Source organism: Ochotona princeps, chromosome 7, assembly GCF_030435755.1.
Source record: "Ochotona princeps isolate mOchPri1 chromosome 7, mOchPri1.hap1, whole genome shotgun sequence".
In the NCBI taxonomy this organism is placed as follows: domain Eukaryota; kingdom Metazoa; phylum Chordata; class Mammalia; order Lagomorpha; family Ochotonidae; genus Ochotona; species Ochotona princeps.
In genome coordinates, this window is record NC_080838.1 from 72,570,803 (window position 1) to 72,642,891 (window position 72,089).

At 38.3% G+C, this 72,089-nt stretch overlaps 1 protein-coding gene across 1 annotated transcript; it reads left to right on the forward strand.

Moving 5' to 3' along the window:
• Positions 1 to 18,796: 18,796 nt before the first annotated feature.
• Positions 18,797 to 57,583, forward strand: TMPRSS11A (transmembrane serine protease 11A). The gene is made up of 9 exons (XM_004590894.2): positions 18,797 to 18,957; positions 21,386 to 21,504; positions 33,571 to 33,638; positions 35,508 to 35,668; positions 40,352 to 40,390; positions 42,254 to 42,425; positions 49,008 to 49,267; positions 51,990 to 52,132; positions 57,128 to 57,583. Exons 1-9 carry the CDS (start codon positions 18,816 to 18,818, stop codon positions 57,287 to 57,289), a joined length of 1,266 nt encoding a protein of 421 aa, XP_004590951.2. The 5' UTR covers positions 18,797 to 18,815; the 3' UTR covers positions 57,290 to 57,583.
• Positions 57,584 to 72,089: the final 14,506 nt, after the last annotated feature.

Sequence of the window (72,089 nt, forward strand, 5' to 3'; positions counted from 1 at the left end):
ACACAAAAGTGTACACAAAAGTAGATGTCAAAAACGTATTTCACACCTGTGTGAGAAAGGGAAGCTAACATTATCAATACCCAGAAAAAATAAGAATATCTTCATAATTTATGCTAGGATCAAACTGCTAAAGCAAAGCATAGAAAGGGGAGATGAATGCTGTAAACATGATCTTGGGAGGGTCTAGGCATTGTTGGCATACTGCGACTGAAATGCATGGAGAGGAATCAGAATAATCCCTAGTTTGCATGTCTTGAGGCTGAGATGTCAAAAGCAGATTCAGAAAGGATTCCAGGAGGTAGAAAAAATACAAAACTTGAATGCAAAAAAATTACAGCAAACTTGTATAGAAATTTGTGCATCAAATTGTTAAAGTCATCAGATAAGAAAAAAAGTTATTAATCAGCAAAATGGTGTTAGTGCCTATCTCCAAATAATTTTGAATGTATATAGATTAAACTCCATAGCTGAAAAATTACATGTAAGGGGAATATACATCAAAATTATAAAGGCTGTATGTGACAAACCAATAGCCATTATCAAACCAAACTTGGAAAATGTGAATCAATTTGCTCTCTAGAACAGCACAAGAATCTCCATTTTCACTTTAATCAATATAGTACTGGAAGCATTAGAAAAACCAGTAAGGAGAAAGAAATAAGGCGTTAAAATTGGAAAAGAGGAAGTCAAAATTCAATGTTTGCAAATATTATGATGTTGTACACAAAAAACTAAACATTTCACCAAAAAAACCCTCAGAACTGATAAGCCAGTAAAGTTGCCAATTACAAAATGAACATGCAAATACAAGTGGCATCCAGCTCACTGAGAGAAAATTCCAAGAAAAAAATTGCAATTCTCAGTAGCCACACACACAAAATCAAACGTTTAAGAATAAACTGAACCAATCATCAAAATCACACACAAAAACTTAAAAACAATGGAAAACATGAAAAAATATTCCTTGTTCATAAACTGAAAAAAATGTCACTAAAAAGTCTGTATTACCTAAAGCAGGCTACAGAGTAAATGCAATTTCCATCACAATACCAATGACATTCTTTACAGAACTGGCAAAAAAAAATCCTAAAGGCCATACAGAATCCTGGAAGACTTACGACAACCAAAGCTATTTTGAGAAAAAAAAAAAAAAGCTGGAGGCATTACAATACCTAACTTCAAAGCATACTACAAAGCTACTACAATTAAAAAGGCAACAGAACCATCATGTAGCCAAAATATGGAATCAAACAAGAGGTTCACCCTCACACAAATAGCAAAGAAAATGTGTACAGACTTATACACACGTGACAGAATGTTATTTTTTCTATTAAAAAAACATGAAATTCTACTACCTGCATAAAAATGAATGCAATTGGAATGCATAATGTTGAGTGAAATAAACTGAACACATGAAGACCAATGCACAAGTTCTTCCTTATATGTAGCGGCTAAAATTAAAAAAAGAAAAAACAAGAACAATAAATTCTTGTGTGGAGCAGGGGGCAGACTACACTAGGCCAGGTGGCACAATAAGACCGCAGAAGCTCAGGTGAGGCGTGTCATGCCAGCCTGGGCCAAGCGGGTGCCAGGTATGTGAATCCCATGGACAGGGGATCTGACAGGACTTGGATAAATTAGCTCAGGACATGGGGCCTCATGTGTGGTGGCGGATAGATTTTTATGCCCTGGGGGCAGGGGAACTGCTAGGATGTGGGTCACCTGGCCCCGATCCTGGGGCCAGCCTACTAGGTGGGAGTTGGTTTCTTGATCCCTGGGGTGGGCTTGGGTCTTAGGGTGCTAGGCAGCCCACTTTAGAATCATGGTCAGTAATTTAAAATTTTCTCAATTTGTGTATTACCCCTCACTCCCCCCACCCCCAGCACTGATTGTCTACTTGAAGGAACAGATCAAGAATTGCAGAAATTTGGATTTATCTAAAGTTGTCACTTCAGTAAGATAGTGTGAAATAATGTACATTTTCTGCAACTTTATGTAGACCCTTTTTTTTAATATGGCATGTGAATATGAGATAATTATAAAGTAATTACAGGACAATTTAAGTTAGATTGACAATTGACAAAATCTAAGACAAAATGATCAAGGATCTAAATATATGAACTGATTCCATCAAATTATAGTAGGATAATATATAAGGGGCCTTGTAAGATATGGGTGCATGCAAAGACTTCTCGGACAAAACTGTTAGAAGTTGAGTAAATAAAGATAAAATGTGAACAAATGAGGTTATATCAAATTAAGAAGCTTCTGTACTACAAAGGAAACACTCAAAGTAAAGAGGCAATCAATACAATGGGAGAAAATATTTGCAGATTACAGAACTGATAAAAGGATTAATATCCAGGATCTGTAAAGAAGTTAAGGAGCTCAACAATAAGAAAGCAAGCTCCTATGAAATTACAACACAATGTAATTAATGAAAGAATTTATTTAAAAAAAAAGAAAGCAAGCAATCCAGTTAGTAAGTTTGGAAAAGATATTAGCAGCCATTTTTTAAGTTTTATTCATTTTTATTGGAAATTCAGATATACAGATAGGATAGACCAAGAGGAAGATCTCCTGTTCAATGATTCAGCTCTCAAGTGGCCACAACAGCCAGAGCTGAGCCGATCTGAATCCAAGAGTCAGGAGCTTCTTCTGGGTCACCCTCGCAGGTACAGAATGCCACAGCTTTGGGCTGTCCTCAATTACTTTCCCAGGCCACAAGCAGGGAGCTGGACGGGAAGCAGGGTCACTGGGATTAGAACTGGCATCCATATGGGACCCAGGCATGTTCAAGGCAAGGACTTTAGCTGCTAGGCTACCATGCTAGGCCCTAGCAGCCATTTTTTAAAGGATGAAATACAAATGGCCAACAGATAATGAAAAAAGTTTGAGGCTCAACCCATCATAAAAATGCAAATACATACCAAATGGGGTTTCCCTTTATCGCAATAATAATAGCTATCATCCAAAAATGAAAGAGCAGTAAGTGTTGGTGAAAATGTGGAGAAAAAGGACACCTTAAACCACTGATGGTTATCACAATGTAATAGACAGCAAACACGTCATATTTTTACTCTCCATGTAGCTGTTTAAAAAGATCTCTGTCTTCCCAAATAAAAAGCTCTTCAAATTACACAATACTGTAAGCAAAACATTTTTCATAAGATGCATTTATGTTTCTCTACAGATATGCATAGGAGCTCTGTGTGTGTGTGTGTGTGTGTAGCTGTTTAGCATGTTCTATGGAAGAATGGACCCAATAAGCATAGATGTTTCTGAAAACAAACAGAACCTAACTTATGATTTGGTCAAACAAGGTTTTAGTCTCGTTTTTATGGCTCAACAAGTACAAAACCATAAACCGATAATATTGTCTGGTTAAAAACGTTTCCTTTCTACTCTTTTTGTATATTTATTCCATTAAGTCATTTTGGGGAAAATCTTGATTTGATATGCATTTATTTGTACTCTCAGATGAAGGTATTTTAAATGTGTATTAATATTCAATATTTCATCATGAGGCATGAAGATATCTGATGTTCAAAAAGTATTTAAGGAGTGATTCGTGAGTTACACATTTAAGAATATCTGATTGGTTTCACAGCAAGCCTTTTTGTGAAGGTTTCTTTAAGGTATTTGTGTACTTACCAACAATCGTATTTAAACTCTTAATCCTAGTGCATTCCTAAGGTATTACTCATTCAAATCAAATCCTTGCACTCCTTTAACAAAATTAGCCAATACAAAAAAAAAAAAAAAATGCGTTGCTGTTGGGACTATGTTGTCTGACTGTTTTCTTCAAGCAGTTCTATGGGTTGAGGCTTCTCTGTTGAAACTTGTTGAACTAGTTTCATTTCAACTACTTGTAATTTGTTTCCTTATTTCTTCTAGCTGTAGACATCCAATATATTTAGAGATGTCATTCACTTGAATAGAAAGTCGGGTTCAGTGAGTGCAGACCTCCAAGATCGTGTTCTTCCTCCTGTCCACGATGTATCGGTAAGTGCAATTTTGTGGCGGTAGGCACCTTGTTTGCCAGACTGTGTCCGTGGCGAAATTCCTGACGTGTCAGTGGAATTATTATAGCAGGTTGGATTCATTAATCTCAGTGTTTGAAGTAAAGGCTTTAATATAAAAAAGAAAAACTCATTGTGGACATAAGTTTACCAAGAAATAATTGAGCTTTAGAAAACTTATTTAGAAAAACACTACTGTGCTGTGTACAGACGGTTTCAACTACTTGGTGGTGGTGGGAAGTCAAGCTGTGTTCTTCTAAGAAAAACCTCTTCTCAGTAATTGACAAAAGTGACCTTCTCTGGCAGTTCCCCTTCAGCTGCGTTTCATTTTCCGTCATGGCTAGTCAGTCCTTTGGGATTAATGCACAGTGGCAACCAACAGTGGTACAGACCATGACATCTTGAGGGGAGAACGACACAGGCCAGTAAACCTGGGGAAAACATGTCTGCTCCCTAAAATTCTTCCCATAAAATTTGAAAGAAAAAGAAAACACAGTATTTGAAGCTACTGTTTTTAAAATAAAATTTGCTGTGCAGAAGAAGAAAAAATAAGATAGCTTGGCATGCAAATATATACAACTAAAATAATGATTTTAAACAGTTATGGTATAACAATAAAAATACTTCTCCACTGTTTAAATGTAGTCCGTTTTTAAAACATTATAAATTTGTTATTTCACTTAATGGCCAAGACAGCCTCGTGAGCCCAGCAGCACATTAGCTTCAATTTCAAAGTAAAGAATCAGAAAAGTGGAATTGTACATGTCTACAGAACTGTCAGATGCCAGTTGCAGAGATGTAACGCAGAATTCCCAGAGCTTACTTTTCCTTATTGTATGCTGCAATCTGTCTTCTGGCCAGGGTTATACCAAGAAAATTTTTGAGATGAGAATTTGGTGTTCAATTGAGTTCTAAATTCATGAACCTCTCCTGGTTTCTTCCTCACTGAAAAAATATATTTCACTAGTTCTTTGGCTGTCACATAGTTACTCTCAAAGGATCATTTCGGGATTTTTACTAAGAATCTAAAATGCTTCACACATATTCAGCACTCCATAAATATTTGATAAATAATTGAATGAGAACATAGGTTAGTATCTAGTGTCAATGTTTTACTTATTTATTAAAACCCATTAAGTTTAAAATATGTTTCCTACATTTATGGAAATTGTGATATTATAAAACAGGATATCACTCCTAATTTCACACTCACAATTATCAAATGTTATAGTTATAGACGGTAAAAGTACTGTTTCTAATGTACTTTAAGTCTTGGTAGGAGTATTTGCAGTTTATGGGAAATAGGATGACTGATATTGGTGATCACTGCTATAGTTTTGTACATCGGTAACATATTTATAAAGAAAGGTGATCATGGAAAACACCAAATGCTTACCTTTTTCAGGTCAAATTCATGGAATACTAATCCAGGAATTGGAGGATTTTCACAAGAAAATCACATGATCAGGCAAGCTTAGGAGGCACCGAGGGAAAAATGTTTGATAATAATTACGACAGCCTGTCCCTCACCTACATTCATTCTAGAACATGTGTCATAGTCACACTCACTATTCCCATTTCTCCATCAACTAGCAATACAGAGTGAAAGCTTTGCCAAAGTGTAATGGATTCATATTTTTACTGTTTCTGCTGTCTTTCTTAACTGTGGGTTTGTGACCTTCATGTTTTAACCGACTGGTGCAATTGCCCTCGCGTAGACCTCTGCCTTGAGGAATACCTGTACTCCATCCTTTCCTGTGCTCCTTGTTAACTGAGTGATTCACTTATTAAACATTAGTTATAATCTTTAAATAAGACAAAATGCCAGTTGAATTCCTCATCTGAGATTTGTAGTGTCGCCAAAAGCCTGACTGTCTAGCTTACTACTATTTTAGATAATGCATAAATGAAAAAATTAGATTCCCTTCTATCATCTTTAGATCTTTTAGGTAGTGCCTTCCAAGGCTTCTTTCAAGTGTCTCTAAGACTTTATATCTTACATTTTAATTTCATTCCCAATATCCATTCCAAAACCGTGCTAATTTGAGAAAACCATTCCCTAATATACTCTAACACATTTCTTTAGGGTTAATGTCAAAATGGCAAGTAAAATGTATACATTATTTATTGATTACTAAACCTCGTATGAATTACTGATTAAGCATGATTTTTCTGATGTTTTTCAGTAGACTCATAGTGCTTACTATAAGCCTTGAACACATCACAGTGTATTAACTCATTTTATCCCCATAGCAGTGCAGTCCGAAAACAGGTACAATTATTTTCTACATTTTAGAGATGAAGAAACAGAAAGCATTACAAGATAATTAGAAAAACTTGGATTTGAATCTGGGCTATAGAGTCAGGGTGCATTTTAACTAGTAGGAAATTTGATTTTTCTTCTTTTGATGATTTTCAAAAGAAAAAAAATTACTGCTTTTAATTTTAAAATTAAGACATTCAGTCATTCTGTAACTTTATATCTATAATCAGCATAATCAGTGAATTGAAATATTTGTTCATCTCACTGAGATCAGATGGCTGATTTAACATCTTTTTTTTCTTGGTTATACTTTCTCATCCAAATCTCTGGCATGTTGGGAATAACATTTTGCACATTAAAAGGGGGTACCACAGACACATCCAATTGTGAAGCGCTTAGAAGCCAAGATTTTAGAAATTTTTGATCAGATAAGTATATGATTTCATAATGGGTGGCGAATAATTTGTATTACAGTAACAACTACCATTTATGTTCTGTTTACTAAATATAAATCATTTGACACATGTTAGTTATTTGGTATAATTTTCATGAATGAAGCACTGATTATCCTGTGATTTTACAATGGAAAGAAAGCGGCTAAATTTTCAAGAAACTATTAATATGAAGAGAATATATCTTCGGTTTCATAGGCCCACATCTTATAATTGCCGACATAAATACCTTAGTGTCCTGGTTAATGAAATGTTAGGAATAGGCTTCAACTGTGGAAAAATTACTTGAGGTCATCTGTATGAAAACTCTTAGCCCAGGGTAGGATGTGATACATGTTTGAGTCCTTCATTTCCTTGCTTTGCATCTCCAGGCAGTATTCACGAGAGTCATTTGAGAGAGGTTTCCTAAACTTTGGAAAATAGATGTAAAGTTTGTCATTGCAAAAATTAAAAGAAAAATAAAAAGGAGGCAGGTGGGTAAGAGTAAGGATGGGAATATCACTATGCTCTTAAAGCCGTGCGTATAAAGCATGAAATTGTTCTCTTCATAGGAATACATTTTGGTTTTTCACAAGTAGGGACTGAAGTCAAAGCCTTCTGACAAAAACTGTAGCTCCTATGTGTGTCAGGATGCCATACGAGACTTCTCTGGGAAGAGAGGGGGACTTCTTAAGATCTTTAGCTTTCATTTTTGTTAGCCTAATAAATATCTGCTATTGGTGCTATTGAAAATATTTTTACAAATGATGTTTACAACACTTCATTATTTTCAATTTTATAGCACAGACTGAGTCATGATTTTTATGGTTGTATCATGAGTTGTATGAGGGTAGAAATTCTAATTCTTCTCCGCCATCCAAAATCGACATGATGCTCAATGTAAAATATGGATGGACGAGTAGATGGAAGTGTGGATGACTGAATGGATGGATAAATGGGAAAAGGAGGAATAATAAATAACACACTGGTTGGTAAGTTCCTCAAAGCAGATTGCTAGGATGTGTGTGTGTGTGTGTGTGTGTGTGTGTGTGTGTGTGTGTGTGTTTTACAAGGCTTTACCCAGGTATTTGAATGCAAACAGTTCATTTTACATACACATATATTGTTCCATCCTGGGCTTTAACTTGCAATCTGACACATACATTACAATCTTAGTGGATGGGACTGAAACTTGTGTCAAAAACATGTTAAAACTCAACTCACTCACGCAAGCGATACAACATTAGGTATTATCTGTCATTGTCAGCAAAGTAGGATATTCTGTAATGTGTTTTGTTTTGTGGCTGAACTCTTTTGCCTTTATTATTCCTATACTTAGTATATGACATGTACATGTTACCATATCACTTTTGGCCATTGTGGAACATACACGTTTTGATTAATGTTGCATTAAGAATATTCTGGAGACTTCATGAAACCCTACCCATCTGAATTCCTTTGTATGGGACTTCAAGGTAACTTTAAAATCCAAGCTTCAGTCTCCACTATGTTCATTTCTCAACATGGCTGATTGCTATCAATTTTAGAATGTGATATAATGAGTGACAACTGAATGATTTTATATAATATCCATTCTGTATAAGTTACTATATATGTGAACACATTTAATCTTCATAAGGTAATTATCAATTTAATCTGCATTCACAAACATAAGAACTAAGATTCAAAAAGGTCAAGTACCTTGTCTTACACTATGGAGTTAGCAAGTGATATGAGTGGGACTTTCCTTCAGTAGTCAGACTCCAAAGGTTTGGTACTTATTATTAGTGCTATATCACACATAATTAGAAGTCAGCAAATCATGGTGTATTAATTCAAACTAGCATTTGATTATGCTGTATCAGTAGTCCAACATCTAAGTACCACACTCTTTAAGAAAAGTTTTATAGCAAAATGCTAGAAGGGTAGATTTTCCTTATATCTCAAGGCAAAAGAAAATTAAGTGCCATTCGTATTTCAGAATACAACCAGAGAAGATCTTTTTCTTAAGCAAAGACAGGTAGAGCTAGAAGGACTGACAGGTGAAGCTAATATCACTAGTTAGGATTTAGCAGGTGCTAGAGGACATGCCAGAAGTTGGATAAACCCAGCCCAACAGGTCAGATGTGGAAAGCATCAAGTGGTGTGCCTGCCAGGAAGGCTCAGGGCACAGGAGGCTTGCTCTCTAGGGATGTGGTGAATCCACAGAGAATCTAGGAGAGATATACGCAGCTCTCAGCAGTTCAAATTCTGCTCTTCCAATCTCAAGCAGCTCAGTTATGCTTCTTTTTGCTGTTCTACCAGTTTGCCCATTTTGCCTGAGATGAGGGTAAATAGCTAAGTGAAAATGTAAAATGCTGTCTTTCTGAGTTCTGATTTTGCTACTCTGATTACCCTACTCTCTTCCTAGATTGAATGTCTTTATAATTCCTAACCAAAAAAAAGTGTGTGGTCTGGCCTAAAATAGTTTCCTCTATTTTGAATCTCCTTCTTTTCCCCGCTCTCACAGAAACAATAAGGTATTCCAGGGAGTGGCAGTCTGGTAACACTACAGTTGGAGTCACATTTTCAAAAACGTAAGACAAGGAAACCTGAAAAACATCAGCAGTGGTGACAGAAAGAGAATATTGTGAAAAATGTCATATCTACTCTATTGAACAGTTTTCATGTGACCAAGAATTAGCTGGTAGACATTTGAATTGTATCCATATCTATGATGTAAAAAAAAAAAAGGCAGAAAGGCTTCTCACCTTTGAAATTATTAAAGACTTTATCACTTTCAGAGGTGAAGATCTTATTTAACTTATTTGCAAACCTACTTTAATGTAGAAAACTTCCATTTTGTCCTACAACCTGGGACACTGTGTTCATAACGTTGCAATGCTGTGAGTTGCTTGTCTTCAAGGTTTTTCATACTTCAGGAGAAGATAATGTTTGCAAATAACATATCAAGAATAGAAACCTACAAAGAACGCTCCGAAACACAGAAAACAAGACTGTCATGTGTAATAAAGGCCTCCAAAGTTTGTTACAGACAACCCCATATGTCACTAATCTTCCCTATACATGTCTGTCTCATAGCCCTCCTTCCCTCCGCAATAACTTGGCCCACTAACATGGGAACTGCACTAAGGAGGGGAAGGAGGGGAATCCGAATTATTTGAAGGTACACGCAAACTTAAAGCTAACAGAAAATGATAAAACAGTAAAGTAAATCAGATTCAAGACAAACAAAAAAAGATTAGTGGAGCTTCCAGTTGGTAAAATCTCTGTCATAACTTCATAAGTCTTTTATCTCCCTCACATCTACTTGAAATTCTATAAATTATGCAGTTAATGGGAACCCAATATAGATATTAAAAATCACTGTCAAAAGATAGTTGGCTATCACAAAGAAAAATGACCTTTTGAGGCAGAGTAGCCAAAATAAGGTTGTAATTCTTCCTCCTAGCTGTGAACTCAGCAAAGTAATCTCTCAGAGGAAGTTACTCCAGTATAAAATGACCACACATAACTGATGATAAGGGTAGTTGAAAGGTCAAATGTGGCAATATATGAAGAAACTTCAAAAGGCTCATGGAAAAATAGATTTAACAGATAAAATTTTTAAGCTCCTTTAAGTTGAAGATACTTTTGGAAATGGCAATAACAGCCTTTTAATCTACCCCTAAATAACTGACAGACCTTGGAATTTAACCTTTTACTTCATTCTGCTTTATATTATTGACTGAATAAAAACAGGTGCCTTTTAAGTAGATAAATATTCATTCACTCATTCACCCATTCATTCATTCATTTATTGACAGTCCAAGAGACAGAAAAAGAGTTAGAGGCAGAAATGCCTACAACAGCCAGAGCTATATGATTTGTGAAACCAAGACCCAGGAACTCGATCCAAGTCTGTTGCATAAGTAGCAGGAACCTGGCCACTGAGCCATCATCTACTGCTTCCCAGGGTACACATTAGCAGGAAACTATCCCATGACTCTAACTGGGGCACCCTGAAACGGGATGCAGATGCTCCAATTGGAGGCTTAACTTTTGAGCCAAATACCTCCACTAATTTTTTTAAGACTATGAAACAGGAGCCAGTATAGTGGTGTAGCTTGTCAAGCCAACACTTGAAGCACTGGCATCTCCTTTGGTCATTGGTTCAAATCCTAGCTGCTCAGCTTCCAACTCAACTCCCTACTAATGCACCTGAGAAAGCAACAAAAGATGATGACCAAGTACTTGGACCCCTACTCCCATGTGGAAGACCTGGAAGAATCTTTTGGTTCCAGGATTTGGTCTGGCCCAGCACAGGTCAGTGGAGCAATTTGGAGAATTGAATCAGTAGATGGAAGACCCCTGTATACATGTTCCTTTCTCTCTGTAACTGATTTTCAAATAAAATAAATAAATCTTACTTAAAAAACGATTATGAAACAAAGTCACAAGGAGCCAAAGCAGGGCTAGAAGGACTAATTATTTCTTTTTGAAAATTCTCACAAAATTGCCCTTGTTTGATGAAAAGACAGATGAGACAGGTTATGGTAAAGGACTAGGGAGAGAATTTCAAGTATTTTTGTCTATGGCTTAAGCTAACATTCTCAAAACAGTTTCTTTATAAGCAGTGCCATTCTTTGGCCTTTCAGAAAGTCAAAAATCCTGTTGCCATGACTTTGCTCTTGATTGGTCTGCATTTTCAACCCCGAAAGACAGAGTGACAGGTAGACAGAAAGGGTTCCATATTGAGTATTCACTCTCCAAATGACTGCAAAGTTGAGAATTGAGATGATTCAGCCAAAGTTGAAATCAGAAACCTAACCCAGTTCTTCCTTGTAAGGTGGTAATAATCCAAGTAGTTAAGTCATCACCCACTGCCTCCAAAGGTCTGTATTGACAGAAACTTGCAATCAGAAGCAAGATCTAGAACTGCATCCAGAAACATGTTAACCAGTTTTAACCACTGCGTTAAACACACTCCAACCTATCTGCTTTCGCTTTGACAGGACCACTACCCTGTCTTAGTAGCCATTGCGTGGCTTGTGTTTTATCTTCAGAATCACACTGGTAAAACTATGATTCACCTCTTGTCACAGTTCTTCAAAAATATTTCAGGATCCCAATCACACTTATTTAAAATTTCCATTGAAATCTTTGCTGATTGAAATCTCAGTATACATGACCACAACAGTGTTGGCACTCATTGAGTCAAAAGCTTGCTCAACTTTGATTTTTTCCAGTCAGAATTACAGAAGTGGAATCATTTGAGATGCTTGTTGTATTGGGTACTGTGTCTCCTGTTGATTATGAATTTCTTCAGTAGGTCACCAGCAAGGTCAATTTTTTCTCTCACAAATTGATGCAGATTGTCTAAAACTAGAGGCACAATTTTCAATATTATCCCATCTCTTCTTAAAGTAAGTTACACCATGCTTCTATTGAAAGAAGCAAGACTGGATTTGAACTGTAATACTGCAATAAGGTGGAGCAATCCACCATGGGGGAAGGGCATGGGGAGAGGATGGGGGAACATCAGAGCCTATGAAACGCTGTTATAAAATGAAATGCAATAAAAAATATATGTAAATAAAAACAAAAAAATAAAATAAAATAAGTTATATTTTTGTAATGGATAATCACTGTGGAGCATTGCCTCTATAAAGTTTTCATAAAGCATCAATGAGCTCATTATTTTTCCATTCAAGTTACACCAAAGTTTTGATGTTTGTTCTTGCTTCAAGTTTAGCATGATTCATGTTGCCTTGATCAGGGCTCCTTTCAACTGTGCGTTGTGCTTCTTAGGGATTGTAACATGTCATAACAAGTTAGTATGACTTTTTTGTGAAAAGAATATAGGCATAATTTTTTCGTAATGGTTTGCCACTACTTCAAACATCTTTTATAAAGGATTTCAGGACACATACACAGTAAGCCCTTCATAAATAGCACCTCTTGTTCTTTTCAGTTTTGGTATTAAATGGTAATTTTCTAAGAGTAATTAGAGTTTATAAAACATCAAATGTCAGAGTGTATTAAATTATGGCAAAAGGTTGTGTTTCATATAGCAAATGATTAAGTTCAGCTGTTCAGTGAAAAGCATAATTTTCATTGATGGAAGAGGAGGTAGCATTTTGGTTCCTTTATTTTTAAAAAAATATTTGTGTATTTACTTACCTACTTACTTACTTGAAAGTCAGAGTTACAGAGAAAGAGGGAGAGAGAAAAGGAGGTCTTCCATCTGGCCACCTGGTGGTCCATCCTCTAAATAGCACACTGAGTAGGCCTGAGCCAAGCCAAAGTCAGGATCCAGGAGCTTCATCCCAGTCTCCAAAGGGGTGTTAGTAGCACAAGAAATTGAAACATCTTCCACTGATTTTCTAACAAGGAGTTGGACCAAAAGTGAAGCAGCTGGGGCCAAGCACAATGGCTTAGTGGATAAATCCTCCCCTTGCGTCTTCTGGGATTCCATATGGAATCCAAATCCCTGATTGTGGCTTGGGAAAGCAACATAGGATGGTCGAAATCCTAGGGCTCCTGTACCCGCATGGCAGACCCAGAAGAAGCTCCTGCCTTTGGATGGGCTGATCTCTGGCCTTCAATGCACTTAGGGGGTGAATCAGTGGATGGAAAATCTTTCTCCCTGTCTCTTCTTCTCTCTGTATATTTGTCTTTCCAATAAAGAAAACACAAAATGAACCTTTAAAGAAAAAAAAGTGGAGCAGCCTAGGCATAACGTAGTGGCTTTACCTGTAGCACAATAACCAAGCTCCCTCATTTTGATTCTTTAAGACTTTTCCTTTGAGGATGAATCCCAGCATCATTAAATGGATCTTTTGTTCAGTTACATTAGAAGTTGTGAAGACGTGGATTGACCTGGGAAGCTGAACAACAATTCTTGTACTTCAAAATGCTATCTTTGGGCCCGGCAGCGTGGTCTAGCGGCTAAAGTCCTCTCTTTGAAAGCCCCGGGAACCCGTATGAGTGCCGGTTCTAATCCCGGCAGCTCCACTTCCCATCCAGCTCCCTGCTTGTGGCGGGGGAAAACAGTCGAGGACGGCCCAAAGCTTTGGGACCCTGCACCTGCGTGGGAGACCTGGAAGCGGTTCCTGGTTCCTGGCTTCGGATCAGCACAGCACCGGCCATTGCGGCTCACTTGGGGAGTGAATCATCGGATGGAAGATCTTCCTCTCTGTCTCTCCTCCTCTGAGTATATCCGGCTTTCCAATAAAAATGAATAAATCTTTTTAAAAAATGCTATCTTTATGAAGTTTTGTAAGGACATAATCCATCTGTAAGTGGGCAATTGTACAAGCTTCAAATGTGTATATATTTTTACAGTGGTACCTCATACTATGTGAGATTATAGATACAGGAACAGACAAATAATCTTGAATGGAAAAGTTTGAAGTGTGCAGATAATATAATAAGGGAGTTATTGCTGGAAGCTGAAAAGCAAGAAAAGCTTTTCTAGCATTGGAAAGCCCCTGAGGAGTAGGGAGTTCAGAATGCCCTCTCCCTGATTCAAGTGATCTTTGGACCCAGGTATAAAAGTAGCTTAAAGATGAGACGCTGAAAAACTTCATGTTGTTGCTCTGTTTACTGAAAGTTTATACCACTCCATTTGTTCTTCAAGGTGCTTATCTTTCGATATTTAAGATCTCAGAAAACAAAGAGACAAATCAGTCAAAATATCATCATGTTTTCCTTAACCACAACTCTAGGAAAAAAGTGTATCAGGAATACATCCTTTTAAATACTGAATAACCACACATAATGAAGGTGTTATAGACAGGCTAAATTAGATTTCTTAGAGATTATAGGGTGAATTACTCAGAATATGATCATCCATACTTGCCCTTTCCTTAAAAGAGTGCAGAGTGCCAATTAGGTCACGACCAGAGATTACCTGGAGCTTTATTCCCATTTTAATTTCCAGGAGTTCACTTTCTTCTCCTGAACGTATCGTTTGAATAAAATGTTCCTTAATCTTGCAATTGTATGTATAGCATAGAATTGTCTTTTAATGGAATAGTTCGCTACAACCACTCCTTACAAAAATTAAAGATTTAAACCCCACATTCATTTTCTGAAGGCTATAGGTTTCTGCTGTCATGAAAGTCACATGTGATTGGCAGATGCCACAGAGCTCCCAAGGTTCCCACATTCTGGAATATCAATACATTCTCTAGCAGTTACACAAAATGTTAACCTGGATGTTGCCATGAGGGGATTTTTGAAGATGTAATTAGCATCCCAAGTCAGCTTGCTATTAAAATGGGGAGATCTTTGGTGAACCCAGTGTAATCCAGTGACATCTTAAAAGGGAATGGACTTGGGCCCGGCGGCGTGGCCTAGCGGCTGAAGTCCTTGCCTTGAAAGCCCCGGGATCCCATATGGGTGCCGGTTCTAATCCCAGCAGCTCCACTTCCCATCCAGCTCCCTGCTTGTGACCTGGGAAAGCAGTTGAGAACGGCCCAATGCATTGGGACCCTGCACCCGCATGGGAGACCTGGAAGAGGTTCCAGGTTCCTGGCTCCTGGTTGGCGCGCATCAGCCCGTTGCAGCTCACTTGGGGAGTGAATCATTGGACGAAAGATCTTCCTCTCTGTCTCTCCTCCTCTGTGTATATCTGGCTGTAATAAAAATGAATAAATCTTTAAAAAAAAAAGGGAATGGACTTTATTTAGAAAGGAAATATTCAGTTGGGGAGAGAAATTCAATGTGATGGTACTTTTCTTCATTGTAACGGTGGCGGGGATACCTCACACTGTATGGATGGCATCTAGAATTGAACAAGAGCTTCTTGACTAAAGGCAGCAAGAGAACAGGCCTAATTTAGCTCTGTTTCAAAAAGCTGGATTCTGCCTAAAACCTGAGTGAGCTTGGAGGAAGATGACTCAGATGAAAGTGTAGCTCCAACCAATACCTCCATTCTTGCCTCTGAAATCCTGAGCAGACAATCCAATCATGAGACACACAGTGCTATGTGCATAAACAGGCATTGCTTTAAGTGGCTGAATTTGTGCTGATTTATCATAGAGCAGTAGGAAATTAATACAACTCTATTTGTCGTACATACACAAATGAAGTAGGAAAAACATGCATAAGCAAGTAGTACCTATCTAAATAAGTTAGATTCCAATAGGCTTTATAAACAGCATTTCTTTTCCAATCTGAAGTAAAATGAAGCAAAGGGATATCAAATTCCCCAGAATGGGAAGGAGATGGCACGTTTATTTATATCTGTGAAAGTTGGCAGTAAGTTGAAAGTTTACCCATGTACAATTAAGTAGCTAAGACTTTTAGAGTACTTTTCAAATTTGGCCTGGGTACAAAATGTATTCTACAAAGGTTGTTTCAAAAGAGAAGAAAAAATTTGATACACAATTTATTTTCCTAGGCTGTCTGTCCACATTTTCTTCCAGTGGTCACAACTTGTTCTTTGGGGCTGGAGGTGCTGCTGCCATGCCCATGAGCAGGAAGTCAACCCCTGAAGAGTTGTTCTGCTGAGGCTCCTATATTTCAGGCCACAAACACCATGAGCCTTTGTTCTGGACAGTGAGAGCTGCTACAGCCTTTCCCCACTTGTACATCATGGTCAGCTGTGCCAAGATGAGGAATCTGATTTAAAAGTTTGTGAAAACCATCGAGTTCTAGCCTTTCTCTTTTGACCTTTTTTCATTTTCAAGTGACTTCCTATCTGGATTCTATAGGATGGAGAATCAAACCAATAGATAATGTAAGATTGAGTGAGTGGATAAGTGTATAACTGACAAGTGTCCTGAAGAATTCAAATAGCATTCATGGAAATAGAGAATGGGGACTGAAAATAAATTCATATGCTGTTAAGTTAAAGATCTGAATTTAACATGACTAATCTAGGTGTAGGACTAAATTCTTTTTTTAAAGATTTTTTATTTTTGCTGGAAAGGCAGATGAACAGAGAGGAGGAGAGACAGAAAGGAAGATCTTCTGTCTAATGATTCACTCCCCAAGTGGCCGCAATGGCCAGTGCTGTGCTGATCCGAAGCCAGGAGCCAGGAACTTCTTTCCAGGTCTCCCACGCAGGTGCAAGGTCCCAGTGCTCTGGGCCATCCTCTACTGCTTTCCCAGGCCACAAGCAGGGAGCTGGATGGGAAGTGGAGCTTCCGGAATTAAAACCTGCACCCATGTGGGATCCCGGCGCATTTAAGGCGAGGACCTTAACCATTACACTATTGTGCCAGGCCCTGGACTAAATTCTTGTGCACAGGAAATAGTTAGAAGAACATGTCAAGTAGCACAAGAAAGCACTCACTCATGTAAGTTCAAAAAGTATTCTAACTTTTTTATTTAACAAAATTTAAACATAAAAATATGCACGTATATTGAATACTATGTGTTTTGATACATGGCACACGTTGTGTTATTTCCAATCAGGAATCAGGATATCTATCCTCTCAAATAGCTAACATTATTTTATGGCAAAAATGCAAAATTCCTTCTTCTAATTTTTATTAACATATTAACATTACCTGTAATCCACATACTATTCAAAAGAACTCACTTCTTACTCCTATCTAGCTATAACTATGTACCTATTAATCAACTTTTCCCCAATTCTTCTCTCCCTACTTTAGTAGTAACCTTCATATTTTCAAATTCAATAAGATTATCTTTTTCTTTCAACTCCACGTGAGGGAGATCATGTGATACTTTCTATGCTTGGATTATGTCACTTAACATGTGGCAAATGTTAAAGTTTCATACTTTTCTATGGTTTCTCAATATACTATCATGTACAAGTACCACATTTTCTTTATTCACTCAATGTGGATGGACATTCACATGGCTTGCATTTTTAGTTATTGACCATGGTGCCATAATAAATATGGAAATTCAGGTGTCTCCTCAAGAGACTTCATTTCCTGTGACTACACAGCTAGTAGTGAGACTGATGAACCTTGCAGCTTTTCCATTTTTCCTTTTTTGAGAAAGCTTCATATTGTTTTCCATAATGGCTCTACTAATTGGCATTGCTAAAGACAGTGTAGAGAGACCCTTTTTATCCACATTCTTAACAACACTCATCTTTTGTTAAAATAGCCAATAGAACCAGAGTGAGGTGGTGTCTTATTGTACTCTTGAATTGTGATTTTCTTGTGACAAGTGATGTTGAACTTTTTTTTTCACTTACCTATTGACCATCTCTATATTTTCCCTTGCAAAATGTCTGTTTAGATCTATCACCCATTTTTTATCAAATGATTTGCAATTTGCCTTAGTGTTGTTTGAGTTCTTTGTATATTCTGGATATTAAGCTCTTGTCAGATGTAAACCTTGCAAATATTTTCCCAATTTTGAGTTTAGAATTGGGGTTGTTTCCTTTACTATGCAGAGGCTCCAAAAGATACTTAAAAGACAGTTAAACAAAGTATGCTACTTTGTTCATTGTTTGTGTCCCAATTTTAAAAACAATCTATAAATATAAAGGCAATACATGAAATTAGAAGGTAGATTATCAGGATATATTGTAGTAATGTTTTTAATTTTTAGGAATGCCAATCATGTGATTATGTTGAAAATATCCTAATTGGTTATAATTGTTTGATGAAGAAGTGTGAAGTCTTATTTCACATTGAAATACACATCAGAGTATCAGTAAAGCAATTTCCAAAAATTGCTAGGAATTGATAAAATGATGAATATGAGGTTCCAATTATACTCTCCTTATTTTTCATGTGCCTGAGCAATGTCTCAACAATTAAGGACGATAGAGGAAAAGTTAGTGAGAAATATATTTGAAATCGATTTCTAAATTCTGAAAGAATAGAAGAAAAAGTTAAGTGTTAAACAAAGGAACAATGGTCCTGTTTTCACACAAATGAACTGTACTGGACCACACCGCTAAGTCAAGTTAGGCAAGGTTACCAAATGCCTCTAGAAACAGAAACCAAGAACAATATACAGATTCCTCAATACTGATATTTCTAACAACGCCCATTAGGCCAAGATAACATGGACCAAACTTGGAACAAGTGTCTTCTTGATGGAAAGGGCAAGAGAAACTTGGACTTTTCAAAGAGAACAAGAAAGCCTGCAACCTTTATAACTACAGCGTGAAAGTAAATCATGGGCTTTCCTTTTTCCAGGGCAATAGGATTCGGCACCCCAAGAAGAAACCTGCAGCCATGGATGATTGGCCTTCTCGCTGTGTTGTCGTTGATATTGGTGGCAGTCATCATTGGTCTTCTAGTTCACTTCTTAGTCCCTGGTAGGCAAAATTAGGAATTTTATTCATTTTGATTTCATTTTTCTGCCAAGTGTCATTTATATATATATGTTAGTGAAGTTTATCTAAGTAATTGTACTTTTATCTGCAAATGTCTATGCTCAGAATATCTTTTAATTTATTCAGTCATTTCATGAATAAATAAATATTGAATGCCTATAACATGCAAAGAACATTCTGGGTGCTTAGGACATAGCATTCAAGTAAAACAGACAATTTTCTTACTTTCTTTGAGCTTGCAATTAAATGCTGAACTTCAAGTATCTACATTAAACACAAAAATTAAAAATTGTCTAAATTTTATAGTGGTCAGAATAAATGACTTCATCACTCATTATATATTTAAATGAAAAACTGTGACAAATTACCTAATGCAATTGGTTCTTTCATCTTTACAATTTTGTGTCCACCAAATTTCTAAAGAGGAAGCACGTATCAATGAAAGAATCAATTAAAACTGATAAATTAACTGAAGCATGATAAAATGTTGCCTTTCATTTTTAGAGAAAGAATTTTGCTGTTTCCCAAACAATTGCTAATGACTGTGTTTTTATTGTCTAACATGCTTGTAACCATGCAAACAAATCATTTCAGAACTTTTCATATTACATTTCTGTGAAGAGTAAAAAGCAGTTTTTTTTTGCACAAATTTCCACACTGTCACTCTCACATGGAGACATGTAGTAAAATGACTAGGCTTGCAAAATGAATGGTCTTATCAGTTGTTACCTTCCAATGATTTAGTCAGGGAGTGAAGAGTCCATTAGGCGCCCAAAGGGGCTTGGGACCATAGTGTCAGGGTCCATGTAACAACCACAGCCACACTTTACACCACTGGAAAAAGATTCTCATACCAACTAATTTTGTTTCACAGAGTAAGCTTTGATCATAGCATGGGTTAATGTCATATCATATCATATTATTATTACTAATTTTTTTACTGAGTCAAGGGAACCAAAGAACCATTTTGGGACTCAGTGAGGTACCAGTCAGAAGATTGGCTCTACTAGGATCCCTCTGTTTTTTCTAGATCCATGGCCAGGAAACCTATTGCCTTCCACCTGAGCCAGGCTCCAGGGGGATCAAGGTGGTTTTCTTGCCTGCTGCATGTCTACTGTTGACTCTGCCACTTTCTCGCATCCTTTTAGCCTTAAGACGACCAGATCCCAGGAGTCTCCACGGCTGTCTCTTCCCTTGCTTTCCTTGAGAGCCAGAGTTGTGGCCGACTCATCTGCATTAAACACTATTCTCACCTTTAACCTCCGACATTCTTTTCCCAGCTCTTTTTTTTTAAATCATATTTCTCTTAGTATTCCTGGCTTTTCATTACAAATTGAAATCAGCAAAGATGGGCATTTACCTCTGCTTTTAGCAAAGTACAGCCTTCCCTCTGTTCCTGTAGGTGATTGGTCCAAGAACCCCTGTGTATATCAAAATTGGTAGATGCTCTGGTCTCTTACACAAAATAAAACAGTGCTTTCATAGGATCTATATAAAATAAAACAGTGTTTTCATAGGATCTACATACAACATTCTGAATATTTTAAATCATCTCTGGATTCCTTTGAATGCTTAATTCAATGCAAAGGTTGTACAGGTAGATTTTACACTGTATTGTTCAGGAAATAATAAAACAGGTCTTAAAATATTCAATACAGATGCAATTTATTCATTTTTAATTGATACATTATTATTATGCATAATTATGGGTTCCAGTGTGACATTTCAATACATACATATATATATATGTAGAAAGAGAGGTTATATATACTGCATAATTGCCAATTTAGGATAAATAGAATATCCATCACCACAAAATTTATCGTTTAATTGTATTGGGAACAATCATACTGTAGCTATTTTAAAATGTATAATCAATTATTGCTAATTTTTATTAACAGTTCTCTAATTTTATCCCCATTAACTAACCTATCCGAATTTTCCCATTCCCTGGATACTTTCCATTCTCCAAATACCAGAGGCAATTTTTAAAAATATTACTCATGCACAGCTGGTAGAATCCATAAATATGAAAGGCTGACTATATTTGGTGGTAAACATTTCAATTCAGCAATGAGCAATACAGGGAAGAATGTTAAAGCTCTGACACAAAGTGTGTGCTTTTGACAGTGCAAGTTCCTTACAGATCCTGTGCCTTTTCTCATCTTTAAAATAATTGTGATGTTAGTCTTAAAAAGTTGAAATGTAAAATACTCAGAGCTATGCCAACCACATAGTAGACACTCAGTAAATACCAATATTGTCAATTAACTTAGGACATTGTTGTGCTTATTATTTTTATGAAATTCAGTTAGAAAGCAACTCAGAAAGACATTCAAGGCTTTATATTATCCCCGTTACAGTCAAGTCTTAGATCTTGATGTTTTTGTCCAAATCACTCTCATTGCAGGGCAAAAAATGGAGTACTACCATGGCACCTTTAAAATGGCACATCTACAAAACAGTAATAATTCTGGAATAAACAAAATGTATCAACTTAAAGATTTAAGGGAGATGAGCGAAAATATGGTAAGTTGGATAACATTCCTTTTAGCAGAAGGTGATGTAATTACAGCTACAAAATATTAGAAAAAATTGTGAATCATTTGCTTCATTTCTAAATGTGCATTTTTCAGACGATTCCCATCCAAATCATTTTGCAGATTCCTAACTGCTCCCTCCCCAGAGTCAGAGCTGCTAAGTCAGTGTCTGGTTGACGGGAAAGTAAGGAGTAGAGAAACGGAGAAGAGTACTGAATTCACCCATGTAACAGATGGGTAATACCATAAACTAATCCTTCTGACACAACCACTTTACTTACAAATAAGAATTCAGGTTAAGATATTTCAGCCTATTGCTCTCCCAATTGTACCACAATAATCCCCTAATAGAAACGCTAAACTGCTAGAATTGCTTTTGCTGTATGACCACCAACTTTTAAAATGAATAAGTACAATGAGCCTCTTAAGATTTTTTAGTATTTTTAAAACATATGAGAAGGACAATGACGATCAAAAATGTTCATTTCCTCTTGCTAATACATTAGAAAAGGATAACTCAGACCTATTGTGCAGCACAGGTTAAATTTGACCCGTTTTCTTAAAGCTAAAACACAGTCCTGATCCCAGAATTGAGTTGTGTCACAATTCTGCCAGGATGTCCATGAGCTTTCACTCATAAACAAAGAAGCACAGCAGTAAGATATTTTAAAATGGAAGAAATAACAGGTGTATTAGGTTGATTTGGATTAAAAAAAAAAACCTTAACATTTTTAGAAACCTTCCTTTTGTAAACCAACTGTCATGTCTTCATCTTACATCTCCTTGTACCTAACATACTCAGTTGCAATGTATTTCTAACCTGAATTCTAAATTAACGTTGTCATACAGTTTTTCTCTAGAAGTCTATACCCAAACCAATAATTAATATTTACATATTCACATGTGTACTTTCCACTGTTTCAAATTCAGAACATGTTAGAAAATAGCAAATGCTGTGGTTTTTTTTTCTTGAGGAATGTCGGAATTAACCTGAAGCCCCAAAATCTCCCCTGCTCCTCTTCCTAATCTTAAGTGATATAAAATCATCAATGTAGAAAGAAAAATAATCTAAACTCCCTTAGATTTAAATAAAATAGCAAATTCCATAATATGTTGGCAAAGTAGGAAATCTGTTTTCTGTTTCCTGTTTCATAGTCAACATCATTATTTTTAACTAAGAAACTGTCTAATGAAGCACATGGGCAGGAAGCAAGAGGTCTTCCATGAAGTAACAGAAACACAAACATGCATCTGTGACAGAAAACAGTTTTGAAAATGGACTTTTATGTTCATGTTAAGCTGGGTTTTCTAACTTAAGAAACCTGCTTCAGAAGCTGAGTTTAGTATTGACACATTTGGTTATCAGAGGAACTTGTAAGGTGCTTATCTGGCTTGTTTATTCTTATTATCAATCTTGTTTATTCTTATTATCCCCCTAACCTAATTCCCATCCCTTCACCCTGCAGGCCATTAGTCTCTGTTTCTTGTGTATTCCTTTACTTTTGTGTATTCTTGCAAAGCTGTATGTTGTTTTATGTACACTTTTTAACATTTTGTGTCATAAAAATTTCTAAAACATCACTTTGTTTCATCCTTTCTTTCCTCAGAACTACAGAGATCTATTCCTGCCATTAAAACTAGATTATTATGAATTGCTATATGATGAACCATGGCATATATTTATATACTATATTTTCCTGGATTTTTGCCTATTATCCTCTCCTCCCTGCCACCCCCCAAGAAAAACTACTGTACTAAGCCAGATTGCTATTGATATCTTTTGAACTCATGCAAGTAATTCTTGGAGAGCCATAATCAGGTCATTGAGCCTGCATATGCTTGATTTGAATAACTGGGGCAGGATTGTACTTCAGGATGACTGAAGGAGAGAGTGACCTCCAAACTGCAGTACATCAGGGTTCGTACGTCCACACTTTGGTATTCTAGCCCATTCAGTGTGCTGTAAAAAGCCAAACTCATACTTACCAATATAGCCTTGTGGATTATGTTTTCAAGTTTTTGTTAAAAAAAAAGATTATTTCTTATACTGACTTTATAGGTTTCCCTTTTATATTGGGTCTTTAATACATCTGAATCTTACAATAGGTGTGGGATCCAGGCTTTATACTGTATATGGTGAGTCAGTTTCAAATATAAACCAAACAATCTGTGCTTTCCTTAGTGTATGATGTGTTATTGGCACTTGGGTCCTGAAAGAGAAAGTCCCATCTGTCTCCTCAAATTTCTCCGAATCTCTTTTGTGTACTTAGCACAGTAAAACATCAAACAAATTAAAAATCAATGACGGTTTCCACAAACAGAAAAAAAAATGCAATATGTTACCCTGCTAAAAAGAATCAGGTGTTCTGACCCCAGCCCTCATGAAATGAGCTTTAGAAAAACTACATAGGAAGGGTTCTTGCTTCACCAGAGCCACTCCTATCTATTGTTGCTAAATCCCAGTGAATCAAAGCAGAGTCTTCTTTCTGTCCTAAATAGGCATTAATTACACATCCAAGAAAGACAGGCTATAGGTCCTGTTCTTCCAGATAACATGGGTTTTACTGATTTGAATACAAATGGAAATAGAAAAGTTAAATGACATTTTGCGCTCAGATTCTGCCAAAACCCATCCAAGTTTCTTTAGAAAATGAGACAGACACATATCATCTCTCATAATGTGCTTCAGAGAATACTATACTCACCAAAACACCAGAAAAATGCTCCTCAGCTTACAATGGGATTGACTCCTAACACTACATACGATAAATTTTAAGTTGGAAATACTCTAAGTAAAATTACCTTTAATATAATCAATCTATCCAATATAATAGACTAGTCTAGCATATCTTAAACACACTCAGAATACTTATATTAGCCTGTAGGTGAGAAATAATCTCATGAAAAGCCTATTTTATAACAAAGAGCTGAATGTCTTGTGCAATTTATTGAACACCTGTACCCAACAATGCTGACAACACAGAACAGAACTGAGTCTGTTATTTCTCCTCCTGATTGTTGGTTGACTGGAAACTCTGGCTCACTGTGGCTCTTCAGTATCATAGAAGGCTTGCTAACACATATCCCCAGCCTGGGACAGGATTAAAATTCAAAGTTCAAAGGAGGTTCTACTGAATGTGTGTCATTTTGACACCTGTGTAAAGTAAGTTGGGAGCTACCTATAATTCCTGATATTCCCAAATAGGTAAATGATCTTCATCATTGTTCAATGTTTACCTGTTAAAATAGATTTATTGAGTAACAGTGTTTCACTTGGCAAATATATTCAGAAATAGCAAAAATGTTTTAAACGGTACATTCATTATAGATGTGAAAGTTGTAAGCTGGATATACAATTAACAATACAACTAGCTAACATTTATTAAGTGCCAAATATCACTGTCAACACTTTATATGTATCTTTTTAGTTAATCCTCAGAAACAGCCCCATGAGGATAACTATCCCAATCTAACAGGTGACAAAAATAAGGGCAAAGAAAGATTGATTTATTGAAAATCATATATTTGGTAAATTATATAATTAACATCAAAGTCCCATGATGCTTGTCATACAAAAGAATCACCTGTGTGAGTTCACGCCCCATCTACCATCCTACAAAACATAATACAAGGGCTCAGCAGCGTGGCCTGGTGGCTAAGGTCCTTGCCTTGATCCCATATGGCCGCTGGTTCTAATCCCGGCAGCTCCACTTCCTCTCTATCTCTCCTCCTCTCAGTATATCTGACTTTGTAATAAAAATAAAATAAATCTTTAAAAAAAAAAAGCACAATACAAAAATATATTGCTTTCCCAGAGCCTATGAAACTGTCACATAATGCATAATAATTAATTTAAAAATATATATATTGCTATATCTCATTCTTTTAACTGTACAATTAATGTAGGTCAGCAACCACCACATGTGTTAACAATGGTAACAGTTAAATGAAATTACTTAAAATGTCCTACCCTTGCTGCTCCCAGAAAGCCACTTGCCCTTGCGCCCAAAAAACTTCTTAATTTTAACTCTTTGTACTTTAGTGTGCCAGGAACAGGGCTCAAAATGATCCTCTAAAATTTCTGTAAATCATAAGTCTATGGTTGTGGAGACGAAAAATAGAGAAACATGACGTTAGTCAAAGAAATGATTATAGTATAGAAGAATTCTCCAAAGCAATTAGAAGGCAAAAAGGGAGAGATTGTCTCTAACGGACACAGTGGGAAGCTCTATGAAAATACAACTGGGCCAAGGTGAACTTGAACTCAGACAGCTGAGGTATAAATGGAAATGCAAATACCAGTTGCCCACTGATTGGAGAGAGGTTATGGCCCTACACCTACAGAAGAGATTCAGCATGGAAGCCTTAAGAAAAAAATAAGCAAGACGATCAGAAATTTTATGTTTCTGTGATGAGGTCAAAAGTTCAGTAATTAGAGAAGTTGCATGTGTGGCATTTGAAGAATGTGAGCCACTCCGCTTCCTTTAATGTGTTTCATGCAAATCCTGAAAGAAAAGGCTAATTACCGTTTATTCCGTGTCCAATCTGCAATGCAGCACTGCAAGGCCGGCAGATAACAGAACCACACCTCTGAAGTTGAGTCTCACAGCTGATCTTGATGAAAGAGACAGGCTCTGAAGCTAAAGATAACCCAAAAGGTGTGATATTTCCACTGAATTGTTCTGCTTGTCACGAGGGACTCAACTAACAAGGATATGGGAATAAAACCTATGTCAATTCTCACATGTAATCTTTAAAATCCATAGGAACAGTAAGTCCTCTGTTTTGCCAGATCACTTTTTCTTAACCAGTATACTGGGCTTGCTTCTTAGATAAAGATGAGCACAGCTTCATTTCCTCATATCTCTGTATTAGTTTTTGATGAAGAAAGCAATAATAGAAACAATGAACAGATAGAAGAAGGAGGTGGAGGTATATGTTTCTATATGCATAACCAACTTCCACTATATTTGGAGAACAGGTGTGATGGTTAATGCTTTCTGAGGGAAGAGTTGGGATAAAAGTAGTAGAAACCATCTCAAAGCTTCCTGATAAATCATCAATGGAGCAAAAACTTTACTTTGCCAGATATTGTTTACATGGCCAATCACAAATATGGCTCCCACATTTGGCACTAAGAAGAAACTAAGAGAGATTATAGGCTCACAAATTCATTAGAATATTTAAAAGATAAGAAGAGAACCTGGACATTCTGAATAATAACTTTCCATGGCTCAGGGCTTTTGGTTTTAAAATTCTTGAACTTTAAGCACACCTAAATGAGCCATTTTTCTGTTTTACAGAAGCGACTGGGAGATCTAGGCAAGTGGCACACTGAACTTTAATATATGCTATCCCTTTTTAAATTACAAACTTTTGAAGATCACAAAATTATCTTGCCTCTCAATGTCAATGATAACTTAGGATAAAATTTTCCTGTACTTGATTGCTTCCTATATGTGATTAGTCAGTACCAGATATTTTCTTCCTTGTGACAATCCACAAAGAAACATTGAGGAAAGACTACTGTAATCAAATGACTGATAACATCAGAAAGCATCACACTCCATTGGGTGAGCTCATTGCTACCTGGTTTAAGATAATCAGGAAGTTATACTTCTTCGGCACCCCACCCTCAGCAACCACAGACCTGGTATGACCCTGCATCCATCTCCTTTCTCTGGCTCAAAGCTGTGAGAGTCAGGCCTCACACCCAGAAGTGCATCCCAAAATCCTGTGGACTGTCCTCAGTGTTCAGTTCAGCCAAACTGTCTAGAACTGAAAAAAAAAGTCACAGCTGACTTCTTGAACCAAATTTTCAGATCTAGAATTTCCAGTAGATACAGAAACACCTTTAAAAGACTTCCATCAGAACTGCCATTGTCTTTATTTGAAGCAAAGACACAGACTGCCTTTGGAGAAGGGTCTAAGAATTGCTGGTCCTCTTGCACACTGTTCACTGCTCATCAGTTGGCTGGTTCTTTCACTGAGAATTCATCTGTAAGCTCAACTATAATTAACACTAAGGGCATCCACCATGCAACACTGGGTGACTGAGTCCCAATTCACTCTATGGTTCACTGCTGTGTCATCATGGGAAAGTCACTTCCTCATCTGTACAATGCACCTAACAAGAGAGCTCACATCAGATGGTTGATGTGAAAAGGAAATGAGCTCAGATACAGTGGACTTTGAGCTTGGTTCACAGTTGGCACACATCTGTGATATTATTTCTACCAGAGCAACTATCATAATTCCACAGTAAAGCAGGTTTCTACAAGGATTCAAATAGTCAGAAAATGTTCACAATGAGAAAAAAAACACTCAACTGAAAAATATCCCGGTAAATACAAGGCTTCCTTATTTTTTCTACACATATACATACCAATAGTATGCAAAGCACTCTCTCTGATGTTGTAGAACATGAAAATATACACTACTGTCTCTGTGTCCAAAGGGTTTGCCAGTTCATAAATGAGATAACATATTTGTGTAGGCATATTAAGAAATAGAAGAATTTTCTTAAAAAACTTAATACAGAGAAGGTCTAAGATTAGTTTGGAAATTAAGGAAAGCTGCTAAAGAAGGCAACAGCAGATGATCCACAAAGGATAAGTACAATCCGAAAAAGCAGGGCTGGTAGAACAGCAGAATGACACGGAGCCAGGGAACTGACAAGGAAGGGAAGCACACAGGAAGATGAGGGCCGTGTCTGAAAGGTACTGGTGGGTTGTAGTGCTGCAGACGGCAGAGGCAGATGAGTTACAGATGATGAGGTGCTTGAATGCTTAACACTGAGAAAAGATGCCCACGTGTGATTGTATCCTTCCGTGTTTCTACCTTGAGGTCAGCCTTTGTAGCAAGGTAACTTCAGTCAAGCCTTACTTAAAGCAAAAGGTGTCTTTTGAAAAGCATCTCTCACACCATCCTTTGTGCGGTGCTTTTACTATAATCAGAACAAAGCAACAGGATCTATAGTGCCTCACAGCATGTTTTGGGTTCCTTTAGTTTTCAGGAGCTCAGGTAGTGTTCTACTGGAAGAAATAGCTTTTTTTTTTTTCTAAGTATATTCCATTTTCCTTTCTTCAGGTATGTATGTATCTGGAGTGTTTTTATACCCCTGAAACACTGCTTACATGCAGATGCTGATTTGAAAGCATCTGATACAGAATGGCAGGCAATCTGTATAAGCAGTTAGTTGGGGAATAAAAACTGTATATCTGGGTGCACCTTTTCTTTGACTTTGTCAGCCTCTCCCTAACTTTTTCATTAAATATTCCAGTAACCTTCAATTGCATTCTTATTTAATCTCAGTGCAATTTTCAATGTTTCAAAATTATCAGGCCAAGAGAGATCTACACTGAAAACAGGGTCTTTTTTCTAATCCCAGATGATTACAACTTCAAAATTCTACAAATGGTCCAAAGGGGAGGTAGTTGAGATTTCCAAAACATTCTATTAGTTTGTGTAAATTTTATTTAGATCAAACTTGCACTTCTGGGAAATCAGAATGCCACAACATTAATGCTGGCAGAAACAACATTTCTGTAGAAGCAATCCTAAATCTGCCGAGGAAACACAATTTCAAGGACTTTACAAAGCTTGTATATATGGCTAAGTGTAGTTTGTATTCGTGTTGTCTCTGATTGTTTTGCTGTTGTAGAGGTCATCTTCAGCAGACCATGCTCTCCATTTCTCAAAGTGCTGTTGTTGGACCACAAGTGTCCCCTAAAGGCTCCCCAGATAGATAAGTCATGGAATTGGAATTATAGAGATGAGACCTCTATATTATTGTGATCATGAAAGTTGCTTCTACCTAGATTCTTCTCTTGTTCTGTCAATTCCTGTCTTCCCACACAACCTACCCATTCAAAGATGAAGTTGCTATTGGGTTTAGATATTGTTCTTCGCAGGCACACTGCCAGAGGGTTGATGTCACCTGCAGAGTTGAAAACAATACAAGACTTTCACCAACAAGTCACAAACTGCCAGGAACCAATCGATGGTGGAACTTATTCAGAGGATAATTACAAACCAAACTTCTTCAAGCACATTTACTTTTCTTCCTTTTAAAATTTATTACTTTTTTTCTAATTTGGAATACTTTAATAAGATTAGTGACTTTTTGAAATTGCTTACAGCTAGAAAAATAAAAACAAATGTTATGTCAGACTTCTAAATATGTAAATTAATTTCAGAGAATCTGAATCCACAAGATGTCTTAGATCTGGTGAAGTTTTATACAATTTTAAAGCCAGATTTTCTGTATTCAAGATTATATGGGTTATAATAATAATCACAGCACTAATTTGTACATTCATTTTCTAAAACTGAGTTACAAATATCCAACTGTTTTCTTTTTTAGTTAATTAATTTCATTTCGTTTTATGACACAGTTTCATAGGCTTTGGGGTTCCCCCAACTCCTCCCCATGTCCTCCCCCCATGCTGGATTCCTCCACATTGTTGCAGTAGTGGAGTTCAGATCCAGTCTGATTCCTTCATTTCAAGCATGTACCATGCATAGAGTCCAGCATCTTATTGTCCAGATAAATTCAACAGTTTCTCGGGCAGACCATCTCTGGTCTGAAAGTAGAGCTGGCAGAATATCATCATGTCCAATGAAAAGCCACAATCCTTGTTCCTTTTTGTTTGCCTTTATTTTCTTTTGAACTTCCCTTAGTGCCAGATATTTGGTAGGAGGTACTGTGTGACAAAAGAGAAATGATTATAAGAATGTCATTCTTGCCAAAAAAAAGTCCTAAAAATAGTTTCATTTCTAATATAGAAACCCCAAGCAATTTAGACCTTTCTTGTTACAAATGAAGATTCCTGATACTCTCAAGGCTTTACCGTCTAAATGCTGTCTTAGATCTTAGATGTAAAGCCATCACCAAATATGTGTCTTTGCAACTTCTACACTTCACCTTTAGACCAATTAACTGTTTATTTTACAAATTATTGCAATGTGCTTTAACCAAAAATTTGAAGGGCCAGCACACACTCCATACACCTGTTAGAGTCTCAGATGCTCTACTTACAATCCAACTCTCTGCTGTCATTCGTGGGAAAGCAGCAGAGGATGGCCCAAGTACTTGTACCTTTGCCACCCTCTTGGGAAACCCCAATGGAGTTCCAGACTCTTGTCTTCAGTCTGGTCTGCCCCTGGCCCTTGTAGTCATTTATGGAGTAATCCAATGAATGGAGGACTTCTATGTCTTTTCTTCTCTCTGTAATTCTGCCTTTCCCATAAGTAAACGAATCTTTCAATTTTTAACAAGAAATTTGAGATAAACTCCATATCACACTTAAAAAGGAGACTGTTTGATCTAGAGGAAAGAAATCTGGACCTTACAGTTGGAAGAGAAAGGTTTAAACAACAGTTAATTATTATTTTGTAATGCCAAAGCAGTCCATATAGTGCCTCTGAATTGTAGTTTTCACTTCTAATTTTTTTTTTTAATTATTTATTATTTAACTTCAGTAATTACATTGTATTATGTGACACAGTTACATAGATACTTGGGTTCTCCCCACCCCTCCCCAAACCCTCCCACCATGGTGGATTCCTCCACCTTATTGCATAACCACAGCTCAAGTTCAGTTGAGATTTCCCCATTGCAAGCGTATACCAAACATAGAGTCCAGCATCTTATTGTCCCGTCAAGTTCAACGGTTTCTTAGGTATACCCTCTCTGGTCTGATGACAGAGCCAGCAGAGTATCATCCCAGTCAATTGAAAGCTCCAACATACCATCAGCAAAAATTTACATCATTATGGAATTAATTGACATAGTAATGAGTAACCAATATGTTAAAAGTAAATGCGGGTTCCCAGCCACCTTCTGTGACCACCTCACCTATACTTCAATTTTAGTTTATACACAACATATAACATTCAAAACATAACATGTTATACATAACATCATATCATCTTAAATTAAGGCAAACATGTGGTATTTAACCTTTTGGGATTGGCTCATTTCCCTTAGCATTATGGTTTCCAGTTTGGCCCATTTGGCCACAAAGAACTGCATTTTGTTTTTTTTAATAGCTGAGTAGTATTCCATGGAGTAGATGAACCATAGCTTTCTTATCCAATCCTCTGTTGATGGGCATTTTGGTTGTTTCCATGTTTTTGCAATTACTGATTGTGCTGCTATGAACATAGGAGTACATGTTGGTTTCTCATAGAACAAGTGTTCTGGATATATTCCTAGGAGTGCTATTGCTGGATCATACGGTATGTTGAATTTGAGTTGTTTGAATATTCTCCATACTGATTTCCATAGAGGCTGTACCAGCCTGCAGCCCCACCAGCAGTGGAGTAGGGTTCCCTTTTCCCCGCAACCTCGCCAACAAGTGTCGTTGGTGCTTTTATTCATGTGGGCCAGTCTTACTGGCGTTAGGTGGTACCTCATTGATGTTTTAATTTGGATTTCCCTTATTGCCAGGGAACTTGAGCATTTTTTCATATGTTTATTTGCCATTTGGGTTTGTTCCTTTGTGAAGTGTCTGCCCATTTCCCGTGCCCATTTCTTGAGTGGCTTGTTAAAAAAATCCTAGGGGAGATCATAAATATTTTGGTTCCTAATGAGACATTCAGCAGTGAATGGTTGTACTAAGAAAGTTATAAATTATTCTTTGATCCCTGAATTGTGTGTGTGTGTGTGTGTGTGTGTGTTTCAAAAAAGAGTGGTTCTTTGTGCTTTTCTTTGGAGTTTCTTGTTTTCACACATTTGCTTTTATGTAGTGAATCAAGAACAGTGACTGCATTCAAGTCGCATTGTAGCCACCAAGTGGTTCCTAGAAGTACTGCTAGGTATCACAAACCACAGCTTTAAATAAAACTGCTTGGACCCAAAAGAGTGGTTTTATTTCTTCTTTGGTGTCCTACATGGAGTAATACCACTTTACCAAAATATCAAAGTAGCACTTTGCTTTTCCTTTCTTATCAACTTGAGAATCTACAATCAACAACATGGATTCACAAGCCTTTGGCTCTCTCCTAACTCCCAAGCGCCTCCATCTTCTATCCTTCAACTAAAGATCTACACGCGTAATCTGAGACTACCATGCCAGAAGAGACGCTAGGTATACAACTGCAGTTAATCACAAAAATGTACCCAATATTTTACACAGGCTTCTTTCTTGCCTAGATTAGGAAATGGAGTCTCAAAATGATTCAGCAATTTCCTAGGTTGCCCAATTCAAGAGTAGCAGGATAGACTCAAACCAGGGACTGATGCAGTTTTCCAGGCCAACTCTCAAAGCTTCTCTCCATGCCCCATCTCTGTGATGTGCTTTGCTGCTATTACTTCTCTGGAGTTTTAGAAACTTCTACCCCTACAACCCTACACCAGCACATGAGAATGATCTAGAGAAATTTTTATTGTATTATTTTGTTTTTTGACACAGTGTAATAAGCACTGGGGTTTCCCCTCCTCCTTCCCAAGTTCCTTCCCCTCCCCACCGATCTCCCCTCCAGCTTTACAATGGGTGTCTTTCGTGAACTTTTCCAAGTCCATCATGCTGCCACTGAGGTGTCTCCCAACAATGCAGGCATGGACAATGTCAAGAGAGTTCAACATCCAACTGTCAGGACATTATCAGCCACTTATTTGTGAGTCCTTCCTTGTACTGCGTGCATGGAGACATACTTCTCACTGTTTCCACCTATGACCATATTAATTCCCACTATACTTCCATTATATATCCCCTTAAACACTGAGCCAGTGTACACAGTACACCACAGGAGAAAAAACAGTGAACTTTCAAAAACATGTCTGGTTAGCACTTAGATGGGAGAGCTAGAGAAACTTTTTAAAATAATCAATGCCTAAATCCCTGTCAGAGAAACTAAAACCAAAATTATGAGAGAGTGCTATGTATTTTTTTTAATTCAGTAAATGATCCTGTCGCACTGTAAAGGTTAAAAATCACCGATTTTAATAGTGATATTAATTCTGTGAGATGTTTTTCTATTGTGTTGACACGTAACTAAAATTATATTCTTGTAAAACACCCCTTTAACATTTTTTCTCTTGCAATAACAGGTGGATGCGATATTTATTGACTCAACCTTGAACAAGCATTATATCAAGAATCGGGTAGTCAGACTGACGTATGTATGTCTGAGTACAAAGGGGGGTCAAAATCCTTAAGAGGCAAAGAAAGACAAAGGAGAAAAAGATCTTCAGAGAGGGTATGACTCTGTGGGCTAGGCTCTTGGCTAGTTTTCATAAGTAACGTCTCTACAAGTCTCAAGCCATAGAGTGACCACCATTCTGTAAATGAAAATGCTAAGATTCTGGGATTGTGAGAGATATGTCCACATTTCCCCAAGGGACAGATCCAGAACTCAAACCCTTCAACTGACTGTAAGGCCTATCAGAGACAGATGCCTTGGGAAAACCTGTAGCATGTTACTGCCTGCTCCAGGTATATTCACACAATCTCTTCAACAGATCAGATCTTCTGTTATGTCATTTCAAAGATATTAAGAAAGCAATGTTGAGAAAAATAGGATTATAAATTGTACCTGTAATAAAGCCTTAGGGGCAGGAGCATGCCCAAACAAAATGACGCCCCTGTTGAAATTAATTTCTTTCTGCCATAGTGGAGGGGAAAGACTTGTATTAATGGAAGAAACTGCTTGGAGGCTTCGGTGATTTAAAATAAGAAAAATCAGATAGCAGGACCTAAATGTCATGGGCACAAAGTTACCAGCCTCTATGACTCCAAGAAGAGATATTATGTATCATCTATCTATCTATCTATCTATCTGTCTGTCTACGTATATCTATCTATGGAAGAAAGCTTCCATCTGCGGCTTTACTCCCCACTGGCCACAATGGCTGGGTTTGGGGCTGGGTCAGACCAAAGCCAAAAGTCAATTCTGGGTTTCCCACATGGGATCAGGAGTCCAAGGACTTGGGCCGTCTCTGCTGCTTTCCTAGGCACATCAACAGAGAGCTGAATTGAAAATGGAACAGCTGGGACTTAGTTTGGTTCCCACATGGGATTCCAGGGCTGCTGGCTATGGCTTAATCCACTGAGCACCAATCACAATTTATCTTTTTACAAAAAGCCAAAAAAAAAAAACCCACACATATTCAGAGTTGGATTTATCTGAAGGAAAATTAGTTACTTTTCTTACCAATGGACCAAGGCCTTTTTGGTAGACTTATTTATTTCAAATTTTCATATCATTACTGAGTAGCCAGTGATTGCCATAATGATTTGATAAATATAAATCTGATGGCTTTTGCATTTTGGAGACAAAAGGTTTATGAATGATGAAGTTTTCTAGATTTGATGCTTTTCGTTTTCAAATTCTGATCTGTCATAGCATTCTACCAATATGATCAGTCTATGGACAACTTTGAATGTGTAGGTATTTTCCCCATGTAATTTTCCGTAGGTGTCCACAGAAATTCCATTTGACAAACAGTATCAGCTTCACTAGTCCAAGAGGGAAGATTACTTGCTCATGTTTACCACTTTGACAAAAAAAACTTCTTTTATTTGCATTCTTTTATTCTAGAGTCTGAAAATACCACAGTATATAAAATGTCTCCGAGTTAGTGTGATTCACTATTTTTTAATCCAAATATTTTGGAAGCGAGGAATCTAGTTTTTTCCAGAAGGTGGACTTCAGCTCATGTAAAACCAAGAGATGTGGAACATCAATACGTGCTTTTATTCAGTCTTTAACTTTGTTATTTATAAAAAAGAAACATTCTATATAGACAATTATAAGCAACTGTTGTACAAGCCTTCAAATTAATTAGGAAATGTATTCAATTCATGAGGAAAGATAGACAAGGGGTCATTTGAAGTGACTCTGGGCCCAAGTGAACTACAGGAGAGTGTGAATGTGAGAGGATCAGCTCTTGACATTCTCAGTGTCTGTCTCATAATTCTGGATGCAGTGTGTAGGACAGTACTTGCTGCAGTATTTGAATATGCTCCTCTCCTTTGTTTGTCTCAGTCCAGAGGAAGATAGTGTCAAAGCAGATGTTGTTATGGTATTCCAGTTCCCTTCTACTGGGCAAAGGGCAGTTAGAGAGAAGAAAGTCCATAACATCTTGAAACAGAAGATGAGGAACGTAAGAACCTTGAGGATAGATCCCTCATCTGTCGACGTTAATGGTAAGTAGGTGCCTTTCTTGGTGATCTGCAATCCTCCATGAAGTTCGTGTTTATTCACCATACTTTCCATTCAAAATGACAGCTGGAATTAAGATGAAAAATTCCAAGTTCAACAGTGACATTTTCAGATTTTATTATTCTCTGATGAAAGCATCTCTAAACTTAGTCATTATGTAGTTTTTCCTGTAGTAATTGATTGGCACTCATCCCAAAATAAAGGCAAACATTAACTACTAACAGGGGGTTAATCTGATCCAGACACTACCTCCATGACTAAGCAAGGAAAAACACCAACTGGGCGCCTCAACCACATCTCTGGGTGGAACCTTCCTAAAACACACACTCATCTGGTGTCTCTAAAAGGCACGAATGGTTCCCACATTGACACTGTGAGGTTTGTGTTACCCTTTGTTCCATGAGCATTCGAAAAACTGGTAAACCAACTCTGGAGACATTAAAATCATCTTGTAATAATGCTTTAAAAATCACTAAAGTGGCAGGGGTGGAAATTACTGCAATTATTTACACATTGTTCTAGGTTATTTAGTTTTATTTGTTTTTATGTTTCTGTATGCTGTGTGTGTGTGTGCGTGTGTTTCAAGCTTGCTGTAGCATTATCTCATTTTTTAAAATGATTTTTTATTTTGAGGGCAAAAAAGAGCGAAATATTCCACTGGCTCACCTCAAAATGTCTAACACACCAGGGCTAACCTAGGCCAAGGCCGGGTAAAAAGAACCCCTTCTGAATCTCCCACGAAGGTGGCAGGAGTCTCAGCACATTATCTGCTGCCTTCCCAGACACATTTGCAGGAATCTGGACCAGAAATTTGAAGCATCCAGGACTCAAATCAGACGTTATGTTTCCTGATATTTGTGTTTCAAGTGGTACCTTAACCCACTGTATCTATAACTTATTTACATGAAAGAAAACCAACACTTATCAAAACCTATATGTTCTTAAAAACATGTACCTATTTTTTTAAAGGCAGAATGAAATTTTCCATCTATTAATTTATTCCATAAATGGCCGTAATAGCCATCTGAATCCAGGAGCTGGGAACTTCAGCCTCTTCTCCCACATGGGGTGGCAGGGTACCAATCATTCAGGCCACATTCCACTGCCTTCTGAGGCACATTAGCAGGAAACTGAATTAAAATAACAGCAGGCTGGCACTGTGGTTCAGCAGGGAGAATTTTCCACCTCTAAGCATCCATATCTGTACGGGCACTAGTTCATGTCCCAGCTCTTCCATTTCCAATTCAGTTTTCTGTTTATGGACTAAGAAGGCAGTGAAGGAGGGTCCAAGTGCTTGGGATCCCGCACACCCATGTAGGAGACTCAGAAGAGGCTCCTGGCTTTAGCTCAGCTCAGCTCTAGTCCTTGCAGTTCTTTGGGGAGTGAAACAAGAGACAGAAGATCGTTCTGTCTCTCCTTCTCTCTGTATATCTGACTTTCTAATAAAACAATCAAAGAATAGAAAAGATTCAAACTGATACTTTGATATGGGCAAGTGGCAGCTTAACCTGTGAGCTACAATGCTAGTCCCTATCTCTATGTTCTTTACAAGCAATATCTAATTCCAATGAACTAAGTAAATTCATCTTTATTGATGGGAAAGAAAAAAGAACACAAGGAATCTAATATCTGAAGGGAGATGAGATTGAAGTTTGGATTTCTAATTTCTAATTTTAAGAGGCACTGTGAAAAAGGGTTTTGTATGGAAACATATTTTAGAAATATTGCCTATGAAATTCTATCCTTTATATTATCATATTAAAGATTCTATAGGGCACAGCAAGACAAAGTGCTCTGCCCTTGTCCACAAAATTGCATCTGTTTCTAGCCCCAAGTGCAGATTCCTTACAAATTCCAATAGATCCCAGAATCACAGAACAGAATCAAAGCGAGTAATTGAAACAGGGTGTGCTGCCCTTACAAGGATATAGCTGGATCTGCAGGAGGAAACTTTATCAGGAAGTAAATATCTAAGGTAATGGAATGGGCAGAGGCTTGTTGATGGGACAAAGAGTCAGCTACTCCGGGAATAAAGCTGTGGACCTCTCCCAGCCAGGAGGAAGGAAGCTGCAAACTGCCTAATCCACCCTCTTTGTTAGGTGGGAAGGCAAATGAATTGAAGTTGTGAAATTGTGGCCATTCTGGTAAGTTACGTGCTATGTTCTCTGTAGTTTCCAATAACCACTTAATTTGTCAGGATTTTAGAAGGCTGGGTCATCAGAAGCTAGAAATAAAGCATGACATGGTCACTGCCTGCCTGGTCTTTTTGTCTCCCACTGGTTGTGAGTTTCATCTTACTTTAATGACTGCACTTGATTAAAAGGCAGGTTGTGCTGATGGGAAACCTGATTTGGGAGGTCTCTAACTAATTCTAACCCCATTGAGTCACTGCAGGATCACCCAGGTAATCAGCCCCTGCTTTTCTTTCTGTATTCTCATATGCAGAATTGTGATATTATGAGAAGATATGAGAAAATAGGAAACAATGTTAGAACACAGAGGTTACTGAGAAAGCTGTCAGGTAGTGCATATGCTTTGGAAATGAAGCATTATTGTGACGGTCACAGAAAGAACTAAAATCTTGGAGTTTTCAGACAAATGTACAGAGCAGAAAAAACTAAGGGAAAGTTCAGAGGGATCCTTTAAGTAATTCTTAGATACAAAAGCACTGTGTTTCAGGAACACTTAATTTTTGGACTCGTGGATCCCGTAGACCAAGTCAAGAATATTACCCTGCAACCCAACATTTAACCATAGTTTTCAGGAATCTGTGTTTTACTTTGACAAATAAATAGGTGATGTGAGTCCCCCAGGATATGCAATGTGTCAAAGAAAAGTGAAAATCACCTGCTTTACATTTCAAACACCAGGACTCTGGTCAAGTATATCATGGTCATGTTTCACACAACTTCATTTCCCATCAGGATACATATATTTCAGAGAGCCCTGTGAGATTTTGAAAATTCAGCGTTAGGTAGTCAACAATGTCTTGTTATTGTTTTTATTCCTATATCTGAAAAGTAAAAATATTGGATCAAGATTAAAACATTAAGCAACCAGTTAATTCTATGTTGTATTATGGCTCCAAGTATAACCATTCTCTCTGAAAATCCCATCATCAAGAATCCAATTACACTCACAACCATTATGCTCACCTAGTGGAGAATAAAAAGACCAGATTTTAAGTTAAAAGTTCTATCATTATACTGTTTTCCATCTTAATGTTTTACTAAAGACAAATTTAATAAAATTTTCTAAATTAAACAAACTACAGTATTTGACAGAAAATTGTGTCTTTTCTATAGGCATTGGACATACATAATAAGCAACTGATTCATTACTACGCAGTCATTTAGAGATGCTTCTATGAGATTCCTTGTGTTAGATTATTTCCAAATTTCCTGTTTTTACAGTTTATCACAACTAATTTCCTAAGAAAGATTTATAGAAAGTTGGTAGATTCAAACAATGTTATTTTGCACCATGGAGAGACTAAGATGTTGACAATGCAAGTCTGGGAAGTAGCACTGGGAGGAGAGACCAAAATGGTTTATCTTCCTCTTCTTAGTAAGCCATTTTAATATGAAATATTAACAGCTTTAATAAACTTTTCACTAATTTAGGTTTATTTTTCCTCTTTATTAAGGCTAACAATCAAAAATCATTTATGATATATAACATGAAACTGGTGTATACATATACCAGGTTAAAAGTTTGTGTTTATAAGTTTTCCTAACTTTGCAGAAAACTGACAGAATTTAATCTTAGGTGGTTACCAATATTGTGCAATTGTTGAATAAGTATACAAAAACATGTATTTATGAGAAAAATTCATTGTGATCACTCAGGAAACTGTATCTTAGAAATATTTTCAGGATAGTTCATGTGGACATATTTCTAAAAAAAAAAAAACCTTTTTTTAAAGATTTATTTTAATTTTGTTGGAAAGAAGATATAACAGAGAAAAGGAGAGACAGAGAAAAGGAGAGACAGAGAGAAAGATCTGCCATCCACTGATTCACTCCCCACATGACTGCACGGACCATTGCAGAGCTGATCTGAAGCCAGGAGACAGGAGCCTCCTCTGAGTCTCCTACACAGGTGTGTGGGATCCCAAGGACTTGGGCCCTCCTTCACTGCCCTCTCAGGCCATCAACAGGGAGCTGGATTGGAAGTGGAATATCTGGGATATGAATCACACCCATACGGGATCCCAGAGGTTGCAGAGCAATGATTCAGCCACTAGGCTATCACACCAGGCCCTTCAATTTTTTTTATCATAAATTCTTAGAAAAGCAAGGTTCATGTAAAATCCTAGGAGGCTGGATGGAAAGCCTGGCGTGCTTCTCCTGGTTCCCTCTCTCCCATCTCCTAAAGTGGAACTCAAGGAGATCTCACCCTACACTTTGAAAAACTGCAATTACATACATGGGTTTTAATCATATACTGTTTATGCCTTACTCAGGCACTGTTTAAGATATTATCCACCTAATTACTAGTTGCCCATAAGTCTCTTCAAAAATTATTATTAGATAGTCATTATCCTGGCTGATCTGTATGTCCAATTGTCTACTATCTACATATGATCAGATTTCTCTGATAATTCCTGGTTATTGAGGCCATCTAGGAGAATCTCATATTACCATTCTTTGCTCTATGTTTTTCAGCAATGAGCTCATCAACAGGAGAGCTAACTGTCCAAGCATGTAAGTCTAGTTAGTTTAAATAAACAAGTTCAACTTCCACATCAGAAAGGACATCTTCAAATCTTAGCTCATAATTTCCTACCTATGTCCCACAATATCTTTGGGTGAGAATAACAATCAGGCAACAAATGTCAAATGCATTTTTTGTAAGTCTTAGACTGATCTTTTAGTCATATTCAAAAAAGACATTTTATAATTTGAAGTACATACATGTTTCTGGTCTGGAAAATGTGGACTTGCTTTTGAAATTTATTTCATGTTATGAAATGTGTTTTCTGCTGAAAGATTAAAAGTATGAAAATGATCCATATAGAGGAAAGAAACTTCTATCAGTGGCTGGCCTAGAATACATGCTTAATATTCTTATCCCCTTAGTTAGCAAAAGCTTTACCGATCTATTTCAAACTACTTGCCTACAATCTGGAAGATTTTTTAAATTGGTCCTGAATTTGAGCAATATTCTACAGGCATTTGTCCCTGCCCTTTGGAAACATGTCAAATATCTATATTTACCTATTTATTCATTTGCTTAGCAAATATCTTTTAACATCTGCCAAATACCAGAAAGTGTGGCAGGACTGGTAGTTTTTCATTATGAGAAACTAACACACAAGTTAGTGTTCAAAGAATAAGAAAGGCATAAATAAATCAAGAAGTATTAAAATATGTAAATACACTCTACACCATGCTGGAAGAATTCATCCAAGCTACCCAGTTCTTGTGAGATTGGAAAGTGATCTTCAAGATAAAAGGGAGAGAGAGGCCACGGATCAAGCAATAGGTGACATGAGTGTCCCAGCCAGAGGCAGCCTCTTATAAAGATGTCTTCAGCACCAGAGAGAGCTCATTTTTTGCAACTGAAAGATGCTAGAATGGGTAGAATAGGAACTGAGGGCATATGACAGGGGAGCAATGAACAGAAACAAGGACTGGAAACCCAATAGAGTGTCTTCCTCTTATTTAGAGGACAGTCACAAGTCACTAGAGAGTGCTTGCCACTTAGAGATCTCTCAGCCTGCAGCAGGGAGAGCGTGCTAGAGAGAAAAGACTGGCAGCAGACCAAGGCATTGGGAAGCTGTTATGGTGCCTGAGATGAGGCACCACAAGCTGCTGCAGTCCAAACCACAGAACAGCAGTGACAGAGGCCTCTGAACTAGCTGGCCACAGAGGCAGTGTATAATCAGTACCAGAAAACTGGATTCTCAAACCTACTTGGAGCATATATTTTCTTTACTAGCACTTTGCTCTTAAATAGACTTAATTCATGGAATGAAGCCTAAGTAACAAGTTCATCTCTGGTCAGATCCCCAGAACAGAGTCCATGCTTATTCCTGACCACACAGAATGCAATGTTTGTGTGGAAGCAGGGATCCCTGTATCCTGAGAGTGAGAAACTAGACATAGTGCAATTACACCTGCAGACTTTAGGAACCAGTTGCTCAGGAAACAGAGGAGAGGAGGGATTCAAACAAATGCATGTCTGTGTGGCCATGGGGAGTTGTTATTCTGTAAGGAAGGACTTCATAGCAGTGTAACACTGCTGAATTCCCTGAGAAACAACAGTCCAGTAGAAGCTGCCAACGTATCTAGATATCTAATGTACCAAGTCTCCAGGGTTAATCTAACCCAGTATGCTGTGCCAAATCTTTGCATGCTAACATAGCTTCTGTAGGCAATACACCATTTACAGAAGTAGGGAGTGGGAAAAGCCTGAACACATCAGGAAATATGAAGAATGGAGAATCAACTAATACATGCTTATAGAATGGCAGATGCAAATATTCCATGATGATACTATATGGAGGCTCAGTTTCAAACATCAGAGCAAGATTTCTTATAATTTAATGATCTCATCTTTTCCAGGTTGTGGCAAACGAGTTGTCCCATTAATAGTCAACCGAATCATGTCTGGAGACATTGCAGCCAGGGCTGCCTGGCCTTGGCAAGCTTCCCTTCAGCGTGATAACATCCATCAGTGTGGTGCTACCTTGATTAGCAATACGTGGGTCATCACTGCAGCACACTGCTTTAAGAAGTAAGCCTTTGGAACTCTATCACGAAAAACAATAATAGAGAAGGAAGCTTTGACCTTAAATCCTGGACCACAGTAGTAGTAATAAATCCCTGAGTTTTATCATATTCTCAGCACTATGAATGTACCAAATATGATTAAAGTGAAATAAGAACACCAACTTCTTCTGAAAAAAAATGCTACACTTGAATGCTTACTTTACTTACTTGAAACCTTTTGTATTAATAGTTAGGATAACAATCGTTATCCCCGTATTTATAAATCAAGTCACTGGAATTTGTAAGGTTTATTTTCATTTATTTGAAAGGCAAGGTACGGGGGGGCGGGTGGGAAGAGTGAGGGTGAGACAGACAGAGGTCTTCCATTTACTGGTTTATTCTCCAAATGGACAACTAGGCAGAGCTGGGTCAACCTGAAGTCAGGAGCCAGTAGCTTCTTCCATGTTTCCAATGAGGATGCAGGGGTTCAAGGACCTGGGTCATCCTCCACTGCTTTTCCAGGCACATTAGCAAGAAGCTGGATCAGAAGTGGGGCAGCCAAGACTTGAATCTTATTTTTTGAATCATTGCTGTTCCAACATGTATGTATACATATATCATATTTTCTTTATCCACTCATCTTTTATGAACATCTAGACTGATTACATCCTGACCATTGTGAATAGTGCTACAATAACCAGTGTATTTTACATATGCCAATTTCAGTTCCTTTGGATATGCACTCAGAAGTGTGATATCTGGAGTCTATGATCATTTTACTCACTATTTTTAAGAAACTTCCATGCTGTTCTCTGTTACTGGCTGTAGTAATTTGTTCCCCAAACTAGCTGTTACTAATTTGATCCCACACTGGCTGTACTAATTTGTACCTTCTGCACATTCTTGCCAGTAGTTGCCATTTTTTCGCTTTTGGATACTAACTATTCTAACTGGCATAAGATGATAATTCACTAGAGTTTTAAATTTTTGAAATTTATTCACCTGGCTTAAATTCAGAGAGAATTCCAATATGCTGGATCACAGTAGCTGGCACTGGGCCAGATTGAAACCTGGAGCTGCACACTCAGGTGGACGACAGGGCCAGAACTTGTTGAACCATCAATTTTTGCTAATGGTGCACATTAGCAGAAGCAGGAACTGGGAGTGTAGCTGAGGTTCAAATGCAGGTGCTCCCGTGTGGGATATAAGCATTCCAGTCAATGCCTTACCTGTCCGCCCAAGTGCCTGCCCCAGTCCAGCGCTACCAATTTACACTTTCCTGACACTTGATAATGTTGAGTGTTTGTTCATGTACATGTTGGTCAACTCTATTTCTTTCTCTTTCTTTCTTTCTTTTTTTTTTTTTTTTGAAAAATTTCTGCTCTAATTCTTTGTTAACCAGAGTGCTTCTTTGTGTTGTTTTTGAGGAGTTTACAAATACTTTATAGCAATCCCTCGTCAATTGTGTCATTTGCCAGTACTTTCTCCCATTCTAAAGGCTGTCTCTTCAAGTTTGTGACTATTTCCTTTGCCCTACAGAACCTTTGAATTTGGATATAATCCCATTTGTCTAGTTTCGCTTTTGTTGCCTCTACTTTGAGTTCTTATTCAAAGAGTCGGTGCCTATACTGATGTCTGGAAGTATTTCCTCTATATTTTCTTCTGGCAATTTCATAATTAATTTCACATCTTACATTTAGAAGTTTGGTCCACTTTGACCCTTTTGGATCCATTTAGGTCAAACAGAGAGGTGGAGGGAAGCAGTTTCACTCCTCTGCATATGGACATCCAGGTTTCCCAGCACTGCTCACTGGAAAGGTTGTCCTTTCCCCAGCCATATTTTTATCAAGTGTATGTTGTAGATCCATGGATTCATTTCTAGAGCCTCTGTTGTGTTCCACTGCCCTTTTTGTCGTGTGTGTGTGTGTGTGTGTGTGCCAATTCCTCATTTGGGTTACAATCGTTTTATAATACATCTTGAAATCTGGTATTGTGATACTTGTAGTCTTTTTGTTCAGAATTGCTTTGGCTACTTGAGGATTTTTGTGACTCGGGAATTTTCTTCTAGTTCCATCAATAATGTAGTTCATATTTTGATGGCATTGAATCTGAACCTTGTTTCAGGTAATATGCATGTTTTAGTAATATGCTCTTTCATTTTGCAGACAGGGGAAAATATATCAATCTTTTGTGTCCTCTCCAATTTCTTTCATTGTTGTGATGTAATTTTCAGTATAGAATTCCTTAACATCCTTGGTTAAATTTAGTCAAATGATTTTTTTAAATGAGATTGTTATTATGCTCTCTTTCTTACAAAATTCATTACTGATTTATAAAAATGTTATTATTTTTGTGAGTTGCTTTGTATCTTGAACTTTACTAAATTCAGCAGTTCAAATAGTCTCTAAATAGAGTCTTCATATTCCTCTATGAATAAAATCATACCATCTGTATACCGGTACAATTCGACTTCCTCCTTTCCTATTTGTATACCTTTTATGTATTTGTCTAGACTAACCTCTCTGGTTCAAACTTCAAATTCTGTATTGAATAAGAGCAATGATTATGGACATTCATGCCTCTAACTCTAGGTCTTAGAAGAAACAGGCTCACATTTCCCCCACTCAATATGTCATTGACAATTGATTGGTCAGGTTTACCCTCTATTATTTTCTGTAAGATTCTATACAGATTCTTGATGATCAAAAATCATGAGGGTTCTATAGACTTATTTGTTAGGAGTTCAAAGTTTCTTATGTAGGTGTCTAGTTTGGGCATGTAGTAGGAAGTTTACTTTGCCAAAGTTGGTTCAATTTGTAATAAGTAGTTCTATTTTTTAAATCACATTTATTTCTTTTGATTCATACATGTTCTCAATATTCAAGGCTGGGCCTCATAAAAGCCAGGAGTCCCAAATTCAAGTAAGACCTCCCAGACGACTGGCAAACACCGGAATGCATAAGCCATCACCTGGATCTTCCACAGTGTGAATTAGCAGGAAGCTGGTATCAGAAACAGAGCTGAAAAACTCTGATAAACAGATGGCATTACCACCGCACCAAGCACCCACAAGACACCTTAGTAGCATTTAACACTAAATGTGCACTCTAATACTTTCTACCACTAATGTTTGTTGTTTTACCTGGAACAAGAGAGAGCAGGTTTATTTCTTCTGTAGTCTATGTTAAAAGAATTTCTTAGTTATTGTTCACAGCAAGCATAAAATTGTTGAGAGTCTCTGAAGCATGAATGAATGAAGCGTAGGCATCGCGACCATTTCCCCAGCACCAGCTTTGCAGACTCCATCACATTGTTTTCTCCTCTAGTTTGCTTACTGTCAATATATCCCTTCAATACGCTTCCAAGAAACAAACACGTCAAAATAGATCGTAAGACAACTATCACATGTGACAAATAAAATAGGAAGGCTTAGAGAAAAATAAATAATATAAATTAAATGCACAGGCAGCAAGCAGCTTAGCAACTAAGCACCTCTACCAAAAGCTGGATGATTCAGAGCGTCTGTTGAACTACTAACGATACATTTATAGCCTTTACTGTGTCTTAGACAATAGATTTTTATAGACTTAGCAGATGATGTGGAAGTTATGCTCAACAAATCAACTAATACCATAAGGCTTGAAACTAGAGTGTTGGGTAAGAAAAACATAAAATTGAAAAGAACCTTAGTTATCTAACAATAATGAGTAACACGCAAATTTTAAGTTTAGCAAGAATAAATGTAAGGGAGGGTTGGGGGAATCCCAGAGCCTATGAAACTGTGTCATAAAATGAAATTAAAAAAAAAGAATAAATATAAGGCTCTAGGTTCGTTGAGCCTAACTCAACTAACTCAAAACTCAAAACTCAAAAACTCAATTGTATCACTACAGAGAGTAGGAAATGCTTTAAGTTTTAAAAAGAATAGTTTAGAATTTCTTACAAAACGTAGTTCTCTTTGAGTCACTTGTCACAGCGCTATTTTGTGACTATGATTTCATTAACTGAATCAACAGGATGCAAGGCACTCAATTGATCAAATTTTATTTGGCACAGAGACTGTATCCAGGGTGACATTTAAAAGAGACCTTGACAAAATGAAATGCTTTTACATTAGACAGTGTTGGATGGTAAAGGAAAGGAGTGATATTTTCATAAAGCTTTGACCTTCAAAGTAAGATGCACAGATCAAACGCTTCCACATCATTAGGTCGTTTATTAGAAATGAAAGGATATCGGAGCCCACCCCAGACCTACAGAAACAGGCAGGAGACACATTTGAGTAAGCTCCTGTGATTATTTGTGTGTACCTCAAACTCTGAGAAACATTACCTTAGGACCAAAAAACAAGTATATTCTGAGAAAAGTCTAGTACAGCTGATAGTTACACTAGAACTTATGAGGTGTTCTCACGGAGAAGAGAGCTGGGAAATCAAGAAAGGACTTGCTAACAGGCAGAACTTCTCAAAGAAAGGAAATCCAAGGTTAAGAAAGAGATTCTAAAGAACATAGCCTCCATTGCAGGAGAGTTCAAGCATAAACACTCACAACTTGAAAGTGTTTTTGTAACAACCACTGCCAAGTATTAAACTCCACTATGCTATTTGGTTAGGAGCATAGTAATTCGCTTTATGCAATTCTGACATCCAACTTGCCAGGGAAACTCTCCTTTGAAGCTCCCCCTCCTTCCCATGTTTTTTTTAAATGAAGGAAATTAGGAAAATGAAGCAACTTGCCCGTGGCTGCAATGTCAGGGGATGGCAGCACTAAAGCCAGCACATGTCTTCCTGATGCCAAAATTTCCTTCAAACTCCGGATTAATCTAAAAAATAAAATTACTTGTTAACGATCTTTCATGCTCTGAGATTATTTGATATTATTTCATTTTAATATTGACAACACTTAAGAGATGAACATTTTTTAGTAAAAATATATTTATCACTATTAAAGTCCATCTTTTTAATTTCAGCTTAAGGTAAAAGTTCAGAAAATTCATTCTTAATCTTGATTTGGTATGTCATTATTTTAAGGTTTGTCATTTAAAAGCATAATAAATACAAGCTATATTAAATAGTATCACTCCATTCCTCAAAAGTTCCAGAATGACCCTTCCCACTTGAGTAAAGATAATTTGAAATCTGACCTTTACAAGCTCATGATCATAAATTTTATTTATGATAAATTCATTTACGTAAGAATTTTTGTGAAAACTGCTCTGCACCCATAAAATTCACAGCAGACCAATTTATAAACCAACATGTCAATATTTATGTTGTAAGTTCCTTAGTGGTCCTTTACAGCTTTTCTCATTTGACTATTTTAAATATCAAAATGGTATATGAAGGAAACAAATAATAATCCCAGTATGACTAATAGCTTCCAAACTGAAGTTAAACCCCAATGATATGTGTATATGCTTTTTCTATGATTAAAGCCATCTATCAAATTATCATTTTAAGAGACAATCTAATGTAAATGGATGGTGCCTGTCTCTTATGGATAACTGTATTTCAAGGATTTAGTCCAAGACATTAATCTTGCTCTGAGTAGATGTGTTTTGGTGAGGACAGAATCCTAGGAAACGAAGAGCAGAGAGGGGCAGGCCGACATCTGGTACTGGACAGTTCCACCTACTAAAACTTCTTGAAGTGCTTTCCTAGACGGCCATCACCATTACCAAGTCATCTCTTTGAAGTCCGTGAGTACCATGAGCCAGCAGTCACTCAAGGCCATCTGTGAGCACCAGCTGTGGGTCATCTCCCAAGGGCTTTGACCACATCCGCCCTAAGCAGCAACGCCCTGTTCTCCAGGAAGAACCATTATTATTTTTTTTTTAATGTAGACTAGGCTATATCATTCCTCTCCTTAAAAGCATTCGCTGGGGCCCGGCATGATGGCATAGTGGCTAAAGTCCTCACCTTGAACTTGCCAGAATCCCACATGGGCGCCAGTTCATATCCCGGCAGCCTTGCTTCCCATCCAGCTCCCTGCCTGTGGCCTGGGAAAGTAGTTGAGGACAGACCAAAGCCTTGGGACCCTGCACCCACGTGGGAAAATGCCATTTCTGTCTAACTTCTCCAACCTCATCCTCCATGACTCTTTCCCTCATGTCTTGAATTGTAGCCCATCAAGCCCAAGGCCTCAAAACGTGGTCCTAATTTCGTGGCTGACTTCCCATCAACTATATCTTAACCAAATATGCCACACACACCCCCAAAAGTCTTTCTGGACTACCCCTAGTATTCTTTCCCACCATCCTATTTCGTTTACTTCATGGTCTTATTCATCGACGTTATCTACTTCTTAATTTATCTTGACCATTTTCCTTCTCATCTTGCCATGAACAGAAATCTTCTGTCTTGTTCATGACTTTATTCCCAGCTCTTTGGATAAGATTTGCCTCATGAATGCTCAATAAATATTCGCTGAAGGAATACACGAATGATACTGCACGTGACTTGTGTTTCTAAGCTGCAATAATTCTGTACTTAATTTCAAACCTAATATGTCAGTTGCATGTGTTTTACCTGTAGACTGCAGAAAACGATCATTGCAAGCAAGAATCTTGTGAAATTCACGTATTGTACTTCTTTCCAACCTTTTCCAGCAATGCAAATCCACGTCAATGGACTGTCAGTTTCGGGACGACGATCAACCCTCCCTTAATGAAAAGAAACGTTAAGAGAATCGTTGTCCATGAGCGGTACCGCTCCCCGGCGAGAGAGTACGACATTGCTGTGGTGCAGTTCTCTCCCAGAGTCACTTTTTCGGATGACATACGCCGCGTGTGTTTGCCGGAAGCTTCTGCTTCCTTCCGTCCAAACTCCACGGTCTACATCACGGGATTTGGAGCACTTTACTACGGTGGTGAGCATCTCAGAAAAGTTAGCACAGCACTAAACCCTACCGACATCTCTCCGCCAGCATTACCCTGCCTGCCATCTCTACACAGCTTGAGTGGACAAGACACAGTTCTTAATTTGCAACCAGTAGAAACATAGGAAATCTGGTGAAACCAGAAAATTTTAGCCTTAATTGCTTGGGATTCAATGAAGGCGGGTTTCAGATGCACTCAGTTTACAGTGTTTGGAGGGATTCTGGCGCCACATAGTGGCAAACCTGGGCAACAACAACAACTCAAGGTTTACACCATCCACACTCGGGAACATTGCTCACCCCCACCACTCCCTGCACCCCCAAGCCCCGTGCCGCAGAAATCCCAGACGTCTGTGTCGGGAGTACCCTCATCAGTCATGCAGCACACTGTACTTTAGTGTTAACAATACTGAAAAATCATCAGAACATGCTGTCTAAAATGATTCAACCAGGTGTATTCATCTAAACATGAATTGTGCACTCTCAGGCATATTTTTGAAGTCTTTGATTTTAAGATGAAAAAACAGCTCTGCAAGAATGACAAAATTTACTCCCCAAACTCAATACAATTTACATATGCGTGTGTGTGTGTGTGTATGTATGTATATATATATATATATATAACTAGTGATAAGCCCATGGAACAAGGAATTACCTGGCTCTACCTTGGACAAAAATATGCTTTGTGGTCTCTAGATTATTTTCAAATACTCCATGCGGTTTGGTCCATCTCAGACAAGCTAAAATATTCATTGATTTTGTCATTCTTTCAGTCACTGAAAATATTAGTTTACCAATTTTTGTAGAGTTGCAAATCTGACACCTGCTTTGCACCTCTCTGGTGGGTTTTGTCTCCAGACACAGTTTGCAATCTGTGCTTCAGAATGATGGGGGGGGGGGTCTGGGAACATTGCAATTCCCTGTTGGTTTAGTGGATGTCCAGTCTGCAGTGGCCACAGAAATCGATCCGCTGTCGTGTGAATGAGGAGCCAGACTCTCCCAGCCAGCACTAACAGCACAGCATTGATGACAGCCGGTCTTGGAACAGCAGGGACCAGAATCAGCTCCCACATGGGGATGCTGGTGACCCTGGAACACACAATGCTGGGCTTGTGTGTCATTTTTAATTTATGCTAATATCATTCTGCTTTGATTGTTATAGTTTTGTAGCATATTTTAGAGTCAGTAATGCAGTGCTTCTTGCTTTGTTCTTTTTTTACCAGCTCATTTTGACAATTCAGGGTTTTTCTTTTTAATTTCTGCAGATTTTAGGATCTTTATTTCTGTGAATAGCTGCATGGATATTTTTGGACGGGACTTGCATTGGATCTACGTATTATTTAGAGCACTATGAACATTTTACTGCAATTAACTCTGTCATTTATGACCATTACATTCCTTTCCATATTTTCTATTCTCTCCCATTTCTTTGCTCTGTATTTTACAGCTGTCACTTTTCATCTTTTTTGTTAAATTTATTTTAATGGGGTTTTTCTTTACTTGTTTCTGGCTTGTTTTTTGTAGCTATTGTAAATTTTATTGATTTCATTTTTTCATTTAATTCGCTGTTGTTACATAGAAATGCAACTGATTTTGGATGTTATATTTTATTTGCAACTTGGCTAAATTTGTTTTTCAGTTCTAACAGTGGTCTGCTAGAGTCTGGGGTTTCCTCCATATATGAACGTGGAGACAGTCTGACTCCCTCTTTTCAAATTTTGGAGCCCTTTTTTCCTTTCTCTTGCCTGGCTGCTCTGGCTAGCACTTCCAGTGCAATGCTGAATAAAAGTGGTGAAATGAGCATCTTATCCTTGTCACTTAGAGTGCTTCCTACTAAGACGCGCTTCCTCTATGTTTGATTTGTTCAGTTTTATTCAAGAAAGGATATATGTGAAAGTCCTTCATAAAATATAGGGTACAAAGCAAATGCACAGAGTACTGTAGTTATTTTATCACATCTAGAAAGATTATCCAGGCACTTAAACTATCTGTGAGCTTTCTGGGACCCATAAGTGCAAACTTTATGAAATGCAATGACACCTTTAAGTATACTAATTAATTGTTCCTGAAATAAAGACATAAGAAACTGAATTTCTATGTTCGTTTTTGCTTGAAACAATATGTATAAAATGTTATAGGATAGTATTTGGTAAATGTAATAAATTATATGCAGAAAATCTTTTTTTCTTAGAAACTAGTTACATTAAACTCATTCTGTATGACAATTTTAGCATAAAAATATTAAGAAAAAAACATATCTGTGAGACAGGCAATGTGGTATAGTGAGCTAAGCTCCTGCCTGTATTTCCAGCATTCTATATGGGAGCCACTTTAAATGTTGGCTGCACCATTTCCCATCCCACTCCCTGCTAATGCACCTTGGGAAGCAATGATAAATGGTCCAAGTATTGGGGCCTCTGCAAACACATGGGAGATTTGGATGAAGCTCCTGGTCCTTGGCTTCGGTCTTGTCCTGCCCTGGCTGTGGAGGCCATTTGGGAGGAAAACCAGCAAACTGAAGATCTCCCTCTTTCTCAGTTTGTCCCTCTCTGTCTCAGTCTGTCCCTTTCTGTCTCAGTCTGTCCCTCTCTGTCTTTGTAACTCTGTGTTTCAAAATAAATGAAATAAAACAAAATATTAAAAATGGTCTCTCTGCTTCAATCTAGCTAGGGATGCTGATTGCGAGTACTAAAATTACTATGTTTTTCTTAAGGGGAATCTCAAAACGACCTAAGAGAAGCCAGACTGAAACTCATAAGTAATGATGTGTGCAAACAACCACAGGTATATGGCAATGATATAAAGTTTGGAATGTTTTGCGCTGGATATTTGGAAGGAATTTACGATGCCTGCAGGGTAAGTTGAAAACATTATTTTGATTTAACTAAGTCACAAAAAATGAATCTGGCCCAGAAAATGTTTTGTGTCCTTTATATTAGTACAAAATATAAATATTGTGTCAGATTGAAAAAGTTCTAAACCTAAACTTTTATCAGGTTTCTTAATGTAAAAAACACAATCTAAATTTTTCAGTAAGCAGAAATTCAAAACTGACAAAGCCAAGTTTTTCTCACAGAGTCATAGTCTAGAACGGAAATTATTAGATTTGATGCACTGTAATATAATTTCATATAAGTTACATAAATTATTTAGAAGTTTTGGGGGAGCAAGTATCGCAGATATGTTATGTAACTGAAGTCAGATTTTTAAAAAAGTGGCATTTCCTCAGGTATACAATAAGAAAAGTATGTTATAAAAAAGACATGCTTCAAAAATAAAAAGCTGTGACGTTACAGTGTAGGTCTAAGGGAAGCCCAAGAAACCTGTCAGGTCACAGCTTAAGGAGTGCAAAGGGCAAGAGAGTAGTTCATAATGGGCACGTCACATGGGGCCAAGTTATAAATATGGGAGTTTGCATCCCAGCGCTCTCCTCTGTTGTTCAACATCTGCCTCGCACATACGTTATCCAAGAAAAGCTTGAGTATGTTTCTTTCTGGAGGAACTTGATATTTGAGTTGAGATTCTTGAAAACTCCACAGGGGTGAAAATTCCATGCAGTCAGGCTATGAGAATCCCATGAATACAGGGTATCAGCAAGCCTTGCCCGGAGTCTCCCCAAATAACACAATGTGGGAGCTTCCATCTGAGAAGAAGCAGGGGACTTACAGCACATGGTCTGGGCAAGAAAGTCATTGGCCTCACAGCTAGTCTTCTGCCAAAAATGGACAAGAGGAATCCAGAGCTTAACAAAAGGTCTAGATGGTGGGAAGCAGGTTGAAGGAAGCAAGAGAAACCCTGGAGCAGATGGGACTAGGGGATCCAGACCTAAAGGGAGATTAGCGAGGAGTTTCAGGGATGATTAGTGGTGAAGAGAAGGCTCCACACACTGGGGAACAGACGGGAGGGAAGCTTCTTGCCTGACTGTGCAAGTGAGTAATGAACCAAAACTTTAGTCATGGAAAAATGGGGGAGGGGGCGTAGTCAGCAAACTGACTCAGGCACAAGTACCTGAGACAGTGACTGTAACTGGGCATGCAACAGAAGGTCCAGCAACAACATCAAATGCTGGTCTACAACTCAACAAATACTCCTGTATGTTCAGGGTGGGTCCCAAAGCCTGCTTTGAGAGGAAACAAAGTGAGGAAACCCTTAACCTTTCAATCGAAGGTGTAGTCAGGCAAGAGCAAAAGACAAATGACAAGGGGATGAAACGTAGAGACACAAAGCTTTAACAACTTTGTCCAGAGTTGTGATTCTGCCACAGATCTCCGTAAACACACAGGTACTCACCACTCTGATAGGAGAGCCTTGGTGTTTGAAATCAGCCCTGGAAACAGTAGGTAGGGTTTTGGCAAATGATGACCCATCATTTTGAAAGTGAGTGGTTGAGGACATGAGAGGGATACTTCATGAGTCCAGGAGTATCCCTAGAAGAAATAGAGGAGCAAGAATTCAAACCAGGCATTGTAATAGTGGATATGGTCACCTTAACCCCCATCTCAATTGCTAGGGCAAATCCCTATCCACAATCTTTTTTTAAAAGGGTATTAACCAAAAAGAACTAAAGAGAAAAACCAAGAAGAAAACAAAACTTTGAAGAAGGAAGAAGAGGAAGAATTTTAACTGACTTAGTAGAGAAGTTAAACTATAAATGTCTTAGGTGAACAGAGATGCAGAATATTAATTTTAAGAAAAAAAAATCAGCATTTGAGAGTTCACAGGATACCAAAGGTTGGGGTCAGGCATAAACTAGAAAAAGAGAAAGTCGTGATTAAAAGCCACAAAATGGAAAATTGAAACCTCCCGTTTCTCCCTGCCCTAAATTACCAGGTAACCACTCCCTCCACTTCCCACAATGTAACTTCCCTCCCTCAAAAGTAGAATCCCAGCAGTTGAATCTGAAGACATTTGAACTGAGTGGCATCTTATTTAGCTGTGAGCAGAGGGGAGTCAGGGACTGACAGTGTGGGAATTATGTGAGACCAGCCTCAAACTCTTCCCTCGCAATAGCAGGTATATACCATTCCTTTAACTTTCTCCCAAAACAGGAGATTGTAGGGCTCTCCTCTGGAGAAGACCACAGGATAAAGTTCTCCACATGCTAACAGCTGAGACGCCATTCGCTGAATAAAGAGCATCAAGCGACATAGAAGCATAGAGCTTCGAATCTAGGTTCTAGCCTCTTACTTGTACCAATCAGAGAAAAATGAGCTTTAAGATTGTGGACCAGTGATACAATTCCATAAATCCAGTGGATAAATTAAAGGATAAATTTTTCAAAAATCTCAAGAAAATAATATTTGGGGGAAGAAATAAGAAAAAGTGAAGAAAAACAGAGGCGAAGATGAACAGGTCCATCAGCAAGAGATGTGAGAAGGCAGGATACCTGGAAGACTTATCAAAGAAACAAGAGCACTTGTCTCCATTCTGAAATGTATTGCCTTAGATTGACAAAGGAGGCCCAACTGACATTGGCTGCAACAAATTCATTCCAAGCCCCATCACCCCATGTCAGACACTAAGATGACAGCATTGACTTAAAACTTCAAACGAAGGAGCATCAGACCCACCCAGAACTTCCTAAAACTGGAGAAGACAGTGGGAAATGCTTTCAGATTTCAAAGGGACAATGACTTCAACTAGATTTCTGCCCGTGTAGACTGGCCATCAAGTGTCTGAGTAGAATAAAGCGTTTTAAATCATCAATGACTCAAAAAAAAATACCTTCTGTAACTTTTTCTCCTTGTTGTAATAATTTTATTTTGGTAATCTTTACATAGCTGATTTGGGCACAGAGGGCCAAAGGTCACAGGAAAGTGGGTAAGACCTTTGTTTCCACATTATCATTATTGTTACTTTTTTTTTTCCGGATCTGGGGTAAGGGGAAAGAAAAAGAGAGAAGCCCCACCCAGCCTCCCAACCATCCAAGGTCCCTGATGTGGGGCATGCTCCAAGGGTCCTGCTCAAGTGATTTTGATAGTTCAACAGTTTTGAGTTGCTGCCAATCCCATAACTTCTTACGAAGCCACCTGAGAAGTTAACTCAAAAAAAATGGGGACAGATAGTCCCAGGATCACAGATCTATACCAGCCTAAAACAGAGCAAAAAAGGGAAGGGGTGTGTGTGTGTGTGTGTGTGTGTGTGGTGTGTGTGTGTGTGTGTGAGAGAGAGAGAGAGAGAGAGATTGGAAAACACTGGCAAGAAGAGGCAGAGAAAGATGGAGGAGCAGGTGTCTATGCACTTGATGTTCAGCTGGGGGACATCTTCAGAGAAAGTAAAGAACTGAAATTTACCTGATTTTCCTTATCATTAATAAAAATTATTAGATCTTAATAGAGCTTTCAATTTTCAACATCTGCTACCTGTAACTATGAAACTAGCCAAATGCAAAAGACATCAAAGTTAGCCAAAGAATGGAAACATGATCAAAATGTTCTTCAGGGTCCTGTGTTGTGGACTGACAGGTAAAGCCACCTCCTACAATATAAGATTCAGTACGGTCACTGGTTTGTGTCCCAGATGTTCCATGTTCAATCCAGCTCCATGCTACTTGACTGGGAAAACAGTGGAAATGGCCCAAATGCCTGGTCCCTTGAACCCATGTGGCAGGGCTGGATGAAGCTTCTGGCTCCTGGCTTCTACCCTGCCCAGCCCTGGCAGGAGTTGCATCTGTGGAGCGAAACAGAGAATGGAAGACCTCTCTCTCTCTCTCTCGCTCTCCCTCTCTCCCTCTCTATCTCTGTAACTGACTTGCACATAAAAAATAAATCTTCCATTAAAAAAACACAAAATATGCTTTATGCATAAATAGATAGCATTGAGACCACGAAATTAATATAAACTTCAGCTGTGAATGTAGCCAGAAATGAAGACGCTACCAAGCCTGAAGAAGTACTGAGGGAAAGTCACAAAGGTTGTAAGGCAGTGAACTTCAGGGGCCAACACCACGGTGTAGCAGGTAAAGTCATGAGCTGTGATGCGGTGGTAAGCTGCTGCCTGCAGCATCTGCATCCTATATGGACATCTTTTCTTGTTACTTCTCCCATTCTGAACCAGCTCCCTGCTAAAGGCTTGAGAAGAGCAATGGAAGATGGCCAAAGTGGGTGTGGAAGACTCCCTTGGCTCCTAGCTCTTGGCTTCAGCAAGTCTCAGTGCTGGCCATTGTGCCCAATTGGGTAGTAAACCAGTAGATGGAAGACCTCTGTCTCTGCTTCTCTCTGTAACTCTAATTTTCGAACTAGATAAATATTTCTTAAAGATGAACAGCTAACATTCCTATCTACATAATTTTAAAAATCAATATATATTGTCCAAATCTTTCCTAACAGATTTATTTGTAAGTCAGAATTACCAAGACTTAGTGAGAGATGGATGAAGAGAGAGATCTTCTATGCACTGGTTTATTTCCCAAATGGCGGCAATGGTCAAGCCTGGGCCAGGCTAGAGCCAGGAACCTAATTCCAGTCCCTGTTTAAATCTAGAAAATAGCAATTTGGGACCATGTAATTTAAGTAATATGAAATTAGATGCAATATGAAATTAGATGACTGTCCAGGCACTGAATAACTATCTCTTGAGAACAGGTGGTCAAAGATGTGGGCCCTTTTCTAAGCCTTTTTATATTCTTTCCATTTCTCTTTTTTAACTTTCCGTTGTTTAACACAATTGTTACAATGTGGAAAGTGAAACTTAACTGAGTTTATTTATGATGCTTAAATACATGGTTTCACTAAATATTCTATACTGGTATATCTATCAATACATTAATGTGTTTCTAGAAATACAATAGGTGATTCATCAAAATAACTTAAATAGCATGTTTGGTCAATTTTCTTTCCTTTTTATTGACAGGGAGATTCTGGGGGCCCATTAGTGACGAAAGATCTTAAAGATACCTGGTACCTCATTGGAATTGTGAGCTGGGGTGATAACTGCGGCCAGAAGAACAAGCCTGGTGTCTACACAGAAGTGACTTATTATCGACACTGGATTGCTTCAAAAACAGGCCTCTGATTCACTTTAGAGGTTAAACGAAGAGTTGTACGCAGGCCATACAAGAGACATGTAGTCAGAAGGTGAAACACAATTATCCGAGATAAAGACTAACCCTGCCAGCACGAGACTGGAACATGACGTCATTTACAATCACTAATCAACCAATTAAGGGTTCTATTGATAAAGGAAGGTGTTGTTCTGTCTGGTTTGAAAAAAAAATAGAGAAAGTTAGCTGTTTAAATTATGTTAGCTGGAGTATGAGTCACACGAAACATTCCTGACAATTGCCAATGAGATTTTTAGAAGGCCTGTGTCAGGGGGTTCCCCTGAGAGGAAAAAACCTTTGGAAGTCTTAAAGAGTTTAGGAAATTCTTTATCATTCCTTGTTGCACACAGACAGAATTTTTCTTTCTTCTTATTCTTTCAGGTTTTCCAAGGAGCTTTGCCAACATGAAAAGTAAACTCTCTACTCCTCAACCTCTTGAGAGATACTCAGAAAAAGAAAGGAATAGAAAACAAGTTTAGTGAGGGGTCGAGCTAGAAATCACATACCCCTGTTTAGTTGTGAATCTTCATAACTCTTTTGGTGATTTTTAAACACACACACACGCACACATACACACACATACACACACATCCCAACCTACACATATGAACAGAGGAATCCTTCCTAATGAATATATGCATGAAGGTACCTGAAAACGTTTATAGAAAATGAAATAAAAGAATTTATTTTGTTGAAAAACACCGAAATTTATGCATCTTTTTTGGCAGCATAAATTTTCCATGAACTTTTTGAAACACATTCATATGGTGATTAATTAAAATCTATTTTTTGTTTTAGAAGTATTGGGCCACTTCATAAGCAGCACCAGAACAAGGACCAAAGAATTTGACAGTTGTTGATGCAATTACACGTTTTGACCATCAGGTGGAAATTTTGTGTGTTAGTTTCATAAGATTAAATACCAGAAAAGATGGAGAATTTGCTAATACCAGGAAGAATCAAAATGCTGTCTTTCTCCACAGGAAAGTTAATGTGATTCCTTTGTACTCCTACCTCTAGAAGTGTACATCCTTCCTACTGAAACCATGAAAACTCCTAATTTTTAAAAGTTTTTAAATAAATACAAATTATGAGTGCCTAGCCCACAATTGCCTGAAAGACACAATCTACTCCCTTCATAAAGTACCTCATAGAGTCATTACATGCCAGGCTTATGCATTACAGAATAAAACTGAATGAAAGCTATGTTGAAACTGCTGCTCTGCTTAGCAATGTCCTCAAAAATATTAGTGTGAGGACCTAGAGAAAATTTTACTCACTTAGTCCAAATATAAGCCTAGATATAGACTTCCTTTAAAATAAATTCTTGCTAAATTATATTCTCAAGTTCATTCAGAAGAGACTTTCTAAAGTCACACAGACCAATGTCGTTGTCCAACAGATGGTTGTCTAAGAAAACGAAACCAGAAACACAAACGGCTAAAGAAAATTGCGGGTAGTGTGCATGTCCAACAGACTCAGCACTCGGGTACCAGTTCCACACCTCCTCCTCCTTTTGAAGTAGCTAAGATTGCATACATTTAATTGTATCCTCAAATCTATAAAACCTTCAGTAGGTGCTGTGGAGTGTAGTTTAAATGGAAATACTTAGGCGTTGTCAAGGATGAGGTCCACTAGGCAGCTGGCTGTCTTTTTTCTGAACTCGCTTCAGGATACGATCACTTTGTGTGCGTATGTCTGTGTGCGACAAAGGCATGAAGATTGTTCTGTGGTCAGGTGGCAGGCTAGATTTCTGACTTTTGATGTTAAAACTTGGGAAATGGTCTTAGGGTTGTGTGAATCTCTAAACTGCTTTGTGCAACATTTAGTTTTGAATCACATGTATGCAAGCATTTATAGATTGTAATTTGAATAAAGTTGGTGATTACAGCATTCCAAAAACAGTATCAAAAAGTCTGTGTCGGGCCAACAGTATGACTTTTACAGTCTTCTTTCTTAAATATGTTGTTTGGGTCACCGGTGTACAGTTTTGCAGCCTTGTCACTGCCGATGCCTCAGCCTGGGTGATTCCTCCATCGGAAGGGGCTCTCCTGTAATTCCCTGTTGAGTTCCAGTAGGTACATTTCAGCATTCCAGTAGGTGCCCAAAGCATTCCCTTTCCTACAAATGCCAACAACAAAAAATATCCCCAGACATTGACACATGTGCACCAACAGATAAAATTGCCTGCTCTCAAGACTATTTTTGAAAATAATCATTTCTGAGGTGTGACAGATTCATTAAAGACATGACATTGAATCTTCAAAACCCACAGTATAATGCCCAAGCTGTGTATTCACTCATGTTCCTGAAAGACCTGGCAGCAGAAATGCCCAGTGCTTTAAGCATTGGCTATTTTGAATGCAGACTGCTCTCTCCATGCAGCAAATTTCTTTCATGTCCCTGCCTAGACCACAGTGGCAGAGCACCCTTAAACATTACAATAACATCAGATTTTCACACACACACACACAAGAAAGCACACTCAAAATAGCACTTGAAGCACAAGTTCCATAAAATAGTACTTACCCTTAAGTAGATGAATTCAACCATTTTATTCTATTCTGTTCCATAATATTCTGCTCTATTCCATGTTTTAAAAATGCTTACTTCATCAGCTAAATGGATTTCACAACCTCATGGATCAAGACCTGTGGTATCTATAGCACATTCTAGAATAATCCATCACTATTATTAACATTCAATTGTCATTATCTCATCTAATCCTATCTACTTCTCTCCTAACCTTCAGCCTCTCCCTATTGTACTCATTTAGCAAATTGTGGTAAGCGTATTATCCCATGCAATCATTTTATTAGCATGTTCACCATTTTATCTTTGCCTGAAAAATCCAGCCCAACGCAAATCACCATAGCTTTTAAATGCCTTTACAATTCTCCAACAGCCAATAGAATTTTCCATTGTTTGTTCTCGGTTACACTGGATGCTGTCCTCCATCTTCTAAACACACCTTCTCTTTTTGCCACTGTTCCCTTCATTCTACAAAATCAATTATCACCTCTGCCAGAAACGCTTGCCTTATTATCCCACATAAAGTGACTCCCCTCCCAAATCACTTTGAAGTTATTTCTACTGTTCCTCTAAAGCACTCATGTCACTTTCCTCTGATCTGTCATTTCTATGAGCATGTATTGTCTCTTCAAAAATATTTTAAGTTTCATAGAGCTAAATTCTACTTTACACACTTCAGTAGCCTCTATGGTATTTAACCTGACACCCCTGCTTTGTTCTCGCATGAGAAATAATTAGCATACTTGCATGTTCTCAGTCCTGGCAGTCATTTTCCTGAGGCCAACTACAGATCCTAAACTTTCTCAATATGTTCATAAGCATACACTCCAAACCTACAGTTACTCCAGGAAATAAGTTCAAGAATCAAACCTCAATAAGACAGCACTTGAAGTTTCCTTTCTGTCTGTCTGTATGGATTCCTAAGTGCCGTCCTTTCTTTTCTTTATCATGAGACCTTGTTGCTGAACAGCACTGTTGTAGAAGCCCCAAACTAGATCCACCTGCCCGACACAAAGAAACCAATCACCGAGGTCGAGGTAATGGAGAAATTCAGTATTTACTGCAAAGCACAGAGCAAGGAATCAAGCAGCTACTGATTAATTCCCAAATCCTTGAAAAGTTAAGGAGTGAAGTTTCTTACAGATAGAATTGGGGCTGAGAGGTAGGTGATCAACTCCTTTCTGAGTTCCTGGCTGATCGCTGGGGCTCATACCTTCCTTTGACTGATTGATCATTGATGTCATTCTCTCTCTCTCTTCTCTCTCCTCTCTCTCTTTCTCTCCTCTCTCTGTCTGCCCCTCAAACTCCCCTCTATTCTGTCTTTCAAATAAATAAATCTTTAAAATGATAAAGGCCTGATTATTGGTGCTCACTTGAGTCAATTAGATCACTAAACAATTTACCAATTTGCTTTAGGATTTTGTAGATGAATGGCAGATGAATGTCTATGCCACAAAGAGCCACATGAACTCTGTGATGTTATAGGCCTCGTTGTCTGGACCACAGCACCCAGATAGCTGAGCAAAAATATTTTTCTATAAGTTTCTGCAAAGAGTTATCTTTGTGTGAAAATAGGACTAATCCTGGTCTATTTTCTGTTGCTAAAACAAAATACCTGAGACCAGGTAACTGATTTAGCTCACAGTTCCGGAGGCCAGGGAGGAATTCCAGACTGTGGAACTGGTGTGACTCGTGGCACTGGCACAAGTGAGAAGTGCCTTCTTGCTGCTTCGTGACACAGCAGAGGAGCAGAGGACTCCACTTAGCCAGACAAAGCACACACACTCAAGCGCATCTCTCTTCCTCTTCTTATAAAGTCGTTGATTCCACTCTAGGGGCCTCACCCTCGTGACCTCATCTAATCCTAATTACCTCCCTAACGCCCAGCCTCCAAATACCATGAACACAGGACTTTGGGGATTAAGTTTCCAACACATGAACTCCGGACACAAACCACAGCAGCATTTAAATCAGTGGACTCTAAGTGGAGCAGCTGGTGTCTTCAATATGGGTGGACCTCATTCGGTCAACTGGAGGCCCAAAAAAAAGGAAAGCCTGATCCTCCCATAGCAAGCAGGAATTCTGCCAGTGGGCAGCCTTCAGACTTGAACTGCAGCACTGGCTGCTCCTTGGTCCCCAGGCAAGCCCACCCTGCTGAATAAGGACTTGCCGACCTCCATAGTTGCATCAGCTGATTCCTTAAAATAACCTCTTTCTAAAGTCAACCTTCCCCTTAAAAACCTCTTTCTAAAGTCAAACATCTCTTATTGGGTCTACTTCTCTGGGGGAATCTTGACTGGCATACACCCTATATGAGATCCTGGCGCATGCAAGACAAGGACTTCAGCTGCTAGGCTACTGCGCCAGGCCCAGTTTGCTTCCTTTTAAAGTATCTGAAGACAAAACCGAAAATCATTTTGTGGTAATATTTAAGGTAATTTCATTTCCTGCAATGTATTTGCTTTCCCATCTGCCCCAGTGATAGAGACCTGGTCTGTGCTCTTGCAGGAAGCTGTAGTGGTTCCCTGGGCTTTTAAACAGAGCCTTGCCTGTGGAAATTCGTATCATGGATAAAGACCTTTAAGCAACAGAACTGCCCAGATATAGGTATAAATTTGTAATTAACCTCATTAAAAATATCACCTTATATAAGAGACAACATATGATTAAAATGTAGTCTGAGTTCCAGGAGATTACAATTAAATTTCTCTTATTTTATTATCATTTTGGCTCCCTTTCATTTCATTAATGATGCTAGAAAGAATTTCCTAACATATTATTTGTTAATATTGAACAGGAATCATATGTATGCTGTATTTTTTTAAAAGATTTATTTATTTTTATGGAAATGCAAATATAAAGAGAGGAGGAAAAACAGAGAGGAAGATCTTCTGCCAATGATTCACTCCCCAAGCAGCCGCAATGGCCAGAGCTGAGCCAATCCAAAGCCAGGGAGCCTGGAGTCTCTTCCGGATCCCCACACGGCTGCAGGGACCCAAGGCTTTGGGCCGTCCTTGATCGCTTTCCCAGGCCACAAGCAGGGAGCTGGATGGGAAGCGGGGCTGCTAGGATTAGAACCACTGCCTATATGGGATCCCGGTGCTTTCAAAGCGAGGACTTTAGCCACTAGGCTGCTGCACCAGCCCCATATGCTGTATTTTTATAATGATCTTAATATAGCCAAAATAATTTCATAATTCCAGCTGATGAGCTTATTACTGCTCAATGAGTCCTTGAAAATGAAAAAAGTGACACAAAAGGCAGAACATTAGAAAAAAAATAACATTCACAGAGAGAGAGAGAGAGAGGCTGAAGCTAGGAGCCAAGAATACAGCTCAGGTCCTCAACATGGTGGCAGGAACCCAGGTACTTGAACATCCCCTGTTGCCTCCCAGGGTGCACTTTGGGAGGCAGGGGGCACAGCTGTAGACTACCCACCCAGGTAGCTGGGTGCAGCAATGGCATTCTCACCAGAGACAGTTATGGTGAACTTGTCCATTTAAGAGCAACTAAGCACAGGCTTCTATAGGGAGGGTCCATGGAAACAAGTCTTAGGGTAGTAACAATATTTCTATTAGATATAAACATTTGTCACATATTACAAGCCTTGCTAATCAATACAACTGTCACATGCTTTGCCAGGTAGCACTGTGTAGCCCACCACAACTTATGGAAGCCACCCACATCCTGCAGTTCACAAGTTTACCACAAAATGGGTATGGGCTGGGATAGGCATGGGGAGGAGGCGACCGAGTTACTGGAAAGTATCCAGATTAACCAGAAGAGGTTGTGTAGATGGGAAATATCTGGAGGGCCTTAGGCTTCTTACCAACTCTGTGGGTCCACAGGGGTCTCAAGGTGCCATCAAAACCAAGTGGGAGGAGGAGGAGGAGGGGGTCTCAAGTCCCTAGACCTGCACTAAAGCCTTGCTCTTGCTGCCCCTTGCATAGGCTAAGTGAGCCGAGACCCATCCCGGCACCCACTCGTCCACACACTTTAGCCTGAAGATGGACTCAGAAGCAGAGCCAGTTCTCAAACCCATTCTACTATAGAATAGAGTGCTCCAAGCAGCAGCTTAACTGCTGCAACGAGTGTCCATCCCCAGAACTGTGGCTTTCCTCGATTTTTATCTACATGATAAAAATGCAAAACTTACCAGAAAATGTTATTGTAATGTAACTTCCAAATAAGATTTCTTTTTACTTACTAATTTGATAGGCAGAAAAACAGATAGACAGACACAAAGATATCAGACAGATAAACAAAAAGAGATCTACACACTGGTTCACTGGTCCATGACAGAGGAGGCTGGACCAGGCTCAAGCCAGGAGCCAGGGTTCTCCCACAAGGGTGTCAGTGATACAGATAAAGGGACTTGAGTCATCATTTGTCGCTTTCCAGGGTTTGCATTCACAGGAAGCTGGAATAGGGATCAGATCTGTGACTAGCCCAGGCACTCTGATGACAGATGCAGCTTTTCAAGTAGTGTCTTAAATGATGGGCCACACCCACCTCAAGAGAAGGTATGTTTCATGACTTGTAACACTCCTAATGAAATCAGATGCTGCAGAGGTATCTTGCAGAGAGGACTACCCTCGGCTGCAAGGAACCTATCCAATGAAAATGTTCGCAACAAACCAAATGGTGCTGCTGGCTAAAGCTCTCCAGGCCAGTAAGACAAACCCAAATCTATCTGTGTGAGCAGAGTGCATGATTCCCCAAATACAGAAGGTGGTCAAGGCAGTTCAAGATGATCAAATTGCCACCAACGTATTAACTTCCTTGTGGAACAGTGCCATTCTGCAGGTGCAGGGTTTGTCTATGCTAATGTCAGGGGGCCCAGTGCTCTAACTAGTGGTCCATGCCACTGTATCTAGGCAGGGCCCACAACTCTCCCACCAGGGACACATCATTTATGTACCCATCATACTGGTACTAGGTGACTGTGGAGCACTCAGTTGTGCCATATTGCCCAAGATAGAGTAGATTCCGATCATGTAATTTCAAAAATGAATCTGAGGTGGAGTGGGTATGGATCCTTGTACCTACAAAACTGTGTCGTGGAAAAAAAATAAAGCCTAGACAAGAATAGAGAAGTCGATTCCCTTCAGTGTCCCTCTTTCAAGCACATTCTTGAGAGTCTTGATGAATGGATCTTCCTATGGCCTCACTTTCTGACGGGACCTTTACTCCCGTCTTCTGCTGTCTCCTGTAACAATCTCAACACTGAAGCCTTGCTCACCATAGACAATCACTGACTCTGGAGTAATAGATCTGTCTCACATCAATCTTTAACTATCATTGCAGCTCAGCCACTCTACCCAGTCCTGTTCTTAGTGTTCAACTTTTTCTGCTTACTCACTGTTTAAGAGGAAGGCTACTTGATAAGGTACCATAAAGGTACTCTGGATCCCACACTTACCTTTTCCAACTGTATTAATTCTCAGCAATCCATTACCTCCCTATTGGCCCTAAACACAACCTAACGACAACCAGGCAATTCTGCTCTGCTTCTCTTTATCATCCCCTGCATTTACACCTTTCAAACACATGAATCATCACACTGAAAGTCATGTTCACCCCCTATCACTATGCCAGCCAAGCTCACCACTGGTGAGAGTTCTAAAAATCAGACTACAGGAAGAGGTTAAGATTGACAAAGACACCCTCATCCCACATCAAAGTGCCTGGGTTCAATATCCAGACATAAATCCCAACAAAGCAGACCCTAGGAGGTAGCAACTAATGGTACAAGTAATTGGGCCTTTGCTATACACTTGGGGGTGCTGGACTGAGTTCTTGAATCCTGGTTTGCTCTGACCCAATTACAGCCTTTGAAGATATAAGATGAATGAACTGCTAGGTAAAAAGTAGCTTGATCTCTCTCTCTCTCTCTCTCTCTCTTCCTGAAATTAAAAATAAAAATCAGACTCTGCCTTTGTGGTGAAGGCCATTAGCATGTCATCTACCAGGTACTCACTGCCAACTGGGCAGTGAGTAATCCATTTCATTTACCTAATCTTAATGTCTTTGGTCTCTACTACCTAGTAGCACCAGTTAAGTTGTTGGGAAGTGTATTTTGCTGGGTTATGAGTCCTCTGAATCTCAGTAAATTGGTATTTTAGTTGTGATTCATATAACTCTTCTTTGACAGCTCTTATTTTGTGGTGAATGTTTTCCTTATGACATAAGCTGTAACTGAGTCAAATTGCTGACGGACGGCACAGAAACCCATTACTTCACAACGGCAGGCTAACAGCCACACTGACACAACTGAGACAGCTTGGGCCTGGAACTTCTCTCTCCAAAGCTAACATCGAAAAGTTAAGATAATGCACCTTGTGGGCTAAAATGCTAGTGTCTCAAACTGCAATTTGAGACATGACCTATTATAACTCCATTTCCCTATAAGAATTCACTGAGAGAGGCATCAGCCCTCAGAGGTTCTGCTATGGGCAAATGCCCTTTACTCATTGTGGACAGCATGACAGCATCTGAACTAACTAAACATTACCTTGAAGGGACCTGTGTCCAGGCCATACGGAACACATCCTCAAGATGAATGGTCCTTGGTTCATTATTAGCACTTTGTAATTGACATTCTATTTTTAAACTTCTTTTTCCTATTTTTTCATGTCTCTTTTGCTTACTCTTCTATGTCTTTTAAAAACTAACTAGGCAGCTGTCTTTGCCTCATTAGGCTTATCATTTAATTAAAGAATAAAGAAATTTACTTCTCTGGAAAAATTATAATCCTTGAGGTTGGGATTGGCTCTAGGTATTGAGGAAATCAGCTCATTCTTGCTAACCCAATATGGAATGGGTTGTCTTCTCATCAGACACACAGACTACCAGAGTTTCATGAGCAGCAATAACATCCATTAAGGGAAATGGAGAGGTGCTGGAATGGGAATACTTGGTACAGAGTGAGAGTCTGAAAATCTCTGGTAGACCAACAGGTACTGTAAAATAAACATTGCCTGTTAGAGAAATCCACATTGTGTAGAAAAGCCATCTTGTGTCATCACAACCTTAAAGTGATTTGTGCCATGTCAGTGTGCACATGGCTGGAAAATGGAAGAACATCCTGATAAAGCCAACAGCTCCAGACTGCAAGGCTGTACCTGACAGCAGTAATCATGCCTGTTTATTCTGTTTCTCTCACATCTGAGGCCGTGTTGACCCTCCAGAGGGTACCCTTCACCTGGGTAACTAATTCCTAGAAACAGAAAGCCACTCCTGTATCAAAGGCCTTTCTTACACAAACCAACCAATCTCAATTTTACATTCCAACCATTCCCCTTTCGAAGCTCTTACTCTCTGGGCCATTGCCCTCATCATGCCAGGGCCTATCAGGCACGTTAGGGCAGCCGCTCAGCTTCAGGGTCCCTGAAATTATTCAAACTAGCAATCCTAAACTTGATTACCCTGTCTCATGCATTCCTGCCTATGGGAGCCATCACACGGACCTTATCCACAGAGCGTTCCTCTTGCCGCTTCTTTGCTGCTGACTGACTCTAGTACTTCTCTGTGTGGATTGGTGTGGCATGGTGTGTACTCTCCTCTCAGGAACTCTATGTAACAAACTTTATTTTCAATGGTAACTATCTTCTGATCTGGTGACCTCATAATACAAGCAAATAAATACAAATAAAATAAATAAAAAATAAAAACCACGTTTAAAAGACAGGGACTCAGTCCTTGCGAACTAAGTAGAAAGCTTTGACTTTAAGCAGTTTGAAGGCTACCTTTATGTCTGCTTGCAAGGATGGTTTTTTTAACAGCTGAAACAGTTACACTGTGGCAGAAGACAGTGAATTTTTACTCACTAATTCAAAAACTTAAAAATCTACTGTGTAATAATCCCTCACAAAAATATATTTAGTTTTATAATAACTACAAAAGGAGTAAACTGACATGAGATATTGTTGAGAAACCAATTTGCCCTGATTTAATAAGGGCACATATGAAATTAAATCTCTAAGCAGACCTACATGACAATTCTAATTTGGAAACTAGTAAGAAATCTATTCAAAGAGTAGGAAGAGATGATAAAAGCTTAGGAAATAGGTCTAGAAGTCACACAGGTAGAAGACTTCTCACGCAGCTAAAAGGAATTTGGTGAATCGAGCAGAGGAGGAAAGGAAGGTGAAAGGCAGCAGTCAGCTACTGCGAGGCTCTGCCAACCATGACAAGGAAAACAGATTCCATCTTCAGGGGAAGACATTACTGGGAAACTTTAAAAGGAATCGTGACATATTCCAATTTGTAATGATCACTTTGTATGTGTGAAAACAAAAACAAATCGGAGTGGGGGAAAAAAGCTCTTGAAGAGACAAAGAGACCAATCAGAAGGTTGTGTGAGCAATTCCCAGTGGAGAGATGACCTTGGCCTGTGGTCATGTGGTGACAGATGGGTGAGGACAAGAAAAGAAGCAAATTCAATGAGTACTTTCGCACAAAAAGGATTTAGAGAACAGGTGATGCCCAGGATGACACTCAGGTTTGCGGTGCGAAAACCAGGGTGTATTGGAAGTGCCTTGTGAAGAGAGGGGAGAAGACAGGAGAAGCAGGTTTAGAAAGAGGAAGGATGAAGAGGTGGATACCAAGTACAGCTGAGATAATTATCCTTCCCAGGGAGGAGGAAACCCTCTGCCTTCTGTTCTCGTAAGAAGGCTATGGGCAAATGCATCCAGAGTTAAACATGTAAAAACAGGAAGCTGAGGGAGTGTCCATCTGAAAGCTTCTATTTTTCCCTCAATAATAGGAAGGCTAGTCATCTGCTGAAAACAAGGGCAGGAAATACTGCTTGGCAAACAAAGGCTTGGGGAAGAGGACAAGATTTAGCAGACAGTTTTCTAAACACTAAAGTAGGTGCTGGCTGGGAACACCTGAATGTTATGCTAGGCAGTGTCAGAGAGGTAACATCAGCAGACATGTTAACAGCAACACTAATAGATCCTAGGAGCTTCACATTTGCAAGGTCCTTTACTGTGACTTGACTGAATGTGATTTCCACAACTCCATGAGAAAATTTTAGTTCCATCTTTACATATAATAAAAAGTGAGAATGATGAAGGTGTGTTATGGACATGCTGAATAGCAAATAGGAGAGCCAAACTAAGGAATATTCTCAACAATAGAGAACACTGTGTCCAGTAGAGAAGGTATATACAACAGGATGTATTTATCATTCTACTCAACTACCTAAAAGTTTTAGCCCACACAATTAAATTTGCAAAGTCCATTTGTTACCCAAACCATAAATTTATGTTTAGCATCCTACTGTCAACATATATTTAGCAGTTTCGTTTGCAACCCATCTTTTATTCCAATGTAGAGATGCATTCTGCAAAGTATCTTCTCTTGTTGGTATGATAGTCTCTATTATACAGTTCCACTAGATGAATATATGTATATACACGTTTACATATATATCTACTGATCTTGTGTTTTGCATGAAGGATGTCTTATATCAGAGAGAACATATGATATTTGTCCTTTTGGGATTGGCTTATTTCGTTGAACATAGTGTTCTCTAATTGGTAGAATTTCATTCTTTGTAATGGCTGAGTAGTATCCCACAGAGTAGACATGCAAGTTTCTTTATCCACTCCTCTTTCCACGGGCATCTGTGTTGTTTCCATGTCTTTCTCCATATGCAGATTTTATTTCCTTGGGTATATTCCCAAAAGGGCATATGATAGATCAATTTTCAGTTTTCTTAGCACCCTCCATATTGACTTCCATTGTGGTTGTACTAGTCTACACTCTCACAAACAGTAAAGGAGGCTACCTTTCTCCCCTCATCCATGCCAGCAGGTGTTGTTAGAGGAGTTCTAAATGTAGACCAATTTCATTAGGATGTTCGACTTTCTACCATTGTCTATACCTACAATGCCATGATACCCTTAAATAGAATGATGGACTTATTACTGTTGTTGAAGGATTATACTTTTGTTTCAATAAAGAAGAAAACTGTGGAGGAAGGGGAGGTGGGGAGAGTTGAAGGGGAAATCCCTGAGCCTAAGGAACTGTATCTTGAAAAAAATGTCTAAACATACTATATTCCTCTTAACTTCCTCCCTGCCTGAACCTCCCCATCCTAATCGGAGGCCCACATGGTTGTGCATCCCTCTCAACTATGTAAACAAAATTAAAAGTAATATTAAAAATATTCTAAAAAATTAAAAATCATAAGCTTTTCCTGATTCATTAACACTTAGAGTGAATGAAAATATTTGTATTTAAGTTACATCTTTTAGCCTTTGATGATAGGCACATTGTCTTTCTGTTTCTGTCACTACAACAGCTCTGTAAGCAAGGTCATGGTAAATTCAGTCCCAACCACAGTCATATGAGTATACCGTCTGGATGTCATGACCAAACAAACTCCAAATTCAAAGCAAACACTACTGCTCCACACCTTCTTAGATCATCAGTCTTTTGTGTTACTTTTTTCCTTACATTATTATGACGGACTCCATAGAATAATTCATACATTCTTCAAAGCCAAGTCTTTTAACAAACAATGACACAGAGATATTCCAGCTTAAGATTCAATTATTTGAAGATATTCTCTTCACCAAAACTGCTCCTCCTCAGCTTTGAAAAGGGAAAGACACTCAAATGTTCTTACATGGAGTGACTTATCTTCTATCAAAACAAAATTCTCTACTAACTTCCTATCAATCCTCCTCAGCCAGGTTGCTTTAGATTGTGTGACTGTGCAATTGGAGGACTAAATCCATGTTTATAACATGGAGAAAGAATTTGCTCATATTTTATGAATATTCTTGACTTCTGTATTGGCAGTCTCTGCAAGGATCAGCCACAGGCTATCCTGCCACTCCCTGAGGATCTGCTGTCTCTGTCATGAGCAATCGATTGCTTCACAAACCATAATTTCATGCCCCACCTCGCTTTCTGTGTGGAGTTCATGACAAGCATGCAGGAAGTCACTTTCAGATTGAGTTCTGTTTCCCCCATGCCACTCTCCTGACTCATTCTGTGTTTGTTGTGAATTGTACTCAAGTCCTAGTCTCTGTAGTAATACACTAAGTTATTGTGTGTTCAAACAATTTATCCTAAGTGCTTGCGTGTAAAAAAAAAAGGGCCTTGGGTGAGAATGACAGAAAATAATACAAAGTATGAGAAAGGGAGGTGTGAATAGGGAAGAGCACTGTAAATACAAAAAAAGAAGGTAACACTTCAAATCACACCAAAAAAATACTTTTTAAATGTCACTAAAATATTTAAATTATTTGCTTCAATAAGACTCTTCACTTCAGTAAAATGAAAAGGCAAGCCTACATACATGAATATGGATTTCAAAGAATATTTTACTATGTTAAAAATAAAAATATTCTACTTCACAGCTCTGAAACACATGAAGTGTGCTCCCTATACAAAAGTAAAACAGTAAAATTAAGAAAAGAAAATCCCATGGTATATTATGATCAAAAAGAAGATAGTTTCAGAATTCTATGATGAATCCACTCAGTGTAGTGTGATCTGTCCTTTAAAATGCAGCTAGTAAAGTTGATAATGAGTAAGGAATCTAGGTATGACATTTCCAAGTTTTTTCTGATTGTAATTTGCACCAAAGTCAGAAGATATAAATACATAGCTACTGTAAATGAAATTTAGCAATAAGCATGTGATCAGTTAATAACATCAAGTATAAATACATGATACAAATTTATACCCATGAGACATAACTATTGTGTAAAGATTAGTGCACATGAAAAGCATATGAAGTTAATATATAAAATGAAAATAAATGGTTAAGGTAACACTGTTCAAAATTGGTTTTTTTACATTACTTCATTACTTCTTTTACTAAAAAGCTCAATGACAGAATATCAGGTATCAAATACAAGATCTGAAAACACATTCAGGAGTGATAGTGAGAAATTACTACTGTCACAGCTGTCCAGTTTCCACATTAAACAATGGACAAATAGCTGAACATAGCTCAAGTTGCAGTTCTGGCATAAATGTATTAGCTATTCTATACTAGGGACAAAATTATTCAGTTCTCCAGAAGAAAGAGACCTATAAGACCCCTTAATCTACTTCCATTTCCTCATCAGGTTCAGAGACCAGTTTAGTAAAAATGATTTTTGCACAATTAGTTATTTCAATGGTTAAAGACTAGAACCCAAGTTTTATATCCAGTCTAATTCTGCTGTAGGGTTCAATTCTTTAGAAATCACTCTCTCTAATGAAGTAATCCCA

What these genes read in the sequence shown, in the direction of transcription:
- TMPRSS11A (XM_004590894.2), top strand. Translation starts at nt 18,816, where the DNA reads ATGGGCTTTCCTTTTTCCAGGGCAATAGGATTCGGCACCCCAAGAAGA. An exon ending in GGGAGATGAGCGAAAATATG is followed by an intron (nt 21,505 to 33,570) that starts GTAAGTTGGATA and finishes TTGCAATAACAG; the next exon opens with GTGGATGCGATATTTATTGA. An exon ending in AGAGCTAACTGTCCAAGCAT is followed by an intron (nt 40,391 to 42,253) that starts GTAAGTCTAGTT and finishes CATCTTTTCCAG; the next exon opens with GTTGTGGCAAACGAGTTGTC.